General features: G+C 39.5%; 2 protein-coding genes across 12 annotated transcripts; one reads left to right on the top strand and one right to left on the bottom strand.

The window, feature by feature from the left end:
* The first annotated feature begins 25,536 nt into the window (after positions 1-25,536).
* Positions 25,537-32,452, top strand: LOC311263385 (uncharacterized protein). The gene is made up of 7 exons (XM_084363412.1): positions 25,537-25,682; positions 26,408-26,433; positions 27,814-27,890; positions 29,127-30,131; positions 30,258-30,410; positions 30,704-30,796; positions 31,347-32,452. The coding sequence occupies exons 4-7, from the start codon at positions 29,127-29,129 to the stop codon at positions 31,644-31,646; spliced, it is 1,551 nt and encodes a 516-aa protein (XP_084219538.1). The 5' UTR covers positions 25,537-25,682; positions 26,408-26,433; positions 27,814-27,890; the 3' UTR covers positions 31,647-32,452.
* Positions 32,453-35,443: 2,991 nt separating this feature from the next.
* LOC311264339 (uncharacterized protein) lies at positions 35,444-46,639 on the bottom strand. 11 transcript variants are annotated; one of them, XR_014623450.1, is made up of 12 exons: positions 46,376-46,633; positions 43,764-43,868; positions 42,814-43,039; positions 42,070-42,145; positions 41,076-41,332; positions 40,608-40,738; positions 39,300-39,497; positions 39,060-39,146; positions 38,457-38,703; positions 37,312-38,353; positions 37,083-37,200; positions 35,444-36,948 (listed from the first exon to the last, which is right to left on the bottom strand). XR_014623450.1 is itself a non-coding variant. In XM_084365138.1 (11 exons), the coding sequence occupies exons 6-11, from the start codon at positions 40,648-40,650 to the stop codon at positions 36,731-36,733; spliced, it is 819 nt and encodes a 272-aa protein (XP_084221264.1). In that variant the 5' UTR covers positions 40,651-40,700; positions 41,076-41,332; positions 42,070-42,145; positions 42,814-43,039; positions 43,764-43,868; positions 46,376-46,638; the 3' UTR covers positions 35,444-36,730. The 11 variants fall into 11 exon arrangements, 5 of the variants coding, with proteins under 5 accessions (XP_084221264.1, XP_084221263.1, XP_084221261.1 ...); XR_014623451.1 differs by having other exon boundaries at positions 40,608-40,700; positions 46,376-46,632; XR_014623455.1 differs by having other exon boundaries at positions 35,445-36,948; positions 40,608-40,720; positions 46,376-46,622.
* Between the last annotated feature and the right edge of the window lie 15,576 nt (positions 46,640-62,215).

Genomic DNA, 62,215 nt, shown 5'->3' with positions numbered 1-62,215 from the left:
CAAAAATGAGCGTTTCAGAGCGATTGGAGGCTGTTTTAGCGCTGAAAAGTGGCTTATGTGAAAAATGAGCGTTTCAGAGCGAGAGCAGCCTGTTTTTGCACTAAGCTGCATTTCACTGAAAAAAGGTCTTTCAAACAGGTTTACTAGCCTGAACTGGTTGAATTTGGATCTTCTTCATGGCAAATGAGTTTTTGCTTAGAATTTAATTCATTAAGGCTGAAAAGAGGGTTATGTCAAAAATGAGCGTTTCAGAGCGATAGGAGGCTGTTTTAGCACTGTACAGTCGCCTAAGGCTGAAAAGTGGCTTATGTGAAAAATGAGCATTTCAGAGCGAGAGCAGCCTGTTTTTGCACTAAGCTGCATTTCACTGAAAAAAGGTCTTTCAAACAGGTTTACTAGCCTGAACTGGTTGAATTTGGATCTTCTTCATGGCAAAGGAGTTTTTACCTGGAATTTCATTCATTAAAGGTGAAAAGTGGCTTATGTCAAAAATGAGCGTTTCAGAGCGATTGGAGGCTGTTTTAGCGCTGAAAAGTGGCTTATGTGAAAAATGAGCGTTTCAGAGCGAGAGCAGCCTGTTTTTGCACTAAGCTGCATTTCACTGAAAAAAGGTCTTTCAAACAGGTTTACTAGCCTGAACTGGTTGAATTTGGATCTTCTTCATGGCAAAGGAGTTTTTACCTGGAATTTCATTCATTAAAGGTGAAAAGTGGGTTATGTCAAAAATGAGCGTTTCAGAGCGATTGGAGGCTGTTTTAGCACTGTACAGTCGCCTAAGGCTGAAAAGTGGCTTATGTGAAAAATGAGCGTTTCAGAGCGAGAGCAGCCTGTTTTTGCACTAAGCTGCATTTCACTGAAAAAAGGTCTTTCAAACAGGTTTACTAGCCTGAACTTGTTGAATTTGGATCTTCTTCATGGCAAAGGAGTTTTTACCTGGAATTTCATTCATTAAAGGTGAAAAGTGGCTTATGTCAAAAATGAGCGTTTCAGAGCGATTGGAGGCTGTTTTAGCGCTGAAAAGTGGCTTATGTGAAAAATGAGCGTTTCAGAGCGAGAGCAGCCTGTTTTTGCACTAAGCTGCATTTCACTGAAAAAAGGTCTTTCAAACAGGTTTACTAGCCTGAACTGGTTGAATTTGGATCTTCTTCATGGCAAATGAGTTTTTGCTTAGAATTTAATTCATTAAGGCTGAAAAGAGGGTTATGTCAAAAATGAGCGTTTCAGAGCGATAGGAGGCTGTTTTAGCACTGTACAGTCGCCTAAGGCTGAAAAGTGGGTTATGTCAAAAATGAGCGTTTCAGAGCGATAGGAGGCTGTTTTAGCACTGTACAGTCGCCTAAGGCTGAAAAGTGGCTTATGTGAAAAATGAGCGTTTCAGAGCGATTGGAGGCTGTTTTAGCGCTGAAAAGTGGCTTATGTGAAAAATGAGCGTTTCAGAGCGAGAGCAGCCTGTTTTTGCACTAAGCTGCATTTCACTGAAAAAAGGTCTTTCAAACAGGTTTACTAGCCTGAACTGGTTGAATTTGGATCTTCTTCATGGCAAAGGAGTTTTTACCTGGAATTTCATTCATTAAAGGTGAAAAGTGGCTTATGTCAAAAATGAGCGTTTCAGAGCGATTGGAGGCTGTTTTAGCGCTGAAAAGTGGCTTATGTGAAAAATGAGCGTTTCAGAGCGAGAGCAGCCTGTTTTTGCACTAAGCTGCATTTCACTGAAAAAAGGTCTTTCAAACAGGTTTACTAGCCTGAACTGGTTGAATTTGGATCTTCTTCATGGCAAATGAGTTTTTGCTTAGAATTTAATTCATTAAGGCTGAAAAGAGGGTTATGTCAAAAATGAGCGTTTCAGAGCGATAGGAGGCTGTTTTAGCACTGTACAGTCGCCTAAGGCTGAAAAGTGGCTTATGTGAAAAATGAGCGTTTCAGAGCGAGAGCAGCCTGTTTTTGCACTAAGCTGCATTTCACTGAAAAAAGGTCTTTCAAACAGGTTTACTAGCCTGAACTGGTTGAATTTGGATCTTCTTCATGGCAAAGGAGTTTTTACCTGGAATTTCATTCATTAAAGGTGAAAAGTGGCTTATGTCAAAAATGAGCGTTTCAGAGCGATTGGAGGCTGTTTTAGCGCTGAAAAGTGGCTTATGTGAAAAATGAGCGTTTCAGAGCGAGAGCAGCCTGTTTTTGCACTAAGCTGCATTTCACTGAAAAAAGGTCTTTCAAACAGGTTTACTAGCCTGAACTGGTTGAATTTGGATCTTCTTCATGGCAAATGAGTTTTTGCTTAGAATTTAATTCATTAAGGCTGAAAAGAGGGTTATGTCAAAAATGAGCGTTTCAGAGCGATAGGAGGCTGTTTTAGCACTGTACAGTCGCCTAAGGCTGAAAAGTGGGTTATGTCAAAAATGAGCGTTTCAGAGCGATAGGAGGCTGTTTTAGCACTGTACAGTCGCCTAAGGCTGAAAAGTGGCTTATGTGAAAAATGAGCGTTTCAGAGCGATTGGAGGCTGTTTTAGCGCTGAAAAGTGGCTTATGTGAAAAATGAGCGTTTCAGAGCGAGAGCAGCCTGTTTTTGCACTAAGCTGCATTTCACTGAAAAAAGGTCTTTCAAACAGGTTTACTAGCCTGAACTGGTTGAATTTGGATCTTCTTCATGGCAAAGGAGTTTTTACCTGGAATTTCATTCATTAAAGGTGAAAAGTGGCTTATGTCAAAAATGAGCGTTTCAGAGCGATTGGAGGCTGTTTTAGCGCTGAAAAGTGGCTTATGTGAAAAATGAGCGTTTCAGAGCGAGAGCAGCCTGTTTTTGCACTAAGCTGCATTTCACTGAAAAAAGGTCTTTCAAACAGGTTTACTAGCCTGAACTGGTTGAATTTGGATCTTCTTCATGGCAAATGAGTTTTTGCTTAGAATTTAATTCATTAAGGCTGAAAAGAGGGTTATGTCAAAAATGAGCGTTTCAGAGCGATAGGAGGCTGTTTTAGCACTGTACAGTCGCCTAAGGCTGAAAAGTGGCTTATGTGAAAAATGAGCGTTTCAGAGCGAGAGCAGCCTGTTTTTGCACTAAGCTGCATTTCACTGAAAAAAGGTCTTTCAAACAGGTTTACTAGCCTGAACTGGTTGAATTTGGATCTTCTTCATGGCAAAGGAGTTTTTACCTGGAATTTCATTCATTAAAGGTGAAAAGTGGCTTATGTCAAAAATGAGCGTTTCAGAGCGATTGGAGGCTGTTTTAGCGCTGAAAAGTGGCTTATGTGAAAAATGAGCGTTTCAGAGCGAGAGCAGCCTGTTTTTGCACTAAGCTGCATTTCACTGAAAAAAGGTCTTTCAAACAGGTTTACTAGCCTGAACTGGTTGAATTTGGATCTTCTTCATGGCAAATGAGTTTTTACCTGGAATTTCATTCTTTAAGGCTGAAAAGTGGCTTATGTGAAAAATGAGCGTTTCAGAGCGAGAGCAGCCTGTTTTTGCACTAAGCTGCATTTCACTGAAAAAAGGTCTTTCAAACAGGTTTACTAGCCTGAACTGGTTGAATTTGGATCTTCTTCATGGCAAAGGAGTTTTTACCTGGAATTTCATTCATTAAAGGTGAAAAGTGGCTTATGTCAAAAATGAGCGTTTCAGAGCGATTGGAGGCTGTTTTAGCACTGTACAGTCGCCTAAGGCTGAAAAGTGGCTTATGTGAAAAATGAGCGTTTCAGAGCGAGAGCAGCCTGTTTTTGCACTAAGCTGCATTTCACTGAAAAAAGGTCTTTCAAACAGGTTTACTAGCCTGAACTGGTTGAATTTGGATCTTCTTCATGGCAAATGAGTTTTTGCTTAGAATTTAATTCATTAAGGCTGAAAAGTGGGTTATGTCAAAAATGAGCGTTTCAGAGCGATAGGAGGCTGTTTTAGCACTGTACAGTCGCCTAAGGCTGAAAAGTGGCTTATGTGAAAAATGAGCGTTTCAGAGCGAGAGCAGCCTGTTTTTGCACTAAGCTGCATTTCACTGAAAAAAGGTCTTTCAAACAGGTTTACTAGCCTGAACTTGTTGAATTTGGATCTTCTTCATGGCAAAGGAGTTTTTACCTGGAATTTCATTCATTAAAGGTGAAAAGTGGCTTATGTCAAAAATGAGCGTTTCAGAGCGATTGGAGGCTGTTTTAGCGCTGAAAAGTGGCTTATGTGAAAAATGAGCGTTTCAGAGCGAGAGCAGCCTGTTTTTGCACTAAGCTGCATTTCACTGAAAAAAGGTCTTTCAAACAGGTTTACTAGCCTGAACTGGTTGAATTTGGATCTTCTTCATGGCAAATGAGTTTTTGCTTAGAATTTAATTCATTAAGGCTGAAAAGAGGGTTATGTCAAAAATGAGCGTTTCAGAGCGATAGGAGGCTGTTTTAGCACTGTACAGTCGCCTAAGGCTGAAAAGTGGCTTATGTGAAAAATGAGCGTTTCAGAGCGAGAGCAGCCTGTTTTTGCACTAAGCTGCATTTCACTGAAAAAAGGTCTTTCAAACAGGTTTACTAGCCTGAACTGGTTGAATTTGGATCTTCTTCATGGCAAAGGAGTTTTTACCTGGAATTTCATTCATTAAAGGTGAAAAGTGGCTTATGTCAAAAATGAGCGTTTCAGAGCGATTGGAGGCTGTTTTAGCGCTGAAAAGTGGCTTATGTGAAAAATGAGCGTTTCAGAGCGAGAGCAGCCTGTTTTTGCACTAAGCTGCATTTCACTGAAAAAAGGTCTTTCAAACAGGTTTACTAGCCTGAACTGGTTGAATTTGGATCTTCTTCATGGCAAAGGAGTTTTTACCTGGAATTTCATTCATTAAAGGTGAAAAGTGGGTTATGTCAAAAATGAGCGTTTCAGAGCGATAGGAGGCTGTTTTAGCGCTGAAAAGTGGCTTATGTGAAAAATGAGCGTTTCAGAGCGAGAGCAGCCTGTTTTTGCACTAAGCTGCATTTCACTGAAAAAAGGTCTTTCAAACAGGTTTACTAGCCTGAACTTGTTGAATTTGGATCTTCTTCATGGCAAAGGAGTTTTTACCTGGAATTTCATTCATTAAAGGTGAAAAGTGGCTTATGTCAAAAATGAGCGTTTCAGAGCGATTGGAGGCTGTTTTAGCGCTGAAAAGTGGCTTATGTGAAAAATGAGCGTTTCAGAGCGAGAGCAGCCTGTTTTTGCACTAAGCTGCATTTCACTGAAAAAAGGTCTTTCAAACAGGTTTACTAGCCTGAACTGGTTGAATTTGGATCTTCTTCATGGCAAATGAGTTTTTGCTTAGAATTTAATTCATTAAGGCTGAAAAGAGGGTTATGTCAAAAATGAGCGTTTCAGAGCGATAGGAGGCTGTTTTAGCACTGTACAGTCGCCTAAGGCTGAAAAGTGGCTTATGTGAAAAATGAGCGTTTCAGAGCGAGAGCAGCCTGTTTTTGCACTAAGCTGCATTTCACTGAAAAAAGGTCTTTCAAACAGGTTTACTAGCCTGAACTGGTTGAATTTGGATCTTCTTCATGGCAAAGGAGTTTTTACCTGGAATTTCATTCATTAAAGGTGAAAAGTGGCTTATGTCAAAAATGAGCGTTTCAGAGCGATTGGAGGCTGTTTTAGCGCTGAAAAGTGGCTTATGTGAAAAATGAGCGTTTCAGAGCGAGAGCAGCCTGTTTTTGCACTAAGCTGCATTTCACTGAAAAAAGGTCTTTCAAACAGGTTTACTAGCCTGAACTTGTTGAATTTGGATCTTCTTCATGGCAAAGGAGTTTTTACCTGGAATTTCATTCATTAAAGGTGAAAAGTGGCTTATGTCAAAAATGAGCGTTTCAGAGCGATTGGAGGCTGTTTTAGCGCTGAAAAGTGGCTTATGTGAAAAATGAGCGTTTCAGAGCGAGAGCAGCCTGTTTTTGCACTAAGCTGCATTTCACTGAAAAAAGGTCTTTCAAACAGGTTTACTAGCCTGAACTGGTTGAATTTGGATCTTCTTCATGGCAAAGGAGTTTTTACCTGGAATTTCATTCATTAAAGGTGAAAAGTGGGTTATGTCAAAAATGAGCGTTTCAGAGCGATAGGAGGCTGTTTTAGCGCTGAAAAGTGGCTTATGTGAAAAATGAGCGTTTCAGAGCGAGAGCAGCCTGTTTTTGCACTAAGCTGCATTTCACTGAAAAAAGGTCTTTCAAACAGGTTTACTAGCCTGAACTGGTTGAATTTGGATCTTCTTCATGGCAAAGGAGTTTTTACCTGGAATTTCATTCATTAAAGGTGAAAAGTGGGTTATGTCAAAAATGAGCGTTTCAGAGCGATAGGAGGCTGTTTTAGCGCTGAAAAGTGGCTTATGTGAAAAATGAGCGTTTCAGAGCGAGAGCAGCCTGTTTTTGCACTAAGCTGCATTTCACTGAAAAAAGGTCTTTCAAACAGGTTTACTAGCCTGAACTGGTTGAATTTGGATCTTCTTCATGGCAAATGAGTTTTTACCTGGAATTTAATTCATTAAGGCTGAAAAGAGGGTTATGTCAAAAATGAGCGTTTCGGAGCGATAGGAGGCTGTTTTAGCACTGTACAGTCGCCTAAGGCTGAAAAGTGGCTTATGTGAAAAATGAGCGTTTCAGAGCGAGAGCAGCCTGTTTTTGCACTAAGCTGCATTTCACTGAAAAAAGGTCTTTCAAACAGGTTTACTAGCCTGAACTGGTTGAATTTGGATCTTCTTCATGGCAAATGAGTTTTTACCTGGAATTTCATTCATTAAGGCTGAAAAGTGGCTTATGTCAAAAATGAGCGTTTCAGAGCGATAGGAGGCTGTTTTAGCACTGTACAGTCGCCTAAGGCTGAAAAGTGGCTTATGTGAAAAATGAGCGTTTCAGAGCGAGAGCAGCCTGTTTTTGCACTAAGCTGCATTTCACTGAAAAAAGGTCTTTCAAACAGGTTTACTAGCCTGAACTGGTTGAATTTGGATCTTCTTCATGGCAAATGAGTTTTTACCTGGAATTTAATTCATTAAGGCTGAAAAGTGGGTTATGTCAAAAATGAGCGTTTCAGAGCGATAGGAGGCTGTTTTAGCGCTGAAAAGTGGCTTATGTGAAAAATGAGCGTTTCAGAGCGAGAGCAGCCTGTTTTTGCACTAAGCTGCATTTCACTGAAAAAAGGTCTTTCAAACAGGTTTACTAGCCTGAACTGGTTGAATTTGGATCTTCTTCATGGCAAAGGAGTTTTTACCTGGAATTTCATTCATTAAAGGTGAAAAGTGGCTTATGTCAAAAATGAGCGTTTCAGAGCGATAGCAGACTGTTTTAGCACTGTACAGTCGCCTAAGGCTGAAAAGTGGCTTATGTGAAAAATGAGCGTTTCAGAGCGAGAGCAGCCTGTTTTTGCACTAAGCTGCATTTCACTGAAAAAAGGTCTTTCAAACAGGTTTACTAGCCTGAACTGGTTGAATTTGGATCTTCTTCATGGCAAAGGAGTTTTTACCTGGAATTTCATTCATTAAAGGTGAAAAGTGGCTTATGTCAAAAATGAGCGTTTCAGAGCGATTGGAGGCTGTTTTAGCGCTGAAAAGTGGCTTATGTGAAAAATGAGCGTTTCAGAGCGAGAGCAGCCTGTTTTTGCACTAAGCTGCATTTCACTGAAAAAAGGTCTTTCAAACAGGTTTACTAGCCTGAACTGGTTGAATTTGGATCTTCTTCATGGCAAAGGAGTTTTTACCTGGAATTTAATTCATTAAGGCTGAAAAGTGGGTTATGTCAAAAATGAGCGTTTCAGAGCGATAGGAGGCTGTTTTAGCACTGTACATTCGCCTAAGGCTGAAAAGTGGCTTATGTGAAAAATGAGCGTTTCAGAGCGAGAGGAGGCTGTTTTTGCACTGTACAGTCGCCTATAAGGCTGAAAAGTGGCTTATGTGAAAAATGAGCGTTTCAGAGCGAGAGCAGCCTGTTTTTGCACTAAGCTGCATTTCACTGAAAAAAGGTCTTTCAAACAGGTTTACTAGCCTGAACTGGTTGAATTTGGATCTTCTTCATGGCAAAGGAGTTTTTACCTGGAATTTCATTCATTAAAGGTGAAAAGTGGCTTATGTCAAAAATGACCGTTTCAGAGCGATTGGAGGCTGTTTTAGCGCTGAAAAGTGGCTTATGTGAAAAATGAGCGTTTCAGAGCGAGAGCAGCCTGTTTTTGCACTAGGCTGCATTTCACTGAAAAAAGGTCTTTCAAACAGGTTTACTAGCCTGAACTGGTTGAATTTGGATCTTCTTCATGGCAAAGGAGTTTTTACCTGGAATTTCATTCATTAAAGGTGAAAAGTGGCTTATGTCAAAAATGAGCGTTTCAGAGCGATTGGAGGCTGTTTTAGCACTGTACAGTCGCCTAAGGCTGAAAAGTGGCTTATGTGAAAAATGAGCGTTTCAGAGCGAGAGCAGCCTGTTTTTGCACTAAGCTGCATTTCACTGAAAAAAGGTCTTTCAAACAGGTTTACTAGCCTGAACTGGTTGAATTTGGATCTTCTTCATGGCAAAGGAGTTTTTACCTGGAATTTCATTCATTAAAGGTGAAAAGTGGCTTATGTCAAAAATGAGCGTTTCAGAGCGATTGGAGGCTGTTTTAGCGCTGAAAAGTGGCTTATGTGAAAAATGAGCGTTTCAGAGCGAGAGCAGCCTGTTTTTGCACTAAGCTGCATTTCACTGAAAAAAGGTCTTTCAAACAGGTTTACTAGCCTGAACTGGTTGAATTTGGATCTTCTTCATGGCAAAGGAGTTTTTACCTGGAATTTCATTCATTAAGGCTGAAAAGTGGGTTATGTCAAAAATGAGCGTTTCAGAGCGATAGGAGGCTGTTTTAGCACTGTACATTCGCCTAAGGCTGAAAAGTGGCTTATGTGAAAAATGAGCGTTTCAGAGCGAGAGGAGGCTGTTTTTGCACTGTACAGTCGCCTATAAGGCTGAAAAGTGGCTTATGTGAAAAATGAGCGTTTCAGAGCGAGAGCAGCCTGTTTTTGCACTAAGCTGCATTTCACTGAAAAAAGGTCTTTCAAACAGGTTTACTAGCCTGAACTGGTTGAATTTGGATCTTCTTCATGGCAAAGGAGTTTTTACCTGGAATTTCATTCATTAAAGGTGAAAAGTGGCTTATGTCAAAAATGACCGTTTCAGAGCGATTGGAGGCTGTTTTAGCGCTGAAAAGTGGCTTATGTGAAAAATGAGCGTTTCAGAGCGAGAGCAGCCTGTTTTTGCACTAGGCTGCATTTCACTGAAAAAAGGTCTTTCAAACAGGTTTACTAGCCTGAACTGGTTGAATTTGGATCTTCTTCATGGCAAAGGAGTTTTTACCTGGAATTTCATTCATTAAAGGTGAAAAGTGGCTTATGTCAAAAATGAGCGTTTCAGAGCGATTGGAGGCTGTTTTAGCACTGTACAGTCGCCTAAGGCTGAAAAGTGGCTTATGTGAAAAATGAGCGTTTCAGAGCGAGAGCAGCCTGTTTTTGCACTAAGCTGCATTTCACTGAAAAAAGGTCTTTCAAACAGGTTTACTAGCCTGAACTGGTTGAATTTGGATCTTCTTCATGGCAAAGGAGTTTTTACCTGGAATTTCATTCATTAAAGGTGAAAAGTGGCTTGTGTCAAAAACGAGCGTTTCAGAGCGATTGGAGGCTGTTTTAGCGCTGAAAAGTGGCTTATGTGAAAAATGAGCGTTTCAGAGCGAGAGCAGCCTGTTTTTGCACTAAGCTGCATTTCACTGAAAAAAGGTCTTTCAAACAGGTTTACTAGCCTGAACTTGTTGAATTTGGATCTTCTTCATGGCAAAGGAGTTTTTACCTGGAATTTAATTCATTAAGGCTGAAAAGTGGCTTATGTCAAAAATGAGCGTTTCAGAGCGATAGGAGGCTGTTTTTGCACTGTACAGTCGCCTAAGGCTGAAAAGTGGCTTATGTGAAAAATGAGCGTTTCAGAGCGAGAGCAGCCTGTTTTTGCACTAAGCTGCATTTCACTGAAAAAAGGTCTTTCAAACAGGTTTACTAGCCTGAACTGGTTGAATTTGGATCCTCTTCATGGCAAATGAGTTTTTACCTGGAATTTAATTCATTAAGGCTGAAAAGTGGGTTATGTCAAAAATGAGCGTTTCAGAGCGATAGGAGGCTGTTTTAGCGCTGAAAAGTGGCTTATGTGAAAAATGAGCGTTTCAGAGCGAGAGCAGCCTGTTTTTGCACTAAGCTGCATTTCACTGAAAAAAGGTCTTTCAAACAGGTTTACTAGCCTGAACTGGTTGAATTTGGATCTTCTTCATGGCAAATGAGTTTTTACCTGGAATTTAATTCATTAAGGCTGAAAAGTGGGTTATGTCAAAAATGAGCGATTCAGAGCGATAGGAGGCTGTTTTAGCACTGTACAGTCGCCTAAGGCTGAAAAGTGGCTTATGTGAAAAATGAGCGTTTCAGAGCGAGAGCAGCCTGTTTTTGCACTAAGCTGCATTTCACTGAAAAAAGGTCTTTCAAACAGGTTTACTAGCCTGAACTTGTTGAATTTGGATCTTCTTCATGGCAAAGGAGTTTTTACCTGGAATTTAATTCATTAAGGCTGAAAAGTGGGTTATGTCAAAAATGAGCGTTTCAGAGCGATAGGAGGCTGTTTTAGCACTGTACAGTCGCCTAAGGCTGAAAAGTGGCTTATGTGAAAAATGAGCGTTTCAGAGCGAGAGGAGGCTGTTTTTGCACTGTACAGTCGCCTATAAGGCTGAAAAGTGGCTTATGTGAAAAATGAGCGTTTCAGAGCGAGAGCAGCCTGTTTTTGCACTAAGCTGCATTTCACTGAAAAAAGGTCTTTCAAACAGGTTTACTAGCCTGAACTGGTTGAATTTGGATCTTCTTCATGGCAAAGGAGTTTTTACCTGGAATTTCATTCATTAAAGGTGAAAAGTGGCTTATGTCAAAAATGAGCGTTTCAGAGCGATTGGAGGCTGTTTTAGCGCTGAAAAGTGGCTTATGTGAAAAATGAGCGTTTCAGAGCGAGAGCAGCCTGTTTTTGCACTAAGCTGCATTTCACTGAAAAAAGGTCTTTCAAACAGGTTTACTAGCCTGAACTGGTTGAATTTGGATCTTCTTCATGGCAAAGGAGTTTTTACCTGGAATTTAATTCATTAAGGCTGAAAAGTGGGTTATGTCAAAAATGAGCGATTCAGAGCGATAGGAGGCTGTTTTAGCACTGTACAGTCGCCTAAGGCTGAAAAGTGGCTTATGTGAAAAATGAGCGTTTCAGAGCGAGAGCAGCCTGTTTTTGCACTAAGCTGCATTTCACTGAAAAAAGGTCTTTCAAACAGGTTTACTAGCCTGAACTGGTTGAATTTGGATCTTCTTCATGGCAAAGGAGTTTTTACCTGGAATTTCATTCATTAAGGCTGAAAAGTGGCTTATGTGAAAAATGAGCGTTTCAGAGCGAGAGCAGCCTGTTTTTGCACTAAGCTGCATTTCACTGAAAAAAGGTCTTTCAAACAGGTTTACTAGCCTGAACTGGTTGAATTTGTATCTTCTTCATGGCAAAGGAGTTTTTACCTGGAATTTCATTCATTAAGGGTGAAAAGTGGCTTATGTCAAAAATGAGCGTTTCAGAGCGATAGGAGGCTGTTTTAGCACTGTACAGTCGCCTAAGGCTGAAAAGTGGCTTATGTGAAAAATGAGCGTTTCAGAGCGAGAGCAGCCTGTTTTTGCACTAAGCTGCATTTCACTGAAAAAAGGTCTTTCAAACAGGTTTACTAGCCTGAACTGGTTGAATTTGGATCTTCTTCATGGCAAAGGAGTTTTTACCTGGAATTTCATTCATTAAGGGTGAAAAGTGGCTTATGTGAAAAATGAGCGTTTCAGAGCGATAGGAGGCTGTTTTAGCGCTGAAAAGTGGCTTATGTGAAAAATGAGCGTTTCAGAGCGACAGGAGGCTGTTTTAGCGCTGAAAAGTGGCTTATGTGAAAAATGAGCGTTTCAGAGCGAGAGCAGCCTGTTTTTGCACTAAGCTGCATTTCACTGAAAAAAGGTCTTTCAAACAGGTTTACTAGCCTGAACTGGTTGAATTTGGATCTTCTTCATGGCAAAGGAGTTTTTACCTGGAATTTCATTCATTAAGGCTGAAAAGTGGCTTATGTGAAAAATGAGCGTTTCAGAGCGAGAGCAGCCTGTTTTTGCACTAAGCTGCATTTCACTGAAAAAAGGTCTTTCAAACAGGTTTACTGGCCTGAACTGGTTGAATTTGGATCTTCTTCATGGCAAAGGAGTTTTTACCTGGAATTTCATTCATTAAGGGTGAAAAGTGGCTTATGTCAAAAATGAGCGTTTCAGAGCGATAGGAGGCTGTTTTAGCACTGTACAGTCGCCTAAGGCTGAAAAGTGGCTTATGTGAAAAATGAGCGTTTCAGAGCGAGAGCAGCCTGTTTTTGCACTAAGCTGCATTTCACTTAAAAAAGGTCTTTCAAACAGGTTTACTAGCCTGAACTGGTTGAATTTGGATCTTCTTCATGGCAAAGGAGTTTTTACCTGGAATTTCATTCATTAAGGGTGAAAAGTGGCTTATGTGAAAAATGAGCGTTTCAGAGCGATAGGAGGCTGTTTTAGCGCTGTAAAGTGGCTTATGTGAAAAATGAGCGTTTCAGAGCGAGAGCAGCCTGTTTTTGCACTAAGCTGCATTTCACTGAAAAAAGGTCTTTCAAACAGGTTTACTAGCCTGAACTGGTTGAATTTGTATCTTCTTCATGTCAAAGGAGTTTTTACCTGGAATTTCATTCATTAAGGGTGAAAAGTGGCTTATGTCAAAAATGAGCGTTTCAGAGCGAGAGGAGCCTGTTTTTGCACTGTACAGTAGCCTAAGCTGCATTTCACTGAAAAAGGTCTTTCAAACAGTTTTTCTAGCCTGAACTGGTTGAATTTCGATCTTCTTCATGGCAAACCAGTTTTTACCTGGAATTTAATTCATTAAGGGTGAAAACTGGCTTACGTCAAAAATGAGCGTTTCAGAGAGATAGGAGGCTGTTTTAGCACTGTACAGTCGCCTAAGCTGCATTTCACTGAAAAAAGGTCTTTCAAACAGGTTTACTAGCCTGAACTGGTTGAATTTGGATCTTCTTCATGGCAAACCAGTTTTTACCTGGAATTTAATTCATTAAGGGTGAAAACTGGCTTACGTCAAAAATGAGCGTTTCAGAGAGATAGGAGGCTGTTTTAGCACTGTACAGTCGCCTAAGCTGCATTTCACTGAAAAAAGGTCTTTCAAACAGGTTTACTAGCCTGAACTGGTTGAATTTGGATCTTCTTCATGGCAAAGGAGTTTTTACCTGGAATTTAATTCATTAAGGGTGAAAACTGACTTATGTCAAAAATGAGCCTTTCAGAGCGAGAGGAGCCTGTTTCTGCACTGTACAGTCGCCTAAGCTGCATTTCACTGAAAAAAGGTCTTTCACTTAAGTTTTCTAGCCTGAAGTGGTTAAATTTGGATCTTCTTCATGGCAAACGAGGCTTTACCTGGAATTTAATTCATTAAGGGTGAAAACTGGCTCATGACAATTTTCAGCGTCTCAGACCGAGAAAAGCCCTTTTTTTGCACTTAGAGTAGCATAAACTGCATTTGACTGAAAAAGTCTTTCACTGAAGTTTCCTAGCTGAACTGGTTGAATTTGGATCTTCTTTCTACTGTGTGCTATGTATTTCTAGTGCATTTCTACTGTGTGCTGTGTATTTCTACTGTGTATTTCTACTGTGTGCTGTGTATTTCTACTGTGTATTTCTATTGTCTGCTCTGTATTTCTAAAGTGTATTTTGACTCTGCGCTGTGTATTTCTACTGTGTATTTGCACTGTGTGCTGTGAACTTCTACTGTGTAATTCTATTGTGATGTGTATTTCTACTGTGATGTATATTTCTACTGTGTATTTCTATGGTGATGTATATTTCTACTGTGATCTATATTTCTACTGTGTATTTCTACTGTGATGTGTATTTCTACTGTGTATTTCTACAGTGTATTTGGACTTTGTGATGTGTATTTCTACAATGTATTTCTACTGTGTGCTATGTATTTCTAATGAATTTCTACCATGTGCTGTCTATTTCTACTGTGTGCTGTGTATTTCTACTGTGTCCTGTATATTTCTACTGTGTATTTCTATTGTCTGCTCTGTATTTCTAAAGTGTATTTTGGCCGTGTGCTGTGTATTTCTACTGTGTATTTCTACTGTGATGTGTATTTCTACTGTGTATTTCTACAGTGTATTTGGACTTTGTGATGTGTTTTTCTACAATGTATTTCTATTGTCTGCTCTGTATTTCTACTGTGTATTTCAACTGTGTATTTGCACTGTGTGCCGTGTATTTCTACTGTGTATTTCTATTGTGATGTGTATTTCTACTGCGATGTATATTTTTACGTGTATTTCTACTGTGATGTGTATTTCTACTGTGTATTTTTATTGTCTGCTCTGTATTTCTACTGTGATGAGTATTTCTACTGTGTATTTCTATTGTCTGCTCTGTATTTCTAAAGTGTATTTCGACTCTGTGCTGTGTATTTCTACTGTGTATTTCTATTGTGATGTGTATTTCTACTGTGTATTTCTATTGTTGGCTCTGTATTTCTACTGTGTATTTCGACTGTGTGCTATGTATTTCTAGTGTATTTGTACTGTGTATTTGTACTGTGTATTTCTATTGTGATATGTATTTCTACTGTGTATTTTGACTGTGTGCTATGTATTTCTATAGTATTTGTACTGTGTGCTGTGTATTTCTTCTGTGATGTGTATTTCTACTGTGATCTATATTTCTGCTGTGTATTTCTACTGTGATGTGTATTTCTACTTTCTATTTCTACAGTTTATTTGGACTTTATGATGTGTATTTCTACAATGTATGTTGTGCCCCAGCTAGGAGAACCTAGAGCACAACATGATTTTGCGGTCACCTTCCCTCACTCCCAAGCCACAGAGAACACAAGACGCGGGTTTGTGCGCATTTATGGTTTATTTTACAAAGCAAGAAAAAAAGAATACACAACTTAGACATAAAACAGCATTGGTCGTCGCGGTGGGCCAAGGCCAAAATAACAAACATAACCCAACTAACTGAAGAACCGAGGCTGACCTGCAAAAGAAGAGAAAACCAAAATACAAAGTCTAACCTCCCTACTTATTCAAAAAACAGGAGAAACAAAGGACAAAGCAATTGGCAGTCCACCCCTACTGCTGCATGCGTAACTGAACGAAACAGACGGGGTTGGGAGTGGAGGAGGGATAGCGAACGATCGGCTGGATGTTCCTCCATATATGGTCCCCCCTCGCGCTGGATGGACCAATCGGGGCTGGATCCGGCACCACACCTGCAACACATCATTCACTCACACATTAATTCAGACACACCCACAGATTCCTAGACCCGCCCCCTTAAGAACCGAACACTACTCCAAAAAGAAAACTTAATCATCAAGAGAAATAAATAAGAGAAAAAAAACAATAACAAAAACACACAAAAACAACAACCAATCAACACCACTAGTCTGCGTCCACACGTGACAGCGCATCTGCCAACACATTCTCTATCCCCTTCTTGTGGCAGATCTGCAAATTAAAATCCTGCAGGAGCAAAGACCACCGCATCAGACGCTGGTTGGAATTACGCATCCTAGCCAGGAACACCAGGGGATTGTTTTCTGTAAAAACCTGAATTGGCTCCACACTAGACCCCAAATATACTTCGAAATGATTCACTGCAAGCATGAGAGCAAGTGCTTTTTTTTCAATGGTGCTGTAATTGACTTGGTGTTTATCAAATTTCTTTGGGAAATAGCAGACAGGGTGATCTACTCCCTGCGCATCTTCCTGAAGAAGAACAGCACCAGCACCACATCCACTTGCATCAACCTCCAGCTTGAAGGAACGCTGGAAGTTCGGGGCTGACAACACTGGAGCACTGCACAGCAATGCTTTTGCAGCCTCAAACGCATGCTGGCAGGCTGGAGACCACACAAACTCTGTCTTGGGGCTGGAGAGACTTGTTAGGGGAGCCACAACATCTGCAAAGTTACGACAAAAACCCCTGTAGTAACCACACATGCCCAGAAAGCGGCGCAATGCCCTCCTGGTGCGAGGGACAGGGTAATCAATCACTGCCTGCACCTTTGCCTCAATGGGACACACCATCCCCTGTCTGACTTGCTTACCCAGGTAGGTGACCGTGGCCTTTCCAAATTCGCACTTGGCCAAATTAAGTGTAAGTGAGGCTCTATCAAGGCGATTAAATATTACGGAGAGTGTCTCCAAATGCTCCGCCCATGTCTCAGAATTAGCCACCACATCATCTAAGTAAGCCTCACAATTTTCCACACCCTGGAGATCTTTACGCATCAGTCTCTGAAAAGTTGCGGGCGCGTTTCTTAATCCAAAAGGCATCACTGTGTATTGCAGGAAATGATCAGGGGTTACAAAAGCAGAAATCTCAGATGCCCGTTCAGTAAGGGGAACCTGCCAGTATCCCTTAAGTAAATCTAGCTTTGTGACAAATTTGGCTGCCCCCACTCTATCCACACAGTCCTCCATCCTGGGTAGAGGAAAGGAATCTGGCTTAGTGACTAAATTAACTTTTCTGTAGTCAGTGCAAAAATGAGAAGTGGAGTCGGGTTTGGGGACCAGGAGGCAGGGAGAGCTCCATGCACTTGAACCCGGCACAGCTAAGCCGTGTTCCGACAGGTACTTCACTTCCTGTTGCATCACAGCTCGCTTTGATGGAGCTGCACGATAGGCGTGTTGTTTAATTGGGGCATGTCCCTCTACTATGTCATGGTGCAAAAATGATGTTCGGCGAGGGTGATCAGATAACAACAGTGGGTGATTCTCAATCAACTTAATGATATCAAGACGGGCAGGTGCAGGCAAATGAGACAAAAACGAGTCTAAGTTATTCATAACTTCAGAATTTCCCAAGTGTACAGAAGGAGTGAAACTGTTTTTCTCAATGAGCCCATCCTCCACCAATGGGTACGGAGGAGGCGGGGCCACACACACCGTAGCAACAGGGTCAGGACCGGTGACACAGACGCATCTGCCCGAGCAACGTAACGTTTCAACATATTGATATGGCAGACCCGGGACGTTCGTTTTCTGTCAGGAGTGTGTATGGAGCTAAAACACTGCCATCACGCAAAACTGAAAGAAAAAATGTTGAAAGCTTGAAACCCCGTGTTTGAAAGTGCACAAAAGATTTGAAACTTTGGAACTAAGTTTTGAAGGTGTAAATAGTGTTTTGAAAGGCTGAAGTAAAAATTCAAATCTCTGAAAACATTATTTTGTATTTGAATTTTCATTCCAAATCTCTGCAACTTCTGTTTGTTTTTTTTCTGTTTCTTCTTCACAACTACAGCACTGTTTTTACAGTGTTTCAAAAACACACGTTCAGAGTTTAAAATTTGGCACTATTCTCCCACAGTATAATTTTGTTATCCAGTTCTGAAACCTTGTAGATGGAGATCTGAAAACTGGTGTGAATATATTTGGAAAAAAGTGTTGAGATGTTGAAACCTGAGTTTTGAAAGGGCGAATCTCTGATTTGAAAATTTTGAAGGCGTAAATAGTGTTTTGGCAGGCTGGAAAAAAAATTCAATTGTCTGAAAACATTATTTTGTATTTGAAAATTCATTCCAAATCTTTGTGTTTTTCTTTTACTTCTTTACAACTACAGCACTGTTTTTACAGTGTTTCAACAACACACGTTCAGAGTTTCAGATTTGGCAGTATTCTCTCTGAAACTAAGTTTTGAAACTCCGTGAAAAAGTTTTGAAACTCTGAAGACAGGAGGCGGGAGTTGGTACCAGCCTTCTCAGCCTATTGGTTGCTGAAGTAAGCATATAGTCCAATGACATGTCGTCCTGTCGATCGGCCACACGAGATTGACAGACTGCTCCACCAATGCGGTGACATAACGCATAAATGGGGGTGTGGTTATGTTGAGTGACAGGTTCTCAGACAGTTACCGGCCGTTAATTGGTTGCTTCGAGTTCAGTGGGCTGGTTCTCGGCCGGCTAACCGCCGCACCTCTCCAAATATGGAAATTACACTCCCACTAAAATCCAAGATGGCGCAGTTCAAATCCCCGTAGCAGCGGCACAAAACAGACTGCCCCAAACCAATGGGTGACGTCATAGGTGCTACGTCCATTCTTTTTACAGTCTATGTAGTTACTTAACTTTTTACATTTTACAAAAACACAAGATGTGCTTATTATACCTGCAGTGACTATCAATAATCGTTGCAGATAAATCGGTTTTAGTACATTTTTTAAGAACAAATGTCAAAATTCTCTGATTATCTAATCTACCCAAACTTCCATCAAAGTTAATTTTTAAGTCATATGTGGCAGTTACAGGTGATGCATGGTAATTATTGTTGTTGTTAACAATGCTGTTTGTATTTTTTCTGTATTATATTCTCTTTACAGATACAACCTGGTAATATTTGGCGGCGTCGATGGATTTTCAAGGAAGGTATCACAAATCATGCATACTAGCCTACTGTACAGTTGTTCAGTCAGTTAAAGCAAAATAAGTGTCAGATTTCTCACCGCAGAGGAATAACAGAGTTTCTACAGGGTCTTTAAAAAGTAAAAAATAAAAAAATCTTTTACATATTCAAGTATTATGTAGGTCTTAGTATTATACAGGTATTAAATATGTTAACCTTCAATTAGGTACAAGGATTGTATTGTCATTTTTGTTGTGTATATATACATGGACAAGAGAACGAACTTTGTTTCTCATCAGTGAAACACCATCAAAAACATAAAATAAAATCAGAATAATAAATACAGTAGGCTATCTGCTTCCTCGCCCTGCTCCTTTTACGGAACACGGCGAAGAAGAGAGACTTTACTGACAGTTACCACATTCAACACGGAGAGAGCAGCACCATTAAATATCTGGATATTAACAGAGTGATAGTTTTTGTAAGTGTCAGGTGGATGGAGGCTGCAGACGCACGTATCACCGTTACGAAACCCAGCGATCTCATGAAATTCTCTACAGTTTACTAAGCATAACTCGGCTATAGCATTTGAGAAATCAGCCTAATTACTGCCGTGAACGCAACTTTATAACCTCCATCAGGAATGGTTCGGCTGATGGAGGGATGTGAAACACCGGCCCAATCTCCCGGTGACAGGAAAAAAAGAAAAAGCTCCGCTCCGGAGCGGCTAGTCTCCCTCCTCAGTCTGGGCTCCGATTTCCGACAGAGAAAGAGACTGGGCAGCTGTTCATCACTCTGTTGTATGAGATTATGGAAGTTTCTGTCTGTGATCTGACAGTAACAGGTCTGTCACTGACTGTTTGTTTACACAGCTGATTAATGAGCATCTGTCATATCATCGTTTTTAGTTCACCTCATTGCTCAAAATAAAAGTTGAGTTAAGTTTTCACCACAGACTTGATGAATATGTGGTTATATCGTATTTATTTATTTACTTTACTATTAAAAGCAACAACAACATGAGGTTCGCCGCATTAGTATGGTTTAATAGTCATTCTGACACAGCAGAACTCCCCTCCTCCATGTTCTACGCTGGATCCAATGTGCGTACACCTGGTCAGAGCTGGCGTGAGATTTTTTACGTACCCTACGCTCACGTTTAGATTGATAAATGCCGATCCTTGTGGTAGATCTGGCGTACACCCATTTTTTTGGTGTCCGCATATTTGATAAATAAGGGCCACTGTGATGGTCTTTGATGTGCGGCTGCCCACCCTGACTGTCTGTTGTCATTGAGTCAGAACGTTGCAGATGCCGTTATCCACATTTAGCAGCTGCAGCTTTTCCACCAACTGCTGTGGGATGATGGTGTTGAAGGCACTGCTGAAATCTATGAACAGGAGTCTGGTGTAGGTGTTCTTCTGCTCAAGATGAGGTGGAGAATGGTGGAAATTACATCTTCTGTGGATATGTTGTTCTGTACGCAATTTGCAGCAGGTCTAGGTCAGCAGGGACACAGTTCTTAATGTGTTGCATGACCAGGCGTTCCAAACATTTCATAACTGGTTTCATAAATAGTGCAACCGTGGGGTGGGGGGTTTGTAGTCAGTGATGTTATGAAATCCCTGCCACGGGTGAGGTGAGTCCTTAACATCAGTGAAATGGCTGACCAGCGCACTTCCCCTGTCAGCCATGGCTTCTGATTAGCAAGTCTTTTGATGGTTCTGACATCCGTTACATTCTCAGTACACTTGTTGATGTAGCTGATGACAGTCTGTGTAGCGGACCCTTGGCGTCCATAAATGAGGCGGAGAGATTCAAACGGTGCTTAAATTTTATTGCCTGCTGTAGCACCGTGAAAACTATTAAAGAAAAATACAGAAAGAAAAAAGGAAGATTAGATTAAATACATAAACATTTAATTCACAATTTCCAAGCCCAACAGAAAAATTAAAAGATACATTTATTGAAAACATTTATAATCATTACTAACTCCATTCACCATATCAAACAGTATTGGCGGCATCCCTCAGGATAAATAAATCCAGACAACCCAAGAATAAAAGTAATAGCCTAAATTTGAGTCAACATACCTCGTTCCACTATACCAAGGGAGCTATTTGTTTGTTGTGTTGAAGGTGCCGTCTGAAGAACCATCCTCCTAATAACAATAAACAAACTTAAAACAGACCGCATGCGTGGTTAAAAGCAAACTTACTCGGGGAGCCACGCATAATCCAAACAGAGAGAAACTCAGCAGCACAGACGCCGCGCCAACCCAGCAGAGACAAAGGAGAAAGGTGATGGAGATGCGCACAGGTGAGGATATGCACAGGTGAGCTTACAGGGCTCATAGTCTCCTCCCTTTTATACCTTGCTACCCTCATCAAGACTGGCCACTAGATGGCAGTCCACGGTCATTTACTGGCTCCACAAACATTACACAGAGAGGCTGAGGTGACAGCCTAAAACAATTTACTGTTATTCACAGTCTGTGTATTCCTGTAGGTCTGTCTTCCCATCATATGTTGCTGCTTCTCTGAAGATGTCCCAGTACGTGGTATTGAAGCAGTCCTGTAGTGTTGCTGTTGCTTCCTGGGGCCACATTCTGACCTCCCTGACCACTGGCCTGTCCCGCTTCACTCTGGGTTTCTAAGCTGGTGTGAGTCTGACAGTTACATGGTCTGAGCTACCAATATGGGTGAGAGGCTCTTCTTTTTTAAGAGTTTTTAATGTTTGTATAGGCCAAATCCAAAGTGTTGTTTTCTCTGGTCGCAACGTTTACATGTTGGTAGAATTTAAGGAGTCACCAGCTGCTATGAAGAAGGTGTCTGGGTGCTCCTGCTGCCTCACACTGATGTTGTTATAGAGCTCGGACATGGCTTCCTCCACGTAAGCACTCGGTGGTACGTAGATGGCTGTTACGAGAACAGCCGACAGCTCCTGTGGCAGGTAGAATGGTCGACACTTCACCATCAGTAGCTCTACATGTTGTGAGCAGCATGTGGAAACAGTGATAGAATCCATGACACCACAACCAGCCGCCTCCCCTCCGCTTGCCAGTTAGCGCATTTATCAAATGTTCATTTAAATGCTGCTGTTGGCCTTCAAAATGAGGGTGTCTTTTTTTGGAGAAATATTTTGACAGTATAGATTGTATAGCCTATGTTCCATGTTGTAGTAACATCTATAATATGCTGGAATAAATCTACAAATGAGACAAGCTTTGAACTGATAACTGATGCAAACTTTTCAGCCCACTCATAATGTATCACAGTACACACAGCTTACTTGTAGTTTTCATAGAAAGTCATTGGATTGGATATTTGCATTTTAAATTTTGAAACTGCTTTACTTTTTCTACTTCAATTAGGGTGAACTCCAATTTCAAAGACTCCTGGCTTGACAATAATGCACATAGTGGTTGACTAGGGAGATTAGAGAGTTTGTTTGAACCTCTCTAGTCATTTTTGGGGTGTTTCTTATATTTCCACAATTGTCATACTTTGGCTGTAACAATCCCACCAATATCACAGCAAACTTGTGTACACTTAGTTCTTTGAATGTGAATGAATGCATTTACTTTGCAAATAATTCTGGGGCCCTGATTTCCCTTCATATATATTTATAGAGAAATTAGCTCTCTTTTTTGACAAGTGCCCTACAGAACCATGTTTATTAATATTATATCAACAGTTATCAATGTAATACAGTTATAACATTTAGGTAATACATTTGTATGATTTTGTGAAACATAATTCACCTGAAATACAGTATGACTACAGAAGCTGTCAATCCTTGGCGAGGAGCATTACTGCAGTTTCTGCCATGGTTTACTTGACTGTCTCCTGTCATTTTAACATAACCAAACATAAGATTACTCTTTCCTTTTGACAGTTATTTTCAAACATTGTTGATTGTTTTTTTGTACCCAAACCATTTTTAGTTATTAATCTGTGTTAATTTGCACAGGTCATGTATTTGGATGCGGCGACTAACAATCGTGCAAGTACGGCATTCTCCTTCTTCCTTGAGGCCATCCGGCAACACGGCATACCATCAAGGTTATTATTGTTGTTAATGTTATCTGCCTGTCATTAATTTGATCATTTTTAATTTCTCCTTAATATTACAATATATTCTAAAATCAAGAAGAATTCTCCTGAGCAAACTAGACTGTAATCCATCTCAGTTGTTTTCTCTCATGTTTTAACAGTACTTCAGAATCAGTAAGAATGGTTACTGCTGCAGATGCTCTTGATTACAGTTGATATTTTTTTCTTTGTTACAGGGTTCGAGGAGATCAAGGTGTAGAAAACCTGGAGATAGCCTACTTCATGTTTTCAGGACGTGGAACTGGCCGAGCTAGCTTTATCTCTGGAAAAAGCGTGCATAATCAAAGGTAATATGACCAAAATTGCCTCAACCAGTTTGTTGGGACTGCAAACAAACGGGTTGTCATTTTAGTTGACGAGAGAAAGCTGGTAAAACGTGGGTCAGGTAAACAATACGACATCACCATGACAACATATTGTCATGTGTGTATTGGTTTGTCTTGTGTTGGACCACTTGTTTAATTAAATAGACACTTGTTTATCCCGTTACATGCAACGTCTGCCATCTGCCCAATTGCACGTGAATGCAGCATCAAGAATACGACTGTTTTCGATATACAACAGCACCGCTAGATGGGAGTAATTCCTACACATGTTCCTTACAAGTGTAGGAAATGCAAAAGCTGATTGTTGTTTATATTTGTCTTGTGGGAAGGAACAGTTCATTTGTCCAATGAGGATTGAGATCTCACTTAAGTTTTTTGAAAAAAAAAAAAAAAAAAAAGTATGTCATCTCTTCAAATGATGTATCCGTTACATCAGCTTACTAAACAAATTAGCTTGCATCACCTTTTGCTCTAAACCCAGGTTAAATATTTTTACTTTTGCAGAATTGAGCGGCTCTGGCGGGACGCATGGCGGTCACCTGCATCTTCTATGAGGTGCTCCACACTATGGAAGAAGATGGGGTCTTAGACATCAGCAGAGGTGGACAGAGTACACAACTTCACTACTTGAGTAAAAGTACAGATACTCCTTGTCAAATATTACTCCAATACAAGTGAAGTAGTTTAGTCAAAATATTACTTAAGTAAAAGTACTAAAGTATTTGCTTAAAAAATTACTTAAGTAAACGTATTTAAAAAATATCTCAGGAAATACAGGAAAGTAGCTTAATGTCATTATACAATACACTGATGTGATTCTGCTACAGACGTGTTTATAGCTCAAAAATAAACAAATAAAGGCAAGAAGCCTCAGAACACAGACTCAGCTGCATTCATCAACAAATGAAATATATACTATACTCACTCTATGCTATTCTCTCTCTCACACACACACCCACTCTCTCTCTCTCACACACACACACACACACTCTCTCTCTCTCTCTCTCTCACACACACACACACACTCTATCTCTCTCTCTCTCACACACACACACACTCTCTCTCTCTCTCTCTCTCTCACACACACACACACACACACACACACACTCTCTCTCTCACACACACACACACACACGTACACACACACACACACACACCTAAACCCTACTTTGGACTCTTTGATATGAATTGTATAAAAAAACATGAGCAGAAAATCAACTTAATCATTCAACTGCACTGCAACTGTTGCCATATTTTTAAACCGTTTAAAAATGGCAACTATGATACTACAAACACATACAATTACGTTTAAAATGTTCATCTGCAATTTAACCAACATTAAGCTAGCTAACGTTAGTAACAACTTCACATACCGCGACGTGCTTTTTCAGGTTGGAAGACGAGTTTTTGTCGGCCGTGATATAATTTGTTCGGGGTAAGCACAACAAACATGTAAACTGAAACGAATCAAACATGGGGTTTGGCCACGGGTGCTCGGTGGGAGTTTCCCCCGTGTTTCTCCAGTTTCTTCCTCCATTTCTTCGTATGGCATGACATAGTACAGGTACGGCAATACGACTAAGACAAACCATACGCAAATCAGCAGAAACAGTTTATTTTCTCTGAATTTTGCACAAAAAAAAAAATCATCAGCTGACGTAAGCTCAAAAGTAGCGAGTAACGAGAGCATCAATAGAAATGTAGTGGAGTAAAAAGTACAATATTTGTCCTTCAAATGTAGTGGAGTGAAGGTAAAAGTATCCCCAAAAAATAATACTTAAGTAAAGTACAGATACTCAAAAACTGTACTTAAGTACAGTACTCAAGTAAATTTACTTCGTTACTGTCCACCACTGGACATCAGTAATGTAGTGCACATTTTCTGTGTGCACTACATCTTCTTACACTGTTAGCCCGGATTTCATTTCTACTCAAACAATCAATTTCAACGTACATAGATAATTTAAGTTTGATTGTATAACTATCAAATTTAAGCGCAGTCTACTAATTCGAAGTAGAATATACTTACATTTGAAAGTAATGTCATGAATGAGTAACTTTAAGTTAAGTGGGATGGAATTTTTTTGTTTTGGTCATGACCAGCCTCTTAAATTCCCGCTGCATTCAAGTAGTGTAGGAAGGTTCGGTGTTCCCGAGGTCATTTTTCAACTTTGTGGATGCTACAAAGAAGATGTTTTATGTTTTAATACTCAAAACATTAAAAATGACATGGTTAGCCGTTTCCGGTGATAATTCATGTTGTTATCAACTATGCAGAAACACTTCTTAAACTTTACATCAGTGATTTTATCCCAGACTTGTTGTTGTATTCTACTAGTAGACTCTACAATACCTAAAATCACAAAAATATTGACTTGATATCAGGATTTATGCAAATGAATAACTCACTAATCTATTTTACTCTACATGGGCAGAAATTTACTGTAGCCTATCAGTGTTCGTGTGATTTTTGTCAGTCGGAAAATCATTTACCCGATTATTCTGACACTACTTGAATGTAGCATAGGTAACCAGAAGGCATGTTGCAGCACGTCACGTCTCCTGCGTGTATTTTCAACTGTTCGCTGCTGTTTTGTCCGACAGACATTTTACAACGTATTAGTTTGTTTTTTTACAGCGAGGAGTAGTTTGTAAGCAGTGGAAACAGCAGTTCCACTACCGCGGAGCCTGTAGCTAATTTTATCACTAAACAAGCCGTCGGCGCTGGTGTTGTGGCGGCTGCCCTGCCAGAGGACGTGTGCCTCGAGTGGATTAGAGACGGAAAAAGAGGGCGACAGGACGACTGAATCTGGTGAGTGAGCGACCGCGTTTTACTCTGTGGTGGCTTTTGATTTAAAGTTAGCACTAGCTCCAATGACTGTTAGAGCAGTGAAAAAAACAACAACGTTTTCATTAGCTAAACTGACGTGGTAATGTTAAGGCACATTTGGCTAGCAGTGTAAAGCATTTTAACGGACATTTTTCTCTTCTAAGACACACATGGCTTTAGTAGCTGTTTGTGAGCAGTGAAAACGACGTTTTAAGTATTTACACTGATATTTTCACTTGTTAGAGTGAGCAGTGAAGACCCCCCGCTCAAAACCGGCCACAACGCTGGACTCCCGCTCAAAACCGGCCACAACCTCCAGTGTTGTGGCCGGTTGAAAAGGTTGCTTAAACAGATATTTGAAGCTCCTGTTTTTCAGCATTGGAAATCTTTGCTCTTGCCACGCTAATTGAATATTTTTTGTGTATTTTTTCACTCAAGATAACTGCCATTAATTGTTATTAAATCACCTGTCAAATGCTAACTGTATTCATGTGACCAGGCTGTGATATTGCAATGTGTATGTGACCCTCTTTACTTCCACAAAGTAACATTACTTTTTAAGAAGTGAACGTCAAACAAATGGCATTATACAGTTTTATCACTATCCAGAATTAAGAGTCTCAAAATACAGATAGATTGTAGAGGATAATCTAACATTACTTCACCGTCTCTTATGTTTTTTTTTTTTCTTTTTTATTGTGTTGCAGGTCTCCAGAAGACATGTTGTGGAAGTGTAAGTACTGCCCTTTTATCTGTGAAAAGAGAGCACAGCTATTTAAGCACTATAGACTAAAACATGGGAGCTATGCAAGAACAGAACCATTTCCATGTTTACACCAGGAATGTCTGTGTACATTCAAATCACTCAATGCACTAAGAGTACACTTATCCCGCCTTCACACCAAAACTTCAGAACAGCAACCAACTGTAGATGTACCAGTAAAGTTTTGTTGTCTGTCATGTGGGTTTGCTGAGTCTTGTACTGAAACTGACTACTTTAGTCACCTGCATAATGCCCACTTAAAAGTCAACCATAAAGTCAGTTGCCCTTATAAAGACTGTGACTTTGAAAGCAGTGTCTACTCCACGTTCAAAGCACACAAGAGTAAAGCACACAAGGAACACAGCTGGAAGAGGTTCAAGTCAGAAATCATTGGTTGTGATTATGAAGGTCATGATCAGGATGGTGCACAAGAGCAAATATCACATGCTGATGACATGGCAGAGTTGGAAGGAGTTAGTGAAGAAGCTAGTGAGAATGATATTCGTGATTTAGGAAAGCAGCTAGAGCACAACTTAGCATCTCTTCTGTTAAAGATGCAAACAGTTATGCACATACCAGAGAGTTCTGTGCAAGAGGTATTACAGCAGCTTTGTCAAATCAATAAGCTGTCAGAGCCACTTCTGCATAACAAAGTGAGGGCTACACTAAATAAATACTTTGATAATGTGGATGATACAGTTGTGAGCGAAATTACCAGTGCTGTGTCAGAGTGTAACATGATGTCATTTTGTGCCAAAGATGGACCCTTAGGAACTGCTAAAAAGAGAGCAGCCTATGTACGCAAAGAGTTCCCACTGGTAAACCCTATTGAATATGTTGTGGAAAAAGGCAAAAAACCACTTGCATATGTCCCCATTGTTCCAATGCTCCAGAAGCTGCTTAACAAAACTGACGTGTTAGACAAAGCTATGTCAGAAAAAGTCCATGTACTGCAGGAATACACGTCTTATGCAGATGGGCAGTACTTTAATGAAAATTCTCTTTTTGCAAGCAATGAGTTCACAATTGCTCTTGGCCTTTACATTGACGACTTTGAAGTTGCCAATCCTCTAGGAACGTCAAAGCTGAAACATAAAATGTGTGCAGTATACTGGGTCATTGCAAACATACCTGCAAAATACAGGTCCACCCTCAACTCAATCCAGCTTGCTCTACTATGCAATACCTCTACAGTTAAAGAGTGTGGTTATGCAAAAGTTCTGCAACCTCTCATCTATGATCTAAAGATATTAGAGCAAAATGGTGTTTACATAGAGTCACTAGGTGCAAGTGTGAAGGGCACAGTCTTATATGTTGCCGCTGATAATCTTGGTGCTCACTCTCTTGCAGGATTCCTGGAGAGCTTCAAGGTCGACAAGTTCTGCAGATTCTGTCTAGCGAGCAGCAGAGACGCGCAACAGCAAGAGGTATGTTCTGGATTCTTTCAGCTCAGAGACAAAGACTCTCATGATAGGCAAGTGCAGGAGGTGAGAGAGGACACAGCACTGCGTCAGACTTATGGTGTGAAAAGAGCATGTCCATTAACTGAAAATCTCGAGCACTTTCATGTGGTCACCGGGTATCCTCCTGACATCTTGCACGATCTCTTTGAAGGCATTGTGCCAACTGAGTTGTCCCTGTGTCTTAAAAATCTGATAAGCAAGAGGTATTTCACGTTAGATACACTAAATCAGGCCATCAGACACTTTAATTATACATTCACGGACAAAACAGATCGCCCTCAGATGATCGGAAAGGGATTTTCCACCAAAGGAAGCATTGGTGGAAATGGCCATGAGAATTGGTGTCTCATAAGGCTCCTCCCACTTCTTATTGGTCACTGTGTTCCTGAGGGTGATGACACTTGGGAAATTCTGATGCTTCTTAAAGACATAATCGAGCTGGCTGTGGCACCAAGGCATACTGAAGAGACACTGCATTTCATGGAATGTAAAATAACAGAACACAGACGGCTGCTGCAGTCAACTTTTCCAGGTTTTCAGTTAAAGCCAAAGCATCACTACCTGGAACACTATCCTTACCTTGTAAGGAAGTTTGGTCCCTTGTGCGATGTTTGGACAATGCGCTTCGAGGGGAAACATAAGTTCTTTAAAAAAGCAATTCGGAACGCTCAAAATTTCAAAAATGTTGCAATGACACTTGCTACAAAACACCAGAAAGCAGTCAGTTACCATCTTGACTGCAGTGCATTTTTCAAACCATCGGTGGAAATGACAAGGGTTACCCCAGTTTTGCTTGCCTCTTTCCCTTTGAATGTTCAGAGAGTATTTGCTCGAGACATTGCAAAGGTAGAGTCTGTTCTGGATGTGTCATCTGTCTGCATAGATGGAATCACGTATCATCCAGGCATGATTCTCTCTTTTGGCTCATGCTCAGGTCTCTCTGAATTTGCCCAGATTGAAAAGATTGTTACAGCTAACACAGAAATCCTGTTCATCTGCCACAAAATGACCGCATGGTACTGTGAGCATTTGAGATCTTACCAACTTCTCTGTGGTGATATCCCCTCCACATATGTGGTCAAGATATCGGAGCTGAATGATGTCCTCCCGTTATCAGCATACAGGGTCCAAGGACAACTTATGGTAACATTGAAACGATATGTTATTTGCTAAATTCTTGTGTATATCCTTTCTCCCCAGATGGCTCTGCAAGAGAAATTCATCATGAGGGTTATTGTCTCAGAGGGAGACATCAGAAAGTTGACAATGACAACACGACCGGACACACTTGAAGATTTGATTGGCTGGCTTAAAGGCACTCTCCAAGCAAATTACAACTTCGTCCTACAGTACCAAGACCCCGACTTTAACAATGAACTGTGTAATCTTGAAGATGTCTCAGAGCTCCCAGATAAGCCAACCATTAAAATCATCCCTATGATTGAATTGGTACCAGTCACTGAACCAGTTGATCAACCAGTTGAACAATCTTCATTGTGTAGTGACACAAGCAGCCTGGCAGACACCGAGATCCTGTCCAGCTCCTCTCTGGATAGAAGTGTGCCATGGCCAGAGGTGTTTGAAATTCCTAAATTTTCAGTTGATGTTGAGTACCGACTCCGTCAAGGTAACTTGTTATATCTCAGGGATGGAACCTATCTCAAAGTGACAAAAGAGCTAAAGCATGATATCCTTGAGAAATTGGCTGAGGTCATCTATGCATTTGATGCATACCCAACAAAGGAAGATTTAGCGGCTGTTGCACAAGCTTTAGTAGAAACGCACCCATGTCTTAAAGAAGCGGCGTCACCCTCTGGCTGTGTTGGATGGAAGAACAGTTTGAAGTTCAAGGTTGGAAATTACAGAGCCAAAATGTGCAAGCTGGGCCGACTTGACGTCACTGTCAATAGTGGTAAACGTGGAAGATACTCTACAAATGGCGACCCTCCAAACAAGGACATCAAGAAGCCAAGGAAAGGAGAAATAAATTTCCTGCCTCAGTATCCAGAGGGGTTGGATGACCACAACCTGGAAGCAGCTCGCCAGGTTCTAGTCAATGAGATGATGAAGGCAAAGCCAAATGGGTCCCTTATTAAGAAAGAGATGGATAGGACCTTTGCTCTTCGGAGAAAAGAAGTTGTGACAGACAAGCCTGCAATTACCCAGATTGTACAGCGATGGCCAGCACTTTTCTCCGAAAGCCAGGTTTGTATGCCTGTTTTGAGTATTTACAAATCACTGTGTGACCCAAATTGTGTTGTGTTGAGGGTCATAAATGTCTTTCATTTGACCATGGGCCTATACATGTTGGGCTATGTTTTATATTTTCAGGTGTGTTACGAGTTCACCCGAGTGGTGGGGAAGAATCTCAAAGAAAACTTCTTTGAGGCACTTGACCGTTTCTCGCCAAACTTGATGGACCTCTTCAGGAAGAAGAGGGGCCTCAGTGGACAGCTTTTAACTGACCTTTTACGTCAGACAAAGGTAGGCTGACTTGTCTACCTAAGCTGACTGCCTCTCTTGCCTCTCTATTCTTCCCCCCTTTCTTCTCATCTCATTACTTTTCATTGCTCTCCCGTTTCCATTTCCTTCTCTTTTCTCCTACTCTACATACTTTGCTCTTTTCTTGTTTTTATCTCTCTTCTGTCCTTCTATCCACTCCTCTCTACTTTCTGTCCAGGAAGTTTGTAATGAAGTAATTAAATTGTGGCAACTTTCTGGAATCTATTTAACCATATACAGTATGAGTGTACTTAGTTATGTCCACTATCTTCCAGACCACTGAGCCAACAGACATCAGGTGCCTTTGTCTTCGGGGACTGCCAGTCGTCTTGGGGGATGACCCCTCTGCGTTCTTCAAAACCTGCTCGGTAAGTAACTCAATTTGTTTTGAATATCCGCATTATTGATTCACAACACGGCCATCTGATATGAATTTACTATAAAAAAATAAATTACTACTACTTACTCTAAATTACAAACACATTAACATTGAACAAAATTTCAACTTTCACCTTTGTCTTTATTTCTGTGAAATTGCCATCAGCTAGTGTGAGATGGGGCCACAGGGAGGGACCCCTCTTTTTATTTTGCTGAGGACTATGAAAAACCCTTACATAAGTTCTTACTTTTTGAGATTAAAGGACAATACTGGTCTTAAATTTGTATCAACTGCAACAATTGCATCTGTACTGGAAATAGTTTTTACACAAGTTTTCAGCTTGACTGGGACTGAAAAAGCTCTCCATCTCTGCTGAGCTACAAAACCATTTCAGCACACAGGTTTTCAAACAGCTCTTGTAATGCACAGTTCAAATTATGCCGATTTAAAATTGGTGTTGTCCTTTCTTAATTTTTGTGGTCAACACAGCATTATTGACATTACAATGTCCTCTCTTTGTCTGTTTCTTTTTCTGTTAGGATGCAACTGACAAGGACTTGTACAGTGAAACTTCAGTGGGAATCCTCTGCATTGACGAACATCCTCAACTCAACCCATCCAGAGTGAGCATCGTCTTGGAAGGGAGTGTGGTAATGGAGGAGCTGGCCAACCTGCCACAGGCTTTCTGTGTCCTTTTTGGACTGATTTATGCCTTGCACTTGGATTATCCCAAGTGCATGAAAAGCACCTTCCACTTTATTCAACAGGTCATGCTAAACCTGGGCAGAGGTGAGCTGAAACCCAAAATTCAATCTTTGAAGAATCAACTATCTGTTTAAAACAGGGGTCTGAATACTTATACCACTGCTCTGGATCTGAGTGCTTGGTTATTTGTAATGTTGCACTTTAAAAATACCATGTTTACTGTTGGCACTGTTTGATATGCAAGTTTTTTATGCATTGCCACTGATTTTGCTGTTTGATTCCATCCTGATTGGTGTATGATTCATGTTATTAGCACTGATCTAGCAGTTTGGTTCCATTACTATTTCTAGCTACAGTATGTTGTATGGCATTGGCACTGATTTTGTAGTTTAATTCCATGCTGATTGGTGTATGATTTGTGTTATTAGCATTGATCTAGTTTCATTCCTATTGCATTGGCATTGATTTTGTAGTTTAATACCATCCCGATTCAGAAGAGTGCATGAAAAGCACCTTTCACTTTATTCAGCAGGTCAGGCTCAACTTGGGCAGAGGTGAGCTGAAACCCAAAATTCAATCTTTGAAGAATCAGCTATCTGTTTAAAACAGGGTTCTGAATACTTATACCACTGCTCTGGATCTGAGTGCTTGGTTATTTGTAATGTTGCACTTTAAAAATACCATATTTACTGTTGGCACTGATTGATATGCAAGTTTTTTATGCATTGCCACTGATTTTGCAATTTGATTCCATGCTGATTGGTGTATGATTTGTGTTATTAGCGCTGATCTAGTTTAATTCCTATTGCTACCTATGTTGTATAGCATTGGCATTGATTTTGTAGTTTAATGCCATCCTGATTCACAAGAGTCCTATTTGATTTTTTTGATTGCAAACCTATTTTGTTTGATAACATGATAAAGACAAGTTTAATAAAACATGTAGACAAGAATGTACTCTTGTGGTTTTGCTTTTTATTTTCTTAATTAATTTAATCTGTATAGTTTTTTTTTTTTTATTAAACAGATTTTATTTTACTCTTCAGATAGTGGAGTAATTGGGCTTAAAAGGAATTTTTAAGGTAAATCAACTTGGAGGTTAGTGTATTCAGCTTAAAGTTATAAGTGAAATAAATATGTAAAGCAATTGATATTACTAATGTTTTTAAGTTTAATCATCTTGGAGGTTAGTGCACTTAACTTTAAGTTTTCAGTGGAATAAAGGGGCAAAGCAATTGATTTTACTAATGATTTTAAGTTAAACAAACTTGGTATTAAGTGTATTGAACTCAAAATAACAATGCCATCCACTAATTTTTTTAAGTTAAATTCACTCAAGTTTTCATCAAACATTACTTAATTTTTTTAGGGCAACCAGTTTCCTAAAAATTTTTAAGTAAACTCAACTTATCCGGGTTTACAGTGTACCTCGCCTTCAAGCTGCTCTAAAAGTGTTTACAACTGCCTGGAACAATCATCCCCTTAGGACAGAGGGAAACCACAGTCCAGAGCAGCTGTGGTGCATGGGACGCCTCAACACTCCACAAGATGAGGAAAATGTTGAGGTGGGACAGCTTTGTAAACCTTTATCATTGTGGTGAACACTGTATTCATTCACGACTTTAAAGCCTCAGTGTGTAAGATGGGGGGGGCATCCAGCATTCAGATTCTAGATTCTAGATTCTAGATCGCTTGAGCTCACCCCTCCCGTTGGCTAAGTAACGGTGGCCTCCGAGGGCAAAAACATTTGCAAACGAACTGTTAAATGATAAACAATAACTTTGCACGAGTGCCGTCAGGCATATTTCAAAGCAAAAAGTTACACAGGAGGACTTAGAGTACAGTGGGTACTAATTGAAAATGGACGTTTCACTCACATTCACGCATTGCGTGAAATGTAAGTCACAACTGTAGCCACTAGGTGGAAGCATAGTACTGAAATGCAGCTCAAAGGATTTTGGGACAATTCCACGTTTGACCACAATGTAGCTGCAATGGAGAGCAACTGGATGTTGCTTAAATACAAGAATAGCCTATAATAATATCTGATATGAATTATTAGCCTAAGTACTATATAAATACATCTGTGGTTGTGATTTTCCTCGCTCGCTGCAGCTAAGCAGAGAAAGAAACTATTACACACAGCCTACAGAAGTTTCAGGGGTCCATACAAGCATATTTGTAGACAAGAAATGATTCTAATCAGTTCCATAATTCAGAGAGGATTTTTACTCAATGAAAAAAGGTCAGTTTTTAGGTAGAAAAAATGGGAGCAGCACATCCAGATGCACATGTGTGTCAATATCTAGTAGTTTTATTTTCAGCTGGTATGTTTGAGACAGGTGTCCAAATGGACTTTTATTTAATTCTGAACAAATCTTATTCTCAATATCCTTCTTTAAAAGAGTAATAGAAGGAAAGAGCCGATCTGGAGCACACTCGATGTATAAGTTAACCAGCGCTTAAACTTATTCTAAATAAATGTGTGCTCCAGCTACAGACTGTAGCCATACAGGCTCCAATTCTTTCATTGGGTCAGTCCGAGTTCTCAATGGGCCGAACGACACCAATCCAGACGCCCTGGGTTCGGATCAAAAACATTTTATAACTCGGGTCAGACCAACCCTCACCCTAACCCTTGGCTACCGTATTCTAAGATTTGTACAGTATTTGTAAACAACTTATTCTAAGGTTCGAGACAGCAATATTTGACTTTTGATAATAAAAAGCTCTGCGGCTTAAAAACATGTTTATATATGTTCTTGTGTGGTTTATGCTAAAATCTATCCATATTTTTAGGAACTGCAATATCCAGAAATTGACTGGGAGGATTCCCCCCCTGAGACCTCTGACCAGGGGATTCAGGTCCCAGCAATTCAAGTGCCTCTGACAGCAACAGGTCTAACAGCACTTCAGGCCGCCATTGATCCACTCGCCTGTGATGGCCGTGACCTGTACATTCAGACGTTGGACTTCATTCAGCACCACACCTCTACACCAGTTGACTAGACTAGAGTGTATGAGTGGGAGAGTGAGAGTGTGTGTGCGTGAGAGTGTGTTATGTGGCCATGCTCTTTATTAATATCAGAAGATTCACCAATGCCACGGCACAAAGAGTGGCTTTGTCCTCGTGACATTGAACCCCTCTCTGCAAGTTCCCTCTGTCCCCAGGGTGCTCACGTATTTGTCAGTGTTCACATTCACCCTAAGGCTGACACCAGACCTTGACCTTGAGCTGTTTATATCAGCATGCTACTTGGCCTGCATGCCATTAGGAGGATATGTTATGGCTGTGTCAAAGTGGCAGGAGTGCCAGCCGAATCGTGGGACCATGACACCATACACCAGCTTTTTGCTCATACAAGACTGTTTTTTGTTTTTTTTTTACATTTCCTTGACTTTTCAAGGCTGTTTTGTCAACACAACCTGATCAATTACCTGTACTGAAACCATATCTTTCTCCCAGGACAGATGATGGGCACAAATGCTGAGTTGACTGCACTGTTGAAGTTATCAGTAATTAAAGACTTGTTCTGAGTGACTCAACAGCATCTTCATCTCTTTAGTTGAAAAGTGCACGTGCAGATCCCACACACCTTCAGTAGAAATTTTCTCTCTTTATGGCAACACCATAGGCTGCACGGACATGACTTCAGATTGACTTGTCAGATAGAGATGCTTTTAAGCCTTAGCTTTGGATGAACCACTTCACATTCAGTTTTTCTTTTCTGCATTTTTGAAGTTGTTATTTTTTAGTATGGTTGCGTTCATAATGACAGTAAAGGCAGTTCTCATTTATTGACTTGGGGTCAAAGAAGTTTTCATGATGAAGATTGTACTTCAAAAGATGAATCTATGGGCAACCTGAGTGCTAGTGAGGCCCCTATTTCGACATCAGTTAGTCTAATGATAGTGGCAGCCAAGGATCAAAGTTTATTTCATCAAATAATTGTAGTGCAAGAGTAAACTCCCCTTTACATTGCTTTTAAAAGTACTACAACCTGCCAGTATTGGGCTTTTGTTTGCAAAGAAAAGGCCCAGGTAAAATGATTCTGAAGTCACAGGGCTACCTTGGTTTAAAAAAAAAGTAACAACCAGATATTGTGAGGAGTGCCATGTTCTTTCCCGTCAGCTGAGTTTCTTTCAATTTCAGTTGAACCTGCTGTGTGTGAATTCAGCACTGGCCAGTACAGGTCCAAAGTCACAACACCAAGTATTTTTGCCTGAGAAAATGGTCTTAAACAAGGTCATTGGTCTTCAGTCTTTTGACCCCATCAAACTAGACTCTGTGGGAAATGAAAATTAAGAGGGAAATGTCCCAGTTTTACTAAGATCAGTTATTATTCTATTCTTTCCCAGACTATTACAATACATATTAAGGGGCAATTAAGGGGTTTAAAAAATTAAAAAGTAATGATTATTTTATATGAATGGCAAGAATGGATGTTCATTAAAAACTTTGCAGTGAAAGTAAAAAAAAAATTAAAATTCCAAAAACATTACAGCATCATCACATGTCAAGTGTCTAATGTATATAAGTGTGTTTAGTGTTTCTCAAATCACTGTGTGTATTGTTTTGCAAAAAGAGTGAAGCTGACATGCTTATAGTGGTGAAAATATGGGCCGATGTTTTGCTCCATGAGTGCAAGGCTTCGATAATTGTGTAATACTTTTGATTTTAGTGTAGTGTTTTAGAGTAGTTTAGTGCAATAAAGGAAATCTCAGTACGGCCGGTACTGGTGCACTACCAGCGGTTGCCTCTTTTCCTAGGGGAGTTGGTGCTGTGTGAGGTGTGTTGATTGTATGTGAGGTGTGCAAGGGTGACTATATAGTTAGTAATTGGTATATTAGAATTACATAAAACAAATCAGCTCTATCAAAAATGTATTTTCAACATTATCATAACAGCTCATAAAAACTCTGCTTTAAATAGGGCCTATATAAAATATTAAAATAAAATATATATGTCCTTTTTTTTTTTTTAACAAGAAATATGCATCCCTTGTGTCTGTACAGACAGAACATGAGACAGACTGGCTGTCCTAAAAACTGTTTCAGAGAGCAAGATGTGTTGAATCAATGGCTAGTACAATGGAATTAGATTACATTTTACATTACAACACTAAATTAAAATAAAGGTACGACCCTGAGGATATGAACAAATGAGCATAAAGGTACCTTAACACAAACATGCTAAGAACTTTGACAAGAAGGACCATTATATCAGCCCGAACCCAGTGTCAGATGTTGCAATGCATGCTTCAAGGACTTGTTTAAACTCCTCGTAAGTTGAGAAGCGGCCAGGGATGCGTAGGCACTGGTAACAAGTCGATGATTTTGGGAACTCTCCACGCACAACCTCGACCCTCAGCTTGTTAGGGAGAACCTCCCATCCAGTCCAAAACTTCAGTAGGTCCTTGCGAGACTGTGCTGTACCTACAAGTACATTAAAAAAATGTGTTATTTTGTTGCAATATGAAAATACATAACATAATCTTTCATCAACTAATTGCATACAAAATTAACTGAATGAAACCTATAAATTAGTACAATTTACAAATATGGCATACTGGTTTCAATGAACTGCCGAAGGTACAGTCCAATCTTGGCTCTTGTCTCATGGGGATATTCCTCGTCGTCATCGTCAACTGACTCACTAGTTGGCCAGACAATGTTGCCAATCATGACCTAGTTTTAAATTAAAAGATTTCACAAGTTTTACATCTCAGTGCATCTCATGGTGAAGACAGAAATATACAAATATATTAATTATTACCATTACAAATATATATTTATTACCTGTGGGCTGCAGACTGCATTTTTTTCACACAGGAAGACATATTCGAGGGTCGAAGGACAGAGGGTGTCGTCTCTGTACAGATTGTAAAGCCCTCTGAGGCAAACTGTGATTTGTGAATTTGGGCTATACAAATAAAATTTGATTTGATTTGATATTCAGCCACATCCCTTCTTTCCAACAGTATTGGCCACACTCCTGTTTCTTTTAGGCCCTTTCTCATCTGTTTGGTCTGAGACTAATTGCAGTACTATGCAATTAATCGCAATAAAAAACATAAGTAAGTTTAGTATCTCGATCTTCAAGTAAGGAAAGTGGATTAAAGTGAGCATTCCCTTTTCACGTTAAAAGCCCTTACAGATGTCAGTGCCAGAGTTGTGAGAAGTACTTGAAAATCATACTCAGGGTAGGAATGTAGTGGAGTTAAAGCACAGCTAAAGATACAACTTCAAGTAAAATATAAATCCTCCAAGAAATGACTTATGTACAGTAACTCAATACTTGTAGTAAAGTACTGACCCCTCACTGCTCCTGATGGGCTGTGGTTAGCGCCTTGCATGGCAGCTTCCGCCATCAGTGTGTAAATGTGTGTGTGAATGGGTGAATGCGATGTATGATGTAAAGCGCTATATAAATACAGACCATTTACTTTACATTACTGGTCAGTGCCTAGGGTGGTGTTAAAAGAGACAAAATAAACAGTCCTGTTTCTGACTTGCATTTAACACCATAACTGAAAAAGCACCAAGGTTAACTGATCCCAACACTGAAATTTACAGATGTTTCTTTGAATATTGCTTTACAGGGTGGGAAAATGCCTTGAAATTTCAGATGAATGTAGATCCAGAGTTAGCTGATGTTAGATGATATAGGCCTACAAGTATTAGTGTACGCAAAAAAGTTTCAACTTTATCAAATTGTCCCATTACTGCATGCTGCAACAGTCGCTGATGAAGAAATTTTCTGTTTTGACTTGTCAGTCGTGGCGGGTCCCACATGTCGGTTAGGCCATTGACACCATCCCTCTCGTCCTCAGATAGCTCCCTGTTGGTATCCAGTTGTGGGGGAGAAAATAGTGCCCCATTGTCAAGTCCATTGTTTTAACCACACACCCTAAAAAGTTAAACAAAGAGACTTAATTTCTTACCATCTGGATTGTGTTCCTTTGATCTATATCAGGGCAATCCTCAAGTGCCAATACTGCTGTCTCCAACTGTCCCCCTAAGAGCACATGTACAACAGCAGGACTGATCCCTGCCAAACCTGGGCCACCATGTATGAATGAGTGTCCAACCATTCTGCCTGCCATCAGGAAAAGGTCGGAATCAACGAGAGTCCGAGAGGTACAAGGTGATCCTTCTGTCCCTCAAACAGTCTTGTCACATCAGCATTGCCTATGTGATAATCATGAAACAAGAGTTGCTATAACAGTTTAAGGGAATGGCATACATGAAAAAACAAATCAGCTACAGATTGCATTTTAACAATCTCTTCCTTTGACCAAACTGATGAAAATGAGACACAATACACTTGATAAACAGATTTCTTAGGGTCTGACAGTGCTACACATTTGCCAAGAAAGCAGTCTGAAAACAGATGAAAAAGATGAGATGGAATCTCAATAGAAAGAAGCCTCTTAATGTCATACTGTTCCTACCTAAAACAACAACTTTGTTTTTTTATAAGTCATTTGTCACTTTGAAAAATAAAAAACCCACAGTACAACGACAACAGGAAAAAAAAAACATACCAAAGTTAATGTGGAATCCAGACTGCAAAGTATGCATAGCAAAGCTGATGAAGTACCGACTTACACCATCACCGATGGCTGAGTCACCTAAAGCAAGAAGAATAATCTTTATTAGCTCACAAACAGTATGGTTGTCTTTTACTTTGCAGGAGTTGGAACCAATCACTATGAAAAGGGCATCTTTGTCAAGCTTATATTGTCATAGGCTCATTTTTATTAAAAATACATAAATATTGCAACCTTCAAGCACACAGTGAAGTGGAGAGGCCCATTTAGTTCTCTGGGTTTTGTAGAATCTGATAACTGCCTTTTCTCTGTCTTCAACATCCGACTGCATGTCCACTGTGACATGAAGAGGTATCTCCAGCTGTTGCTCCATCAAGATACGTCTTCTGAAGAGTGTTGATGCAGCTGAAGCATTCATGATTTGCTTCCACTCTATGAAATACAAAAAATCATAAATAGTTGAGAAAAAATTAAGTGTGATAATAAATTTTAGAAAGGTGTGTTCACTGCTCCTTGGAGCACCTTGGAGAGTGCTGCTGCAGATAATCTTCATACAACTTTATGAATGGTCAAGACGATTGTTAAAAAAAGATTTAACTCATATTCTTGAGAGGACATGGATCAGGTTTAGATACTTTCAACAACTGAGAACCCTGCTGAGTTTACCTGTTATTCCATGACTACACAAACCTTTTTGGAAGAGAAACAAAGTTGTAAATATAAGATAAACAAAAACAAAGCCCTGCATGCACAGCGAACTGACGGGAGTAGACGCGAAAATATGCAGTGAGTTTTTGGTGTATTTGTGGAGAATTGGTCTCAGAACCACATCTACATCTGGAGAAAAGCTGCTCCACTGCCAATTATTGATTTTATCAACAAGAATAGCATCTGAACATCTGTATGGTTCTATTAATGAACACGGGTGACTCTTACAGTGTTTGTTATCCACAGCTGTTTATACTGTAGAACTGATGTGTTGAAAGGTCTGCAGCCTCAGAGTTGCTGCAGAGAGCAAAGTGCCATTACTCACAGTCGTTCTATGTTTTCATTTTTCATGAATGAAATGTCGGGTTAGCAGCTCATCATTCAAATTGATTTTTGATTAAAGTAACTTGTGTTTTATTCTTGAAACACATTGCTTGGCAAATGCATTATAATAGCAATCAGCCAAAGTGATAGATAGATACTCATATTTCCACCATTAAAATAGCAACAGTGGATTTGTACACATCCTAAAGGCACTTGCGCCACGTGCTATAGATGGTTACAATAGGGCCCTTTGTCCAGTGAAATGATGATCTTTCGATGTTAGAGGGCTCAGGGGCAAATTGACAGTGCTCACACATTGGCCCCACTCTGTTCATTGTGTAATTAAAAGCAATTCATGTCAGAAAGTAGCTGAAGACACAGGTCTTGTATGAGAAACAGGGGAACTTAAGGTGACAACCAAACACAGTATAACAACTAGTATATTGTGGCAGCATAAAAGTCAAAATTGTTTGTGAGATCTGTTTTTAAAAAAATGATTCTGACTGGCACCTGGGGCAGAGTGACGAGCAACAGCAGTTGAAGGTCTGGCCATTTCATTGAAACCACTGGTGCTCTGTTCGGATCGGCTGGAGGTTCCAGGTACTAGGCAGATCATTTAAACCCTGTAAGTGGTGAGAGATCTGACATATTTAAGTAAATCCTGATGCCCAGTCAGGTCAAGGTGTGGGTAACTTAGAGGCAAGATTAGGTAACTAACCATTGAATACAAGAACATCTCACAAGACCTGCTAGTTTTGAGATGCTGGGACACAGTTGTCTTGCCATTACAATATTGTCCTCGGACTCAAACTCAGACCTATACTCTTTCCCATTTTTCCTGCTGTCAACCCATCGACACCAATAATTGTGTAAACTTGTCCTCAAGTAGCTATACTGTAACATCACTAAGTATTAAGTACAACTAATAATGTAAAACTAAAAATACATTCACATATTACTTTTTAATTTAGTTCTTACCACTTCCGCTTCGCAGTCCTTTATGTGGAGAGCCAGGAACTGTAGTGGCATCACAATACCGCACTTTTTGCACGAGGACTTAGGCATCTTTGCAAATTCCTGGGAATCGTACGGGAGTGGAGTACTATCGATGTCCTCTTGTAAAGGGAGGATGTATAAGATGTGTCTCCCGTTGTTCGACACATTTTTGAGGAGCTGTGCATTGTAGCCCTCGTCTTCTGTCGCCACAACGGTAAGCTTTCTCTGTCCATGACCTCCTAAAAAAAAAGAAATACAAATCTTACTTCAGTTAGATGACACAACGTTGGCCTGACAGTTAATGCAGGTGTTTCATGTCTTGCACTATGTTTACACATGGCCGTCTATTTTCATTAACAGAGACATTTCCCTTCATTTGCACCCTTCGTTTACATGCAAACGGACGCCTATGAAAACGATTCTCTCCAAAAACTCCAGCCAGAGTGGAGATTTGGCCTCATTGGGCGTCAGAACTTGCATCTGTGCCACCTGGCTAATGTGGGCTTGAGCTTCTCGTTACACTGGTACATACAGTCTTTGGCATGCTCTTGATGTCATATATACATGAGCTAGTGTGTAAAAAAAAAAAAATTTCTGTAAACAGACAGGTGTGCATGGTGTTATTTTTAAAAACAGAGAGGGTGAAATGTCCATTTATGAAAATAGCTGGCCACGTGTAAACACAGTGTTGATGTAGCTGTGGTGTACCCTGTTATTCAGCAATGACATTAATTTTAGAATAAGAGTAGATATGAACATGGACAGATATTTATAATTTTGTCATGACACTATATAAAACTATGATATGGCTATATATGGTTAAATTATTAGCCAATACAGCTTGGTAGGTGAAATGGCACTTGGATGCCGCCCAAGCCGAGTGAGTACTCAAGTACTCGGATATCGGCTACAGCCCTAATAAATTCATTCAGTGAATTAAAAACTCCAACAGGTTTCCTTTGCCTTTCTCCCTTACCTGATGCTTTGTAGCAAAGCCAGCCTCCAGACAGCTGCTTCAACTTGGGGTAGTGTCCTTCAAGTTGACTGACAATCTAAATAAAGGTGTAACATGAAAAACACTGTGATCCTTACTGTTAGGGTAAAATCAAACATGGCACACTTGTGAGGTCTTCTTTATTTATAATTCATCCGTCTACATGGCCCCACTATTTTTACAAAAGCCTTTTCATTTCACACAAATCTGATTTAATCAGCTTGTACTCAGCAATCCTTTTTTTTAAAAAATAAAATCAAGCTTAATATCAAATTTACCTCTCTCACCATGAAACACACTCTTGTTGTGTGTGTCTGCGTGTGTGGTGAGAGGGAGGGGGGTTGACAGAGGTGAAAAGAGCAACTTAAGAGTGTATCGTCTTGAAATGTCCGACCAAGTCACGGACTTTACTTTCACTTCCGTCAGCTTACTACGACATGTAGCCTACGAGCTGCAAGTGGCTGCTCCTCCTGCTCCCTCCACCTAGCTGGTGGAGAGTGCTCAAATTTTGGTAAGTACGATTACAGGCTGTAGGTGGAGCCAGAGGAGTAGGATTTTATCCTAAATTACTCATTTAACTGCTTACTATCAGAATATAGTGTCAGTTCCAGCAAATATGAATAATTTTTACCTAGTGATGCTTTAATGCAATAGTAGATTAGTCATAGATTTATCGTTGCACCCTACTCCTGACCCATCAGCAGAAGAACATTAAATTGAGAGTACCTCGTTGTGACAAGAGTTGTCTGCCACACAGACTGTTCTTTTTCCCAGGCCTGCCTCCAGGAGACGGATTTCTTCAGAGGACTTTGGTGTCCGTTCACCAAGGCCCGACATCAAGAAAAACTGGAGCCTGATATACTTCTTGTTTATTGTCTGGGAAATTTTTGTTAGTGCTGCAGGCCGTTTTTTGCTCCTAACTGTTTCCCGCCAAAAAAATCCTGGAAATGATCTACAAAGGGAAAAACAACATTTACTTTCACGTTGAACGTTACAATGATCTTCACAAATGTACACTGCATTAAAAAAAATCAATATAGACTTTAAATAAATGTAATATCCAGCTGAAGTGAAACGGGGCTACACAACAATAATGACAGGTTGAGGTGAGGTGAGGTGTTCTGTGGTCATCTGTCATGTTTAACATTCAGTTCTCATTAAAACACACAAAAGTCAATTATAATTTATTGTCCATTTTGATTTAAGCTCTACAGGTTCAGACTAACTTGTTTTCAGTGTAACATTGTATATTAATTAACCATCAAAATGAGTTAGGCCTAATGATCATATCAACGGTCATAGTAAACCTACAAATGTACCGTCTTAGCTTTTAAAATCATTATTTGTGGAAAAGTCCGTGCGAGTCCTATAAAAATGTAATTACTCATTCTTTAATCCGCAAGTATAGTATTCATAAACATGCAGTGCCAAAACTTCAATGCCGATCGCTCGTCCTCATAACCCCGAAGCATGATGGGAGGCCCAAGAGCATCATGGGGGGTGACTCAACTGAGCATGCTCTATGGGCCCCATAACGCGGAAGTAAACCCGGAAGTCAGAAACATTTTCGGCCTATGCGTCAGGCGAGCAACATCCATTGAAGTCAATGGCGGCCCCTCGGAAATTCGGAATGACGGTCCTTCAAAATGGGGGTCACCTCCCGTAGCGGCCACTACCTTTGCATATCAGCCTGGACTGTTGGCTGAGGACGGACAGCAGGGGCAGGTGCAGGGGCAGGTGGCTGTTGTCTGATTAATGCCACTAGCGAATGGTGCAAACATCTGCAAGAAAAACGGTTAAATCTGCCTTTATAGCATTTTCACAAACAGAATAAAGGTTTCACAGATCAGAAACTGTATTAGAATGAATGTTTAGCCTCTTTAGGATAATCTAGGCCAGATTTGAGAAGTCTAGGTACAGTGGTTTTTGACCTGGACCAGGTCTAATGTGGTCTATATGATGAGAAAACAGTGAAATCTGCCTTTATTGCATTTTCACAAAGGTTTCACAGATCAGAAACTGTGTCTGAATGAACCTTCAGGGCCTGTAGATTAATCTAGTCCAGATTTGAGAAGTCTGGGTACAGTGGTTTTTGATGTGGACCTGGTCTAATGAGGTCTGTAGTAGGGATCGACCAATTATCGGCCTGGCCGATAATATCGGCCGATATTCGGCATTTTTGCGATCATCGGCATCGGCCGTTTTTTTCACCGATAACCGATAAAATTAATGAATGTATTTTGAAACGCGCTCCTTTGATGCAGCCGTCTCTGCCTGAAGTCACCACTCTCTTGGTTGTGTAACAATGTCCCGCCCACAGCCCTCACTGATTGGTTACTTGGCACAAGTGAGTCAGTGACAGCCAATCAATCAACACTGAAGCCTCTACATGCAGTGCCACAGACACGGAGGAGAAACAGAGGACTGCTCCGGTGAGCAAGCAGAAAAGGTAAGGCAGTGTCAGTCGAAGTTTCAAAGCCCTTTAGGATGAAGTTTTAAAAATACCACAACCTTATGATCAATGTTAGTGATAACATGCAGGCCCAGAGTCAACATTTCACCAACCTACTTGTCTAATCACATCAAGCATACGACTTTGCAAGATAGGACTAGCATCACTCACTGCAGTTTGGCTCTTGAGATTAAACTTTTAACAACTGGCCAACCGCTACATTATAATTGCCGCGACCGGCCGCTTAAGAGCTGGGGCCAGACGCACTATAATAATAGGAGACCCTTACGGTTATCATTACTTTGTGGGAATAATTAATCTCCTAACGTGTCTCAGCCCGTGGGGCGGCTCCCGGTTTATCAATAAACAACACTCGAGGTGATTATAGCCTATAATAACACCACACGCTAACGTGTCCCTGTTTGTTTTCAATCGCCTCTCCCTCAGCGCTCATGCTCTCACTACACTATGATCACACAGAATAGATGTCAAATATTCGTCTTTTTGCCGGTCACTCGTAAAGTCCAGGGAAATGATGGGCCATTTCAATGAGTCAAGCAGAGAGCACACGTCGAGTTTTTTTCAATCAATAAATTTACCGTCACGTCTACAACCCACGTGTGTAAAGTAGCCTTTATTGTATGCATTTACAATTGCCAAGTGCCTTATTCTTATTTATGTTATATGACATACAGTTCTAAGCACAAGAGTGTACATTTAATGTTATGAGATTCCGAATATGACTTCATTTCTCTAAATAAATAAATAAATATAATAATAAATAAGGAACTATAAGTGAAAAACTCTGGTGAGCACTGAAAGTTGTGTCTTTATTTACTCATTATGCTGTTTTATGTAAAATGTTAATCTGAAAAGTAACTACTATATCTATAAAATGAATGTAGTGAGCCAAGGTTCCGGCCACCCTCTTTATTGGTTTGCTCTTAATCAGGCTGGATCAGATGTAGCCTACCTGAGAGGGAGAGAACATAAGACATCATTAATTAAATGTTAAGAAATGCTGCCAGAAGGCCCCTGCACATTGTTTTAATATAATTAAAAGGCATTTCAATTAAGATTATGTGTTCATGTTATTTTACAAAAAGTTAAGGCCATTTTGTCAGTGTGAACAAACAGTATTATAATTCTAATTCATTCTAATCCCAGGTGTGTTTCTCTAAATTTTGACACCAAAATTTTCATTTTTACTGCAAATAAATATCGGTTCTACATATCGGCTATCGGTTTCGCTTGGTTATTAATAATCAGTATCGGCCCTGAAAAATCCATATCGGTCGATCCCTAGTCTGTAGGTAATGTTATCAAACAAAAACAGTGAAATCTCCCCTTTAGCATTTTCACAAATAAAATAAACGTTTCACAAATACAACTGCGGCTGTCAGGCAAAGTTAATGTCATACCTAAAATGTTTTCTTCAAGAAGTGTCACAAAAAACAGACAGTGTACAAACAGTAGCACTGCACGTTACGTTAATTTCCACTTAACTTTCCCCTTAGTGCCGAATCGGAGGCTAACTTCAGCGTCGTCTGATCACCCCTCCCCCCCCGTCGGACCGACGGCGGGAGGGCGTCGTCCCGGGTCCCGAAGAAAGTAACGACTTCGGGTAACGTAACATAAGCGAAGAGGAAAACACAACGTTGGTGAGGGTTTTAAACCCTCCATTTCTCAGTTATGACTGCTGAATCGTCAGCGATACGCGTGTTAGCCCACATGCTAACCCGTTAGCATTACAGCTACAGTCGGTCCTTCTGCTCTTCACATGGTTGTTATCCTAATGTTAATTCATACAACACAATAACTTGAAAAGTTGCTCACCTCTCTGTTGCCAGCCCCCGCCATGGCCTCCAGCTCCCTCTTCCTTCACTTGAACTTCTCTCCTTGCTTCAGTTCTTATCGTCCTCTTCGTCCTCTCTCCTTGTCGTCAGTCTTCTGCTTCTGGACTGGTCCTCCACGGCTCCTGCCGTGAACTCTGCGCTGTGTCACCGCATTGGTGGAGCAGTCTGTCAATCTCGTGTGGCCGATCGACAGGACGACATGTCATTGGACTATATGCTTACTTCAGCAACCAATAGGCTGAGAAGGCTGGTACCAACTCCCGCCTCCCGTCTTCAGAGTTTCAAAACTTTTTCACGGAGTTTCAAAACTTAGTTTCAGAGAGAATACTGCCAAATCTGAAACTCTGAAAGTGTGTTGTTGAAACACTGTAAAAACAGTGCTGTAGTTGTAAAGAAGTAAAAGAAAAACACAAAGATTTGGAATGAATTTTCAAATACAAAATAATGTTTTCAGATAATTGAAATTTTTTTCCAGCCAGCCAAAACACTATTTAGGCCTTCAAATTTTTCAAATCAGAGATTCACCCTTTCAAAACACAGGTTTCAACATTTCAACACTTTTTTCCAAATATATTCACACCAGTTTTCAGATCTCCATCTACAAGGTTTCAGAACTGGATAGCAAAATTATACTGTGGGAGAATAGCGCCAAATTTTAAACTCTGAACGTGTGTTTTTGAAACACTGTAAAAACAGTGCTGTAGTTGTGAAGAAGAAACAGAAAAAAAACAAAGAAACGTTGTAGAGATTTGGAATGAATTTTCGAATACAAAATAATGTTTTTAGATAATTGAATTTTTTTTCCAGCCTGCCAAAACACTATTTAGGCCTTCAAATTTTTCAAATCAGAGATTCGCCCTTTCAAAACACAGGTTTCAACATTTCAACACTTTTTTCCAAATATATTCACACCAGTTGTCAGATCTCCATTTACAAGGTTTCAGAACTGGATAGCAAAATTATACTGTGGGAGAATAGCGCCAAATTTTAAACTCTGAACGTGTGTTTTTGAAACACTGTAAAAACAGTGCTGTAGTTGTGAAGAAGAAACAGAAAAAAAACAAAGAAACGTTGTAGAGATTTGGAATGAATTTTCAAATACAAAATAATGTTTTTAGATAATTGAATTTTTTTTCCAGCCTGCCAAAACACTATTTAGGCCTTCAAATTTTTCAAATCAGAGATTTGCCCTTTCAAAACTCAGGTTTCAACATCTCAACACCTTTTTCTAAATATATTCACACCAGTTTTCAGATCTCCATTTACAAGGTTTCAAAACTGGATAACAAAATTATACTGTGGGAGAATAGTGCCAAATTTTGAACTCTGAAAGCGTGTTGTTGAAACACTGTAAAAACAGTGCTGTAGTTGTAAAGAAGTAAAGAAAAAAACCAAACAGAAGTTGCAGAGATTTGGAATGAAAATTCAAATACAAAATAATGTTTTCAGAGATTTGAATTTTTACTTCAGCCTTTCAAAACACTATTTACAACTTCAAAACTTAGTTCCAAAGTTTCAAATCTTTTGTGCACTTTCAAACACGGGGTTTCAAGCTTTCAACATTTTTTCTTTCAGTTTTGCGTGATGGCAGTGTTTTAGCTCCATAAGTGTGGACCACATAATCAGTCTCTGAGAGCTTGCGCTCTACTAGATAAGGGCCAGAGAACCGAGCCTGCAGCCCTGAACCGGGAATGGGCAGCAGGACCAACACTTTATCACCTGGTTCAAAAACTCGTGCCACAGCTTTCCTGTCAAAACTGCCGCTTCATCTTGGACTGGCTAGCAGCAAGAGTGAGCAGTTTCACAAGTGTAATGCAAACGTTCACGAAAGGAGCTGACATAATCTAACACATTGTGTTCCACCCGCGTAACATCTGAAAGCCATTTCTCTTTTAACAAACGCAAAGGTCCGCGCACTGTGTGGCCGAACACCAGGTCAGCTGGGCTGAAACCGAGGGATTCCTGAGTCGTTTCCCTCACTGCAAACAACAAGAGCGGGAGACCCTCATCCCACTCTTTGGCCGAATCAAGACAAAATTTTTGGAGCATAGACTTAAGCGTTTGGTGAAAGCGCTCCAAGGCTCCTTGCGACTCTGGGTGATATGGACTGGATTTCTGATGTTTTATTTTGAGCTCCGACATGACTTGTGAAAACACTTTAGACATGAAGTTAGATCCTTGATCTGACTGGACAACTTTTGGCAAACCGAAAGTGGAAAAAAACTTAACCAGGGCTTTAACAACTGCTTTAGATTTTATGGTGCATAAGGGCACGGCCTCCGGATAGCACGTGGCCGCACACATCATCGTCAGGATGTACTGATGCCCTGACTTAGTTTTTGGCAGAGGACCCACGCAATTTACCAGCACGCGCTCAAAAGGCTCACCCATCACTGGAATAGGACGGAGAGGCGCTGGTGGCACGGGCTGGTTTGGTTTACCCACCACTTGGCAGACATGGCAAGAACGACAATAACTGGAAACATCCCCTTTTAAACCCGGCCAGAAAAAGTGTCGGAGAACCCGGTTGTAAGTTTTTTTAATACCTAAATGACCAGCCAGACTGGAGTCGTGGGCCAGACTCAGGACCTGTTGGCGGAACGGCGCTGGCACAATCACCTGGTGAACAGAATCCCACTCACTGGAACCAGGGCCCCACTTTCTCATTAACACCCCTTTATCAAAGAAGAACACAACATTTTTACCAGTAGCGCCTTGTGCCGCTGCAGCAGCAAAAACACAGACATCCAAAGTACGATCATTCTTTTGCGCATTAATCAACGTTGCCCTATCCACATTCAATGTCAGCTTGCCCTCCTCAGGCACCAACTCCACAGTGTCTGAGGCTGGCACAGAACAGATTGGCTCTTTTCACAGGGAGAACACATGAAAGAATCAGACAAATCCACAACTTCCCCCAACTGACGAGCTTTGGCGCGCGTAATTGCGCACGCGGGGAACACATCGCGCGGCACCGACGTGGGGGCAGGAGTGAATGACTCAACGCACGGGACTTCTACCACCTCCGGGTCAGGAAAGACTCTCCCCCGCACTGCGCAGCAGGTGGAACAGTGTTCACTGGAGCTGGGGAAACTGGGGGTGTGCTGCGTTCCAGCTCCAAGGCTCTCACTTTGAGATGCATAGCCTCCACCTCGAGCTGTTCAGTCTCCTGCTCCAACTCCTTCATTCGGAGAGCTAAACGAAGACTTTCTGTGGAGAGTTCGGCAGACTGGTCGGGAGCCACAGCATCTATGCCCTAAGCCGGACCAGCGTCAGCCTGCGCCTTCGCCTCTGACTCGTGTACAGCAACACCCGTGGTCCCAACCAGGTATGTCAGCACCCCCCTCTCCACCAACTTAACACCCAGACACTGATATAACTCGGCTTTCTTAGCAGTATAGGGAACATCGATTTTATAAAAATTGGCCACAATCATTAACTCAGCTTTCTTACATATACGCAGTTTTTCCCATGTGGGGTCTTCGACAAAATCATCCAAATTGAAGTCGGCTGCCATCGTCACACCCACAAACTACCAACCAGAGAAGTGAAAGAAAACTTACCGACTTACCGCTGTATAGATCGCTCAAAACAAATGCGCAAAACAGGGACGAGCCCCCAATTCATGTTATGCCCCAGCTAGGAGAACCTAGAGCACAACATGATTTTGCGGTCACCTTTCCTCACTCCCAAGCCACAGAGAACCCAAGACGCAGGTTTGTGCGCATTTAGCAAATAATGGTTTATTTTACAAAGCAAGAAAAAAAGAATACACAACTTAAACATAAAACAACATTGGCGTCGGGGTGGGCCAAGGCCAAAATAACAAACATAACCCAACTAACTGAAGAACCGAGGCTGACCTGCAAAAGAAGAGAAAACCAAAATACAAAGTCTAACCTCCCTACTTACTCAAAAAACAGGAGAAACGAAGGTCAAAGCAATTGGCAGCCCACCCCTACTGCTGCATGCGTAACTGAACAAAACGGACGGGGTTAAGAGTGGAGGAGGGATAGAAAAACGATCGGCCGGATGTTCCTCCATATATGGTCCCCCCTCGCGCTGGCTGGACCAATCGGGGCTGGATCCGGCACCACACCTCCAACACATCATTCACTCACACATTCATTCAGACACACCCACAGATTCCTAGACCCGCCCCTGGGTCGTAACATGTATTTCAACTGTCTGCTATGTATTTCTAGTGTATTTCTACTGTGTGCTGTGTATTTCTACTGTGTATATCTACTGTGTGCTGTGTATTTCTACTGTGTATTTCTCGTCTGCTCTGTATTTCTACTGTGTATTTCGACTGTGTGCTATGTATTTCTAGTGTATTTGCACTGTGTGCTGTGTATTTCTGCTGTGTATTTCTACTGTGATGTGTATTTCCATTGTGATGTGTATTTCTACTGTGTATTGCGACTGTGTGCTATGTATTTCTAGTGTATTTGCACTGTATGCTGTGTATTTCTACCGTGTATTTCTAATGTGATGTGTATTTCTACTGTGTATTTCTACTGTGTATTTCTATGGTCTGCTCTGTATTTCTATAGTGTATTTCGACTCTGTGCTGTGTATTTCTACTGTGTATTTCTATTGTGATGTGTATTTCCATTGTTGGCTCTGTATTTCTACTGTGTATTTTGACTGTGTGCTATGTATTTCTATAGTATTTGTACTGTGTGCTGTGTATTTCGTCTGTGATGTGTATTTCTACTGTGATCTATATTTCTACTGTGTATTTCTACTGTGATGTGTATTTCTACTTTGTATTTCTACAGTTTATTTGGACTTCATGATGTGTATTTCTACAATGTATTTCTACTGTCTGCTATATATTTCTAGTGTATTTCTACTGTGTGCTGTGTATTTCGACTGTGTATTTCTCTTGTCTGCTCTGTATTTCTACTGTGTATTTCGACTGTGTGCTATGTATTTCTAGACGTCTTTGCACTGTGTGCTGTGTATTTCTACTGTGTATTTCTACTGTGATGTGTATTTCCATTGTGATGTGTATTTCTACTGTGTATTTTGACTGTGTGCTATGTATTTCTAGTGTATTTGTACTGTGTGCTGTGTATTTCTACCGTGTATTTCTATTGTGATGTGTATTTCTACTGTGATGTGTATTTCTATTGTCTGCTCTGTATTTCTTAAAGTGTATTTTGACTCTGTGCTGTGTATTTCTACTGTGTATTTCTATTGTGATGTGTATTTCCATTGTTGGCTCTGTATTTCTACTGTGTATTTTGACTGTGTGCTATGTATTTCTATAGTATTTGTACTGTGTGCTGTGTATTTCCATTGTGATGTGTATTTCTACTGTGTATTTTGACTGTGCGCTATGTATTTCTAGTGTATTTGTAGTGTGCTGTGTATTTCTACTGTGTATTTCTATTGTGATGTGTATTTCTACTGTGATGTGTAATTCTACTGTGTATTTCTATTGTGATGTGTATTTCTCCTGTGTATTTCTACTGTGATTTGTATTTCTACTGTGTATTTCTATTGTGATGTGTATTTCTACTGTGATGTGTATTTCTACTGTGTATTTCTATTGTCTGATCTGTATTTGTACTGTGTGCTGTGTATTTCTACTGTGTATTTCTATTGTGATGTGTATTTCTACTGTATATTTCGACTGTGTCCTATGTATTTCTAGTGTATTTGTACTGTGTGCTGTGTATTTCTACTGTGTATTTCTATTGTGATGTGCATTTCTAATGTGATGTGTATTTCTACTGTGTATTTCTATTGTGATGTGTATTTCTACTGTGTATTTCTATTGTCTGCTCTGTATTTCTACTGTGATGTGTATTTCTATTGTCTGCTCTGTATTTCTAAAGTGTATTTCAACTCTGTGCTGTGTGTTTCTACTGTGTATTTCTATTGTGATATGTATTTCTACTGTTTATTTCTATTGTTGGCTCTGTATTTCTACTGTGTATTTCTCTTGTCTGCTCTGTATTTCTACTGTGTATTTCTACTGTGTGTTGTGTATTTCTACCATGTATTTCTACTGTGTGCTGTGTATTTCTACCGTGTATTTCTACTGTGTGCTGTGTATTTCTACAGTGTATTTCTCTTGTCTGCTCTGTATTTCTAATGTGTATTTCGACTGTGCTATGTATTTCCAGTGTATTTGCACTGTGTGCTGTGTATTTCTACTGTGTATTTTATTGTGATGTGTATTTCCATTGTGATGTGTATTTCTACTGTGTATTTTGACAGTGTGCTGTGTATTTCTACTGTGCATTTCTATTGTGATGTGTATTTCTACTGTGATGTGTATTTCTACTGTGTATTTCTATTGTCTGCTCTGTATTTCTAAAGTGTATTTCGACTCTGTGCTGTGTATTTCTACTGTGTATTTCTATTCTGATGTGTATTTCTATTGTTGGCTCTGTATTTCGACTGTGCTATGTATTTCTAGTTTATTAGTACTGTGTGCTGTGTATTTCTACTGTGATGTGTATTTCTACTGTGTATTTCGACTGTATGCTATGTGTTTCTAGTTTATTTGTACTGTGTGTTGTGTATTTCTACTGTGTATTTCTACTGTGATGTGTATTTCTACTGTGTATTTCTACTGTGTGCTATGTATTTCTAGTGTATTTGTACTGTATGCTGTGTATTTCTACTGTGTATTTCTCTTGTCTGCTCTGTATTTCTACTGTGTATTTCGACTGTGTGCTATGTATTTCTAGACGTCTTTGCACTGTGTGCTGTGTATTTCTACTGTGTATTTCTACTGTGATGTGTATTTCCATTGTGATGTGTATTTCTACTGTGTATTTTGACTGTGTGCTATGTATTTCTAGTGTATTTGTACTGTGTGCTGTGTATTTCTACCGTGTATTTCTATTGTGATGTGTATTTCTACTGTGATGTGTATTTCTATTGTCTGCTCTGTATTTCTTAAAGTGTATTTTGACTCTGTGCTGTGTATTTCTACTGTGTATTTCTATTGTGATGTGTATTTCCATTGTTGGCTCTGTATTTCTACTGTGTATTTTGACTGTGTGCTATGTATTTCTATAGTATTTGTACTGTGTGCTGTGTATTTCCATTGTGATGTGTATTTCTACTGTGTATTTTGACTGTGTGCTATGTATTTCTAGTGTATTTGTAGTGTGCTGTGTATTTCTACTGTGTATTTCTATTGTGATGTGTATTTCTACTGTGATGTGTAATTCTACTGTGTATTTCTATTGTGATGTGTATTTCTCCTGTGTATTTCTACTGTGATTTGTATTTCTCTGTGTATTTCTATTGTCTCTTCTTTGTTTCCACTGTGTATTTTGACGGTGTGCTATGTATTTCTTTTGCATTTGCACTGTGTGCTGTGTATTTCTACTGTGTATTTCTAATGTGATGTGTATTTCTACTGTGTATTTCTATTGTGATGTGTATTTCTACTGTGATGTGTATTTCTACTGTGTATTTCTATTGTCTGATCTGTATTTGTACTGTGTGCTGTGTATTTCTACTGTGTATTTCTATTGTGATGTGTATTTCTACTGTATATTTCGACTGTGTCCTATGTATTTCTAGTGTATTTGTACTGTGTGCTGTGTATTTCTACTGTGTATTTCTATTGTGATGTGCATTTCTAATGTGATGTGTATTTCTACTGTGTATTTTGACAGTGTGCTGTGTATTTCTACTGTGCATTTCTATTGTGATGTGTATTTCTACTGTGATGTGTATTTCTACTGTGTATTTCTATTGTCTGCTCTGTATTTCTAAAGTGTATTTCGACTCTGTGCTGTGTATTTCTACTGTGTATTTCTATTCTGATGTGTATTTCTATTGTTGGCTCTGTATTTCGACTGTGCTATGTATTTCTAGTTTATTAGTACTGTGTGCTGTGTATTTCTACTGTGATGTGTATTTCTACTGTGTATTTCGACTGTATGCTATGTGTTTCTAGTTTATTTGTACTGTGTGTTGTGTATTTCTACTGTGTATTTCTACTGTGATGTGTATTTCTACTGTGTATTTCTACTGTGTGCTATGTATTTCTAGTGTATTTGTACTGTATGCTGTGTATTTCTACCGTGTATTTCTAATGTGATGTGTATTTCTACTGTGTATTTCTATTGTCTGCTCTGTATTTCTAAAGTGTATTTCGACTCTGTGCTGTGTATTTCTACTGTGTATTTCTATTGTGATGTGTATTTCCATTGTTGGCTCTGTATTTCTACTGTGTATTTTGACTGTGTGCTATGTATTTCTATAGTATTTGTACTGTGTGCTGTGTATTTCCATTGTGATGTGTATTTCTACTGTGTATTTTGACTGTGTGCTATGTATTTCTAGTGTATTTGTAGTGTGCTGTGTATTTCTACTGTGTATTTCTATTGTGATGTGTATTTCTACTGTGATGTGTAATTCTACTGTGTATTTCTATTGTGATGTGTATTTCTCCTGTGTATTTCTACTGTGATTTGTATTTGTCTGTGTATTTCTATTGTCTCTTCTTTGTTTCCACTGTGTATTTTGACGGTGTGCTATGTATTTCTTTTGCATTTGCACTGTGTGCTGTGTATTTCTACTGTGTATTTCTAATGTGATGTGTATTTCTACTGTGTATTTCTACTGTGATGTGTATTTCTACTGTGTATTTCTATTGTCTGATCTGTATTTGTACTGTGTGCTGTGTATTTCTACTGTGTATTTCTATTGTGATGTGTATTTCTACTGTATATTTCGACTGTGTCCTATGTATTTCTAGTGTATTTGTACTGTGTGCTGTGTATTTCTACTGTGTATTTCTATTGTGATGTGCATTTCTAATGTGATGTGTATTTCTACTGTGTATTTCTATTGTGATGTGTATTTCTACTGTGTATTTCTATTGTCTGCTCTGTATTTCTACTGTGATGTGTATTTCTATTGTCTGCTCTGTATTTCTAAAGTGTATTTCAACTCTGTGCTGTGTGTTTCTACTGTGTATTTCTATTGTGATATGTATTTCTACTGTTTATTTCTATTGTTGGCTCTGTATTTCTACTGTGTATTTCTCTTGTCTGCTCTGTATTTCTACTGTGTGTTGTGTATTTCTACCATGTATTTCTACTGTGTGCTGTGTATTTCTACCGTGTATTTCTACTGTGTGCTGTGTATTTCTACTGTGTATTTCTTTTGTGATGTGTATTTCTACTGTGATGTGTATTTCTACTGTGTATTTCTCTTGTCTGCTCTGTATTTCTAATGTGTATTTCGACTGTGTGCTATGTATTTCTAGTGTATTTGCACTGTGTGCTGTGTATTTCTACTGTGTATTTCCATTGTGATGTGTATTTCTACTGTGTATTTTGACTGTGTGCTGTGTATTTCTACTGTGCATTTCTATTGTGATGTGTATTTCTACTGTGATGTGTATGTCTACTGTGTATTTCTATTGTCTGCTCTGTATTTCTACTGTGTATTTTGACTGTGTGCTATGTATTTCTATAGTATTTGTACTGTGTGCTGTGTATTTCTACTGTGATGTGTATTTCTACTGTGGTCTATATTTCTACTGTGTATTTCTACTGTGATGTGCATTTCTACTGTTTATTTCTACAGTGTATTTGGACTTTGTGATGTGTATTTCTACAATGTATTTCTACTGTCTGCTATGTATTTCTAGTGTATTTCTACTGTGATGTGCATTTCTACTGTTTATTTCTACAGTGTATTTGGACTTTGTGATGTGTATTTCTACAATGTATTTCTACTGTCTGCTATGTATTTCTAGTGTATTTCTACTGTGTGTTGTGTATTTCTACCGTGTATTTCTACTGTGTGCTGTGTATTTCTACTGTGTATTTCTCTTGTTGGCTCTGTATTTCTAATGTGTATTTCGACTGTGTGCTGTGTATTTCTACTGTGTATTTCTACTGTGATGTGTATTTCCATTGTGATGTGTATTTCTACTGTGTATTTCGACTGTGTGCTGTGTATTTCTACTGTGTATTTCTACTGTGATGTGTATTTCCATTGTGATGTGTATTTCTACTGTGTATTTTGACTGTGTGCTATGTATTTCTAGTGTATTTGTACTGTGTGCTGTGTATTTCTACCGTGTATTTCTATTGTGATGTGTATTTCTACTGTGTATTTCTATTTTCTGCTCTGTATTTCTAAAGTGTATTTCCACTCTGTGCTGTGTATTTCTACTGTGTATTTCTATTCTGATGTGCATTTCTATTGTTGGCTCTGTATTTCTACTGTGTATTTCGACTGTGTGCTATGTATTTCTAGTGTATTTGTACTGTGTGCTGTGTATTTCCACTTTGTATTTCTATTGTGATGTGTATTTCTACTGTGATTTGTATTTCTCTGTGTATTTCTATTGTCTCCTCTTTATTTCTACTGTGTATTTCGACTGTGTGCTATGTATTTCTCGTGTATTTGCACTGTGTGCTGTGTATTTCTACTCTGTATTTCTACTGTGATGTGTATTTCCACTGTGATGTATATTTCTACTGTGTATTTCTACTGTGATGTGTATTTCTACTGTGTATTTCTATTGTCTGATCTGTATTTGTACTGTGTGCTGTGTATTTCTACTGTGTATTTCTGTTGTGATGTGTATTTCTACTGTGTATTTCTATTGTGATGTGTATTTCTACTGTATATTTCGACTGTGTCCTATGTATTTCTAGTGTATTTGTACTGTGTGCTGTGTATTTCTACTGTGTATTTCTATTGTGATGTGCATTTCTAATGTGATGTGTATTTCTACTGTGTATTTCTATTGTGATGTGTATTTCTACTGTGTATTTCTATTGTCTGCTCTGTATTTCTACTGTGATGTGTATTTCTATTGTCTGCTCTGTATTTCTAAAGTGTATTTCAACTCTGCTGTGTGTTTCTACTGTGTATTTCTATTGTGATATGTATTTCTACTGTTTATTTCTATTGTTGGCTCTGTATTTCTACTGTGTATTTCTCTTGTCTGCTCTGTATTTCTACTGTGTATTTCTACTGTGTGTTGTGTATTTCTACCATGTATTTCTACTGTGTGCTGTGTATTTCTACCGTGTATTTCTACTGTGTGCTGTGTATTTCTACAGTGTATTTCTCTTGTCTGCTCTGTATTTCTAATGTGTATTTCGACTGTGCTATGTATTTCCAGTGTATTTGCACTGTGTGCTGTGTATTTCTACTGTGTATTTTATTGTGATGTGTATTTCCATTGTGATGTGTATTTCTACTGTGTATTTTGACAGTGTGCTGTGTATTTCTACTGTGCATTTCTATTGTGATGTGTATTTCTACTGTGATGTGTATTTCTACTGTGTATTTCTATTGTCTGCTCTGTATTTCTAAAGTGTATTTCGACTCTGTGCTGTGTATTTCTACTGTGTATTTCTATTCTGATGTGTATTTCTATTGTTGGCTCTGTATTTCGACTGTGCTATGTATTTCTAGTTTATTAGTACTGTGTGCTGTGTATTTCTACTGTGATGTGTATTTCTACTGTGTATTTCGACTGTATGCTATGTGTTTCTAGTTTATTTGTACTGTGTGTTGTGTATTTCTACTGTGTATTTCTACTGTGATGTGTATTTCTACTGTGTATTTCTACTGTGTGCTATGTATTTCTAGTGTATTTGTACTGTATGCTGTGTATTTCTACCGTGTATTTCTAATGTGATGTGTATTTCTACTGTGTACTTCTATTGTCTGCTCTGTATTTCTAATGTGTATTTCGACTCTGTGCTGTGTATTTCTACTGTGTATTTCTATTGTGATGTGTATTTCCATTGTTGGCTCTGTATTTCTACTGTGTATTTTGACTGTGTGCTATGTATTTCTATAGTATTTGTACTGTGTGCTGTGTATTTCCATTGTGATGTGTATTTCTACTGTGTATTTTGACTGTGTGCTATGTATTTCTAGTGTATTTGTAGTGTGCTGTGTATTTCTACTGTGTATTTCTATTGTGATGTGTATTTCTACTGTGATGTGTAATTCTACTGTGTATTTCTATTGTGATGTGTATTTCTCCTGTGTATTTCTACTGTGATTTGTATTTGTCTGTGTATTTCTATTGTCTCTTCTTTGTTTCCACTGTGTATTTTGACGGTGTGCTATGTATTTCTTTTGCATTTGCACTGTGTGCTGTGTATTTCTACTGTGTATTTCTAATGTGATGTGTATTTCTACTGTGTATTTCTACTGTGATGTGTATTTCTACTGTGTATTTCTATTGTCTGATCTGTATTTGTACTGTGTGCTGTGTATTTCTACTGTGTATTTCTATTGTGATGTGTATTTCTACTGTATATTTCGACTGTGTCCTATGTATTTCTAGTGTATTTGTACTGTGTGCTGTGTATTTCTACTGTGTATTTCTATTGTGATGTGCATTTCTAATGTGATGTGTATTTCTACTGTGATGTGTATTTCTACTGTGTATTTCTCTTGTCTGCTCTGTATTTCTAATGTGTATTTCGACTGTGTGCTATGTATTTCTAGTGTATTTGCACTGTGTGCTGTGTATTTCTACTGTGTATTTCCATTGTGATGTGTATTTCTACTGTGTATTTTGACTGTGTGCTGTGTATTTCTACTGTGCATTTCTATTGTGATGTGTATTTCTACTGTGATGTGTATGTCTACTGTGTATTTCTATTGTCTGCTCTGTATTTCTACTGTGTATTTTGACTGTGTGCTATGTATTTCTATAGTATTTGTACTGTGTGCTGTGTATTTCTACTGTGATGTGTATTTCTACTGTGGTCTATATTTCTACTGTGTATTTCTACTGTGATGTGCATTTCTACTGTTTATTTCTACAGTGTATTTGGACTTTGTGATGTGTATTTCTACAATGTATTTCTACTGTCTGCTATGTATTTCTAGTGTATTTCTACTGTGATGTGCATTTCTACTGTTTATTTCTACAGTGTATTTGGACTTTGTGATGTGTATTTCTACAATGTATTTCTACTGTCTGCTATGTATTTCTAGTGTATTTCTACTGTGTGTTGTGTATTTCTACCGTGTATTTCTACTGTGTGCTGTGTATTTCTACTGTGTATTTCTCTTGTTGGCTCTGTATTTCTAATGTGTATTTCGACTGTGTGCTGTGTATTTCTACTGTGTATTTCTACTGTGATGTGTATTTCCATTGTGATGTGTATTTCTACTGTGTATTTCGACTGTGTGCTGTGTATTTCTACTGTGTATTTCTACTGTGATGTGTATTTCCATTGTGATGTGTATTTCTACTGTGTATTTTGACTGTGTGCTATGTATTTCTAGTGTATTTGTACTGTGTGCTGTGTATTTCTACCGTGTATTTCTATTGTGATGTGTATTTCTACTGTGTATTTCTATTTTCTGCTCTGTATTTCTAAAGTGTATTTCCACTCTGTGCTGTGTATTTCTACTGTGTATTTCTATTCTGATGTGCATTTCTATTGTTGGCTCTGTATTTCTACTGTGTATTTCGACTGTGTGCTATGTATTTCTAGTGTATTTGTACTGTGTGCTGTGTATTTCCACTTTGTATTTCTATTGTGATGTGTATTTCTACTGTGATTTGTATTTCTCTGTGTATTTCTATTGTCTCCTCTTTATTTCTACTGTGTATTTCGACTGTGTGCTATGTATTTCTCGTGTATTTGCACTGTGTGCTGTGTATTTCTACTCTGTATTTCTACTGTGATGTGTATTTCCACTGTGATGTATATTTCTACTGTGTATTTCTACTGTGATGTGTATTTCTACTGTGTATTTCTATTGTCTGATCTGTATTTGTACTGTGTGCTGTGTATTTCTACTGTGTATTTCTGTTGTGATGTGTATTTCTACTGTGTATTTCGACTGTGTGCTATGTATTTCTAGTGTATTTGTACTGTGTGCTGTGAATTTCTACTCTGTCTTTCTATTGTGATGTTTATTTATACTGTGATATGTATTTCTACTGTGTATTTTGACTGTGTGGTATTTCTAGTGTATTTGCACTGTGTGCTGTGTATTTCTACTGTGTATTTCTACTGTGATGTGTATTTCTACTGTGTATTTCTAGTGTCTGCTCTGTATTTCCACTGTGTTTTTATATTGTGATGTGTATTTCTACTGTGATGTTTATGTCTGCTGTGTATTTCTATTGTCTGCTCTGTATTTCTAAAGTGTATTTCGACTGTGTGCTGTGTACTTCCACTGTGTGATGTGTATTTCTACTGTGCATCTCTACTGTGTGCTCTGTATTTCTAGTGTATTTCTACTGTGATTAGTATTTCTACTGTGCATTTCTATTGTCTGCTCTGTATTTCGACTGAGTATTTCCATTGTGATGTGTTATTCTACTGTGATGTGTAATTCTACTGTATATTTCTACTGTGTGCTGTGTATTTCCACTGTGTATTTCTACTGTTTTCTGTATATTTCTACTTTGTTGTGTGTATTTGTACTGTGTGCTCTTATTACTACTGTGTATTTCTTCAGTGTATTTATACTGTGTGCGCTGTATTTCACTGAAAAAAGGTCTTTCACTGAAGTTTTCTAGCCTGAACTGGTTGAATTTGGATCTTCTTCGTGGCAAACAAGGGTTTACGTGGAATTTAATTCATTAAGGGTGAAAACTGGCTCATGTCAAAAACGAGCGAAATCAGAGCGAGAGAAGCCTCTTTTTGCACTGTACAGTAGCATAAGCTGTATTTGACTGCAAAAAGGCTTAAAAACACAACTTAAGTACAAGTTAATAGAATTAAGGCCTACATATAAGAATGGTAAAGTCTTCTTATTGCTATTATTTCAAATAGGTGGAATTTAATAATAGGCCTTGCACATGTTAAAATACAATAAAAGGGGGGGAGCACCGAAGAGTGGCAGAACGGAGGACTGCAGAAAGTTGGACCTACATGGCAACAGTCAGCCTCACTGTACTAACTGTAAGTTTTGAATGTTCATATGTTGTTAATATACTAACATTTAGTTGTATTTTGAGTGCGTGTCAAAAAAAATAGCAGAAATGGCGGGTCTGTATTTTTTATGTGCTTTGCCACGCTTTCAGAAGGAAACATTGTGTTAGCAAGCCTAGCAGGTGTTCAGTTGTGTGTTACCTGTTTTAATGAGGCAGTTTAAAATGTTGGATACTTGTCCTAGAGGAGGTGGTAGGGGGCATAGGGGGTATAGGCAGTCGTCTAGAGCATAAAACAAAGTGTTTTAATCTTCATAAAATGTAATTGAATCCCCCCCTCTCATGTCTCATGGTGCAACCAACTCCGCTGTGCCCGCAGTCACACACACAGCAGAGGTGTGTGCAGTGAGATTGTTTTCAAGCCGTTTTCTTGTTAGAAATGCCAGCCCCACATAGCAAGCGGGTCCGGGCCAGATCCGGCATCAAGCCGGCACCTCTGGCCTACATCTGGCATGGCAAATAGTATGTTGGCCAGATGTGGGCCAGGTCTGTCAGTGATGGCACCGTTTATGAAATGGCATGCCAAATGTGGGCCAATTGTGGTTAGGTGTATGTGGTGTACAGTAGCAGACAGGTCTGGGCCAGATCTGGCATCAAGCCGGCACTTCTGGCCTATTTCTGAAAAAAAAAGAGACAGGTTTTACACATTTGATTTTTTTTTTTTTTAAGTATATTTTTGGGGCTTTTATGCCTTTAATTGATAGGACAGTTCAGAGAGTGACAGGAAATGGGAGGCAGAGAGGGGGAATGACAGGCAGGATAGGGCCGCTGAATGAGTGATTCGAACCAGGGCCGCCTGCTCTACACATGGGGCGGGTGCTCTACCAACTGAACTAAACACCGCCCCAACACATTTGAATTTTAAAAAGGCAGGACAATCCCTTTTCTTTA

The sequence above is a fragment of the Pagrus pagrus genome, assembly GCF_965226575.1.
Source record: "Pagrus pagrus genome assembly, chromosome: 10".
In the NCBI taxonomy this organism is placed as follows: Eukaryota; Metazoa; Chordata; class Actinopteri; order Spariformes; family Sparidae; genus Pagrus; species Pagrus pagrus.
Note: the sequence above shows the minus strand (reverse complement) of the source record. Positions and strands in the feature narration are given on the sequence as shown.

Bases quoted from the DNA above. Each gene is read 5' to 3' on its own strand.
- LOC311263385 (XM_084363412.1), top strand. From the start codon at position 29,127: ATGGCTCTGCAAGAGAAATTCATCATGAGGGTTATTGTCTCAGAGGGA. The intron at 30,132-30,257 runs GTTTGTATGCCT...TTATATTTTCAG, and splicing joins CACTTTTCTCCGAAAGCCAG to GTGTGTTACGAGTTCACCCG. The intron at 30,411-30,703 runs GTAGGCTGACTT...ACTATCTTCCAG, and splicing joins ACCTTTTACGTCAGACAAAG to ACCACTGAGCCAACAGACAT.
- LOC311264339 (XM_084365137.1), bottom strand. From the start codon at position 40,713: ATGATCTGCCTAGTACCTGGAACCTCCAGCCGATCCGAACAGAGCACC. The intron at 37,201-38,456 runs GTAAGAAATTAA...ATTTAAAACTAG, and splicing joins AAAGGAACACAATCCAGATG to GTCATGATTGGCAACATTGT. The intron at 36,949-37,082 runs GTATGCCATATT...ATGTACTTGTAG, and splicing joins TCGGCAGTTCATTGAAACCA to GTACAGCACAGTCTCGCAAG.